The 72089-nt window shown below is 33.3% G+C and overlaps 5 protein-coding genes across 11 annotated transcripts in view; 4 read left to right on the top strand and 1 right to left on the bottom strand.

The window, feature by feature from the left end:
• Nucleotides 1-22243: 22243 nt before the first annotated feature.
• LOC109810309 (putative glucose-6-phosphate 1-epimerase) lies at nucleotides 22244-27100 on the top strand. Of its 4 annotated transcripts, none has more exons than XM_020373736.3 (9): nucleotides 22244-22339; nucleotides 22800-22946; nucleotides 23520-23594; nucleotides 24113-24169; nucleotides 24290-24447; nucleotides 25088-25219; nucleotides 25484-25586; nucleotides 26176-26275; nucleotides 26756-27100. In XM_020373736.3, the coding sequence occupies exons 2-9, from the start codon at nucleotides 22869-22871 to the stop codon at nucleotides 26971-26973; spliced, it is 921 nt and encodes a 306-aa protein (XP_020229325.1). In that variant the 5' UTR covers nucleotides 22244-22339; nucleotides 22800-22868; the 3' UTR covers nucleotides 26974-27100. The 4 variants fall into 4 exon arrangements, with proteins under 4 accessions (XP_020229325.1, XP_020229329.1, XP_020229328.1 ...); XM_020373740.3 differs by lacking the exon at nucleotides 22244-22339 and adding an exon at nucleotides 22387-22562; XM_020373739.3 differs by lacking the exon at nucleotides 22244-22339 and adding an exon at nucleotides 22387-22686.
• A 717-nt stretch (nucleotides 27101-27817) lies between these two features.
• LOC145957232 (uncharacterized) lies at nucleotides 27818-28824 on the top strand. Its single transcript, XM_083073455.1, has 2 exons — nucleotides 27818-28711; nucleotides 28813-28824. The coding sequence occupies exons 1-2, from the start codon at nucleotides 27818-27820 to the stop codon at nucleotides 28822-28824; spliced, it is 906 nt and encodes a 301-aa protein (XP_082929581.1).
• Nucleotides 28825-28890: 66 nt separating this feature from the next.
• On the top strand, nucleotides 28891-29451 carry LOC145957231 (uncharacterized). The gene has a single exon (XM_083073454.1). It carries the CDS (start codon nucleotides 28891-28893, stop codon nucleotides 29449-29451), a length of 561 nt encoding a protein of 186 aa, XP_082929580.1.
• A 6245-nt stretch (nucleotides 29452-35696) lies between these two features.
• On the top strand, nucleotides 35697-39356 carry LOC109810313 (S-adenosyl-L-methionine-dependent methyltransferases superfamily protein). Of its 2 annotated transcripts, XM_029273762.2 has the most exons (10): nucleotides 35697-35968; nucleotides 36057-36118; nucleotides 36287-36338; nucleotides 36627-36659; nucleotides 37234-37348; nucleotides 37439-37533; nucleotides 38526-38632; nucleotides 38720-38834; nucleotides 38909-38953; nucleotides 39045-39356. In XM_029273762.2, the coding sequence occupies exons 1-10, from the start codon at nucleotides 35837-35839 to the stop codon at nucleotides 39114-39116; spliced, it is 828 nt and encodes a 275-aa protein (XP_029129595.1). In that variant the 5' UTR covers nucleotides 35697-35836; the 3' UTR covers nucleotides 39117-39356. The 2 variants fall into 2 exon arrangements, with proteins under 2 accessions (XP_029129595.1, XP_020229334.1); XM_020373745.3 differs by lacking the exon at nucleotides 36627-36659 and having other exon boundaries at nucleotides 35699-35968.
• A 29165-nt stretch (nucleotides 39357-68521) lies between these two features.
• LOC109810311 (golgin candidate 6) overlaps nucleotides 68522-72089 on the bottom strand; it is a 19953-nt gene continuing 16385 nt past the window's right edge. For all 3 annotated transcript variants that reach the window (XM_020373742.3, XM_029273755.2, XM_020373743.3), the window contains 2 exons: nucleotides 70171-70938; nucleotides 68522-69255 (listed from right to left, as the gene is read on the bottom strand). In XM_020373742.3, the coding sequence (XP_020229331.1) occupies nucleotides 68698-69255; nucleotides 70171-70938 (1326 nt within the window). In that variant the 3' untranslated portion in view covers nucleotides 68522-68697. The remainder of the gene's footprint in view (nucleotides 69256-70170; nucleotides 70939-72089) is intronic.

Below are 72089 nucleotides of genomic sequence, written 5' to 3'. Positions count from 1 at the left end.
TTGTAAAGCTGCCTATTGTTGTATAGTTGGAAAGTTGGGGACATATGGTGAAGATATATGTCCTATGTTGAGATACATAGTACTAAGGTGATAAGTTGAAAGTTGTTTTAAAGTTGTATCCCTTAGTACTGTGTGGGCGACATGGAAGTAGTCGATCCATGTCATGGTTGAATGTCCAATTTTGAGTAAGGTATCTAGTTAGAGATGTAGTCTTTGACTAGGTACTGGAGGGTGCATGGTACTTGGAGGACAGTGGGTGGGCTAACTCCATATGTGGATTGGTGATGCTAGCCAAGGCCGTGGTAGGCTCATACCCAAACCCTTCTGTCCTGATAGTAGTACTGGACCTCCGAGTCTAAGTGGCACACCTGAGCAATCAACTATTGTTGTCTATACCTAGTTCTCTTCAGAGTTCCTAACGCTGTTCTATACCTGACCTGGTTGAGAGAGGTCAAACGCTGGATTCGGTAAGGTTTATGCCACCTAGACTGCTCAACCTCAGTTGTTGGAGATCTCTGAGTTGAAATGCGTGACAACGCATAAGTTTTTGATGAGTTGATTTATTGTTGATATGAGTTGTATATTTGTTGCTGTGTTGTTAAGCTGTGATTGTGTTGTGATGAATTGTTGATCACTAGGACTAGAGGAGAAGTTTTCGAAGTTGCTCATCCCATTGTGCAGATTGAGATAGTTGTGGTGATCTGAGAGCCCAATTTGTTTAAAAACACCCCTTGGAAAGTTGTTCCTTGGAGTGGATAATGTGTTGTTCTCCTCTAGGCTTGGTTGGTCCCGTGTGTGGGCAAGGTCGAGGCACACATGTATGAAGCAACCACGGTATAGGGGCCAGGCCGAGCTATACCGATTACAAGCGGCCAATTTGAATAAAGTGTGATATGTTGAAAATGTTGTTACTATTAGATGATTTTGTGTATCTATTATTGTAAATGTTATGTTGCTTTGTGTTGCAAGTTGAAAGTAGAATTCTATTGTTGTTTATTATTATGTTGAGGCTATTTTTTTATGATTCTTGTTGTGAGCTTACCCTTGCATGTTTTCCCTATGTGGTTGGGACTGCGATGACCATACCTTGGTATGCGAGCAGATCGGGATAGGTGTTCTGCTGGATTGGGTGAGCTTCGAGACTCAGGAGGAGAGCTAACGTTGTAGTTAGTTGATTGGTAGTTTTTGACTACCTAGTTGTTGTATAGGGTATTATTTCTCTATTTTCAGTTGTATATATATATATTGAGATTTTTTTTAGTTGTGTATTCTCATTATATATATAATGGTTTAGTGGTGAGATGTTATTTTTATATTTGTATTTGGACGCTATAGACAGTGTGAGACCTGGCGGGTCGTTACAGTTGTTAATCCATCTATGCTATGTACATATACATGTCTTATTTATGTTTGGCTATCCAGTGTGTATTCCTACACTGTGAGCCAGAGTGAGATGTTTCTCACTCCCTTTTCTTTTGTGTTGTTTTTCTTTGATTGTTATACAGGTGATTATCAGCGTGAGGTTGAGGATGTTGGTGATGAAGCTTAGGCTTCTATATTGGGTTTTGCTCTGATAGGACCTGCGACATCAGGGCGTAGATATGATTATATTAGGATGTTGTTCTTATTAAATTATTTTGGAAACCTTAGTATTATTTCTTTGTAATTTTCGCTGATCAAGTTCTTCTTTTCATTAATTCAAATCAATAAATAAAATAATTTTATGATTATCCGTCAATTTGAATTAATGAAATGAAGTATCAAATCATTTTCAAATTTTTAAAAATTTTGCAGACTTGATCTATGCATGAAGAAATTTAAATTCAACGGTTGGATCATTGAAATTTGATGTAAACATGAGTGACTGAGTAGAGTAAGTCTAGGTAGACTTACACCTGGAGTAAACGGATCCCTCCTATATATATAATTACTTAACAATAATTTATTTATATAGATATAAATATATTAATTAATGTAATAATATTATATCCAAGATACAAGTTGAAGTACTTTTTCCTAAACTTTTATGGTAGCTCATTTTTAATTGAAATTAATAATATTAAGAAATTATGCTACTCATTGTTTGAAGAGTATAAAACTAAAGCTAAGGGAATAGTAGAAAGTTCAACTTCATGAATAAATTATCAATGAGTCAAACTTAGATAGTCTAAGTATTAGTAATTTTCTTAGTGATTATGACTCATTTGTGAATCATACAACTAAAACACAAATAAAGTCTAAAATAGAGCTCTACTTGGAAGAAAAAGTTTAGCCTATGAGTGCTACTTTTGACATTCTTGGATAGTGGAAAACAAATGGGATCAAGTATCCAATTTTGCAAAGAATTGTTAAGGATGTTTTGGTAATCCCAATTTCAACTGTGGCTTCAGAATTTGCATTTAGCACATGAGGTGTGACACCCTCTACCCCACACATAAATTTACAATTATATCAAATAATAAGGGTAAAAAGCTCACATTCACATCTTAAAACACTTTCATAATGAAATAATTCAATAATCAAAATCACCTAAGTAAATAGACAACTTAATTATAATTAATGAACGAAATAACATATAAGTAATCCAATTTAAAAAGTAAAAAAAAAAAAAAACATCCTATTATATCCCTTGGTTTCACATGTCCTAATCAGAGCATGCCCAATACAAAAGCCTAAGCTTCATCACTAACACCCCCTGCTGATGATCACCTGCAATACAATTTTAAACATACACAAACAAACAGGGGAGTGAGAAATATCTCTCTCAGGTTCAGGTGCAAAAACAATTGTTAGACAATACACACACAACAAACATAATACAAGTCACAAGCACAAATCACATATAAACAATACACATACATAATCAGTATCACATGCACATTCATTTATCATACAATGATGTCATGGACTCGACTCATAAATGCATGCATATGTGGCGCCAGTCACATGTCTCATAATTACATATCACGTGGTATGCTACCAAATCAACATACTTGGCGTAATCTACGAGCACATGCCGGTTCAACCGCGCACTCTCAACTAGGAAGATGTATTGTTAGGGTCTTGTTGGGATAACAAAGCCGCACAAGATATGTCCCATGCACACAAACGGGCAGAATTGGGCCTTCCGAACTAGGCTATCCCCTAGGACTCCTCCAAGATGTTTCACACTTAGAGGGCCTTCCCTAACGATGTACTCCATATCGTACCCCGTCACATAAATGCATATGATGCATGTCACACATTCACAAATTCATGTCACTTGTTCAAATTTCACATTTCTCATACTCATAGTCACAAGGTTACATATAAGAGATTCTCATCCTCATCATGCTCATAGAAACACATCACTTACATTAACACAATTATAATGTAGTTATCACACCATTAGCACCTTTAAACATGGCTTAAAACATATGTTTTTGAAATTAAACATATGTTCACACTCAACAAACATCAAGGAATGCAATAGAAAACTCAAACATCAAAACAGAAAATGTTCATATTTTACCTGTTGCTCGTAGGGTTTCCCGTAGGAACCCATAAAGAACTTTAATCCCTATCAAAATATATTCAAACTCAAAATTAAATATACATTCATGCTCAGTAATCATCAGGGAATACAACAAAAAACTCAGAAGCCAAAATAGAAAACATTCAAAATTTGTCTGTTTCTCATAGGGTTTCCCGTAGGAACCCATGAAGCACTCTAATTCATATCAAAACATATTAAAACTCAAGATTAAGCATACATTAATACTTAGTAATCATCAAGGAACACAATAGAAAACTCAAAAGCCAAAACAAAAAATATTCAAAATTTGTCTGTTTCTCATATGGTTTCTTGTAGGAACCCAAAGAGCACTTTAATTCATATCGAAACTTATCTATTCTCATAATTAAATATGCATATTCACACTTAGAATCACACAAGGAATGCAACAGAACAATCAGAAAGTAAAATATAAAACTTTCATAAAGTGTTTGTTCTTATAGACATACACCAGGAAAGGGATTGAGGGCCAATCCTGCTACCTAACAGTTATTCCCACACCCCGAAGTGAGGTTTTCACTCCTCCTTACCTTGATGTGTGACACCCTTACTACCCCAACATATATATAAATAAATCTTGTAAATAAACTAAAGAATAAAATATTCAACGTTGGTAAAAAGGGTTCACATAAAACCTTCATAAATAACCAAAATAATTAAAAATGAAATTTAGAAAGTAAAACTTGAGAGTTTACAAATTGTTTTCAAAAGAGAAGGTATAACTCTAAATACATATAAAAATTTATCCTAGAATTCTCTGCCCCGATGTCATAATATCAGAGCACACCCACAACTCAATAGTTGACATTCTAGATGCCACTCAAAGCCGGATCTTCCTCACCTAAAACATCCACAAATTGTACAGTGAGAAAAGAAAACATTTATATATAAAACACACAAGGAAATCCACAACATCATCTCATCATAAATTGAAATGTTATTTACAAGCGTTTCTATAGATATATCATCATTCTATCAATCATTCATCATCTTCACATCACAATTCATAATCAAACAAATCCATTACAATCCACACAAATCTTACAATTAACACTATGCCAAGGCCACGCCACATCTGACACAAGTGATACGGGTTAATTGCCTCACTCATCCCACACCATGTCAGGGGTACGCTCGTCCTTGTAGCATCACTTACTCAAGGTTCGTCTCATCCCTGGTCATTAATGTGAGGAACCACAATCACATTACAATCCACACAAGTCTTGCAATTAACCCTATGCCAGGGCTGCCATATTTGACATAAGTGATACGTGTTAATTGCCTCACTCATCCCACACCATGCCAGGGGTACGCTCGTCCTTATAGCATCACTACTCAAGGTTCATCTCATCCCTGGTCATTAGTGTGAGGAACCACAATCACAACCATAATCATATCTATACAACATCTCATCTCATATCTCAATTCCATATTACATACACAATAGATAAGTCCAACAAAATAAGGGTTTACACACCCTTCGAGCAATTCACATCTAGATCATCAATTCTTATCAAGTAATATAACAATAACATTCATAAATTAATATAATAATCAATGGAATTACCAATTTAATATAATCTTAACATAAATGGTGAAACCCCCAATTATTCCAAAACCTAACTCACAGGCACTTTTCTACAATTTCATTCTCCCTCCCAGATCATCATTCTTACAAATTAAATATATATTTCTAATCCTCAACACATACCAAATCTAATGGGATCATTAATTCCTCAAACAAAAATAATCCAATATTTCCAAAACCTAACTTACAGGAACTTTTCTATAATTTTGTTTTCTCTCCCAGAGCATCATTTTTACAAATTAATCATATATTCATAGTCCTAAATACATACAGAATCACATAAGACCAATAAATCTCCAAACAGAAATAATTATAAAATTACTCATAATCCTAAAGGACTCTTTCTCTATCCAATTCCCTCATGTGACTTTACATACAAATAATCCCTTTTTCCCACGTACCTGGATAAATAACAGTTGAAACTAAAATAGAGATCTCTTGGTCTCCTCCTCTAAGTGCCCCTCGATCTTCAGAGAGTGTAGAAGGGAGAGAAGAGAATGTAGAAGAAAGAAGTCAGAACTGAAAAATATGATTTTAGGAGTGCCAGAGCACTCAATTTATAGGCATCAGGATTCGTGGAACGACCCGTTTCAAATCCGAAATGGCCCGTTCTAAAATCTCACGTCATGTGTAAAATTCACATCTAGAACGGCCCGTTCTCAAACCAGAACGGCCCATTCTGGGGTTTGCATTAAAACTATCAACAGTCATATTTTGAAACGGCCCTTTCTCAAACCAGAACGGCCTGTTCTCAATAAGGTTCAAAGGCCATTTCTGAAATCCGGAACGGCCCGTTCCCAACTAAGAATCATAGGCAAATTTAATAGTTTGGAATGGCCCGTTACATTTTGGGAAAGGCCCGTTCCGATCCACTAAATCACCTTCGTTTTAGTAACTTGGAACGGCCCGTTCTGGGCTACTAAAACACCCCTGTGAATTACTAAATTACCCTCATTGGGCTTTTTGGGCCCTCGTACATTCTATGAAAATTGCGCTATTACAATTCTCCCCTCCCTTATGAAATTTCGTCACCAAAATTTTTGCAATGGATAGACTCCTCGCATCTTGCTTTCTAATTCCCATGCAACCTCACTACCTTATAGATGTACAACTCTATCAATTTCACCAAGGAATGTCTATTATAAACAAGTAAACTTGGTGATTCTATCCACTACAACCCAAATAGAATCAAATTCTTAAGCATCTTAGGCAAACCTACAACCAATGTCTATTCACACACTATCTCACTTCCAAACTAGGGCGTCTAAAGGCTATAAAAATCTTAAAGACTTCTAGTGTTCCACCTTAGACTTCTGGAATACTACACACGAGTACACAAACTCCTCTACTTCTCTCTTCATCTTAGGCCACCACACTTCCGCTACGCCACTCTGATACATCTTAGTAGCTCTTAAATGAATGCTAAGAATACTCTTATGTTCTTTCTCTAAGATCATCTTCCTTAATTTGGGATTACTAAGCACATATATTTTATCCTGGAACCCCTAAAACACCATCAACCTCCACTTGTAAGGGCTATCCATACCCCTACCAATTCTCTCCACTTGGTTCACTAAGAAAAGATCTAACTCCTAGGCTTATCTAATCTCATCCATTAATTCACTAGTTACTTTTGACATACCCAATCCAATGCTCTTAAGGGTGAGCTTATACATCACGCTTATGTTTTTAACCTCCTCAATTAAATCCAATACATACATCATCAAAAATGATAGATGAATGATCATCCTACTCAAGGCATCTGTCACAATATTAGCTTTACTTCTATGACCCTCTCCAAAGATCAAACACATAGGCATAAGTTTACTAGGTACTCATACTCGGTATCTAAATCTCACCACTCTCCTACATCCAAGGCAAACTCTCATCCACTATCTTGTCCTATAGCCTCATGTTTTACCACCAAAATGAATCATCTAAATGTGCTTCTCTAATTTCTTTCAACCATCCATTCGTTACTCGAGTCATACTTAGTTTCACACTACTAGGAGTAACTTCACAATTCAAACTTAAATCCATAGACCGAGCCAAAAGGTCCATCTCTCAAATCTTAAGTGAAAATGAATGTAAAGGTTTCCTACTCAAAGCATCGACTACTATATTGACTTTACCCAAATAACGACTAAGATTAAAATCCTAGTCCTTAAGAAATTCCAACTATCTCTCTTGTCTTATATTCAACTCTCTCGGGTCAAATAGATATTTAAGGCTCTAATGATCACTAAATACCTCAAGCTTATAATTATATAGGTAGTGTCTCCAAATCTTAGTGTAAATATCACAACTGCTCACTCAATGTCATGGTAAGGTAATTCCTCTCATGAATTTTCAATTGCCTAGACACATAAGCTACTACCCTTCCTTCTTGCATCCATACTCCAACCAACCCATCTTAGAAGCATCACTATATACCACATAAGACTTACTAAAATCCGGTAACACTATGCAATCTTTCCTTTAGAGTTTGGAAACTATCTCACACTATCCGACACAAAGACAACAATCTTCTTAGTCAATCTAGTCAAAGGTAATGATATCCTAGAAATTTTCTCAATAACTCTCCTATAATAATAAACTAATATAAGAAAACTCTTATCCTCACTAATTGACTTTTGGTATCTCCCACTTAAGCACAACTTCTACCTTAGGTAGATCTACGTTATATCTCCACTAGAAATTATAGGGCCTAGAACATTCACCTCATACAATCAAAAATCACACTTAGATAACTAGCATAAAACTGTCTGGTATATATCTTCATCCTCAACTCTAATTTGATGATACCACATCCTAAGGTCAATCTTACTAAACACACAAACACCCACTAATTGTTATATAAGTTCATCTATCCTCATATCAACATACATGCATATCAAATAATATTAGAACACCTACTTCAAACATTCATAGATACCGTCCCTAAGCATGTACGAATCAATCATCATTTACTCCATACAACATGTACATGAACCAACCTTACCATATAGCATCATACCATCTTAAACAACCTCTCAATGACAACACCTCAGAACATCATATCCAAATCAGCTTTTATCCTTACTATGCCTAACAACTCAAAAACATCATAACAACATACACCTCCCTTCAACAACTGTCAAAGAAAATGACACACAGAGAGTTATACTCATCCAAATGATCTCAAACCTATCTCAAAAGAAAGCTAAGAGAATAAGCTATAACTCTTATGAAAACATAAAATTCTAATATGATTATCTTCTTAGCTAAAAATTCAAAAATCACGACAAATATATTAAGCACTTATAGCTAGACCTTTGATCACCCAAGCAGCTATAACTGGAGTTATAGACCTCCGTTTTACCTGATTCTAGTTCCATTGGAAAGATAACGTCCAAGGCTACAACTTTTGTGAAGAATATAAAATCTAAATCTGTCAATATGGTACTCATACTTGCACAACAAAACTGCAACGAAAATATCCTCTACACCAAACAGCAATAGTATATCAATATATCTAAGGCCACAAAAATACCTCAACCCTTCCAAACTCACACCTCAACTTCATATTCAAGCTTCTCACTACAATCCTAAACCAAAACAACTCAAATATTTAGCACAACAGACTTAGAAAATAAAACTCACATGCTACCTAAACCATAAACGTTTAACAGGCCAGCACCAACACTCAAGGGAATTACCAACATTTCAATCTCTCATCAAGGATACCAAAACTCCAATTCTCATATACAACCTCCTTGGATTCAATCGCTACAACTATAGATTCTAGAAACTCCATCAACCCTAAACACTCAATACACTCGACTATTCAATGTCTCACCCACACTCAAAGTTCCAATAGTTTCTAGTTTATTAGGACGATACTTCGTCCACTACTACTTGCACCTATGCTCACAACACGAGCAATACCACCCAACCACTACTTCTTACATAAGCAAGAAGTATCAAAAAAAATAAGTAATCATGAGAATGAAGAAAAACAATCATAAATAACATCAACCAAGCCATATCATGTCTATCAGCCAAATTATGAGAAAATAATGAACATAATTAAATAAACCACAAACATAATCAATCATCACACTAGCATATCAATAAGTTCCACAATCAATTCATTCCATCTTTCATCTACCAAACAAGCATAATAGACTCATAACTCACGGCCGATGGGATCAACCTGGCTCTGATACCACAAAATGTGACACCCTTACTACCCCAACACATATATAAATAAATCTTGTAAATAAACTAAAGAATAAAATATTCAACGTTGGTAAAAAGGGTTTACATAAAACCTTCATAAATAACCAAAATAATTAAAAATGAAATTTAGAAAGTAAAACTTGAGAGTTTACAAATTGTTTTCAAAAGAGAAGGTATAACTCTAAATACATATAAAAATTTATCCTAGAATTCTCTGCCCCGATGTCACAATATCAAAGCACACCCACAACTCAACAGTTGACATTCTAGATGCCACTCAAAGTCGGATCTTCCTCACCTAAAACATCCATAAATTGTACGGTGAGAAAAGAAAACATTTATATATAAAGCACACAAGGGAATTCACAACATCATCTCATCATAACTTGAAATGTTATTTACAAGCGTTTCTATAGATATATCATCATTCTATCAATAATTCATCATCTTCATATCGCAATTCATAATCAAACAAATCTATTACAATCCACACAAATCTTACTATTAACATTATGCCAAGGCCAGGCCACATCTGACACAAGTGATACGGGTTAATTGCCTCACTCATCCCACACCATGTCAGGGGTACGCTCGTCCTTGTAGCATCACTTACTCAAGGTTTGTCTCATCCCTGGTCATTAGTCTGAGGAACCACAATCACATTACAATCCACACAAGTCTTGCAATTAACCCTATGTCAGGGCTGCCATATTTGACATAAGTGATGCGTGTTAATTGCCTCACTCATCCCACACCATGCCAGGGGCACGCTCGTCCTTATAGCATCGCCACTCAAGGTTCGTCTCATCCCTGGTCATTAGTGTGAGGAACCATAATCACAACCATAATCATATTCATGCAACATCTCATCTCATATCTCAATTCCATATTACATACACAATTTCATATCACATACACAATAGATAAGTCCAACAAAATAAGGGTTTACACGCCCTTCGAGCAATTCACATCTAGATCATCAATTCTTATCAAGTAATATAACAATAACATTCATAAATTAATATAATAATCAATGGAATTACCAATTTAATATAATCTTAACATAAATGGTAAAACCCCTAATTATTCCAAAACCTAACTCATAGGCACTTTTCTACAATTTCGTTCTCTCTCCCAGATCATCATTCTTACACATTAAATATATATTTCTAATCCTCAACACATACCTAATCTAATGGGATCATTAATTCCTCAAACAGAAATAATCCAATTTTTCCAAAACCTAACTTACAGGAACTTTTCTATAATTTTGTTCTCTCTCCCAGAGCATCATTTTTACAAATTAATCATATATTCGTAGTCCTAAATACATACAGAATCACATAAGACCAATAATTCTCCAAATAGAAATAATTATAAAATTACTCATAATCCTAAGGGACTCTTCCTCTACCCAATTCCCTCATGTAACTTTACATACAAATAATCCATTTTTCCCCCGTACTTGGATAAACAGTAGTTAAAAATAAAATAGAGATCTCTTGGTCTCCTCCTCTAAGTGCCCCTCGATCTTCAGAGAGTGTAGAAGGGAGAGAAGAGAATGTAGAAGAAAGAAGTCAGAACTGAAAAATATGATTTTAGGAGTGCCAGAGAACTCAATTTATAGGCATCAGGATTCGCGAAATGGCCCGTTTCAAATCTGGAACGGCCAGTTCTGAAATCTCACGTCATGTGTAAAATTCACATCTAGAACGGTCCGTTCTCAAACCAGAACGGCTCGTTCTGGGGTTTGCATTAAAACTCTCAACAGTCATATTTTGGAACGGCCCGTTCTGAAACCAGAACGGCCCGTTCTCAATAAGGTTCAAAGGCCATTTTTGAAATCTAGAAAGGCCCGTTCCAGTTGGGAACGGCCCGTTCCCAACTAAGAATCATAGGCAAATTTAATAGTTTGGAACAGCCCATTCCATTTTGGGAAAGGTCCGCTCCAAGCCACTAAATCACCTTCGTTTTAGTAACTTGGAACGGCCCGTTCTAGGCTACTAAAACACCCCTGTGAATTACTAAATTACCCTCATTGGGCTTTTTGGGCCCTCGTACATTCTATGAAAATTGGGCTGTTACATGATGAGTAGAAGACGAAGCACATACGGTTCCCCGGTGACCTCCTCCTCATGGTTCTCTTGAGTCTTCAAAGCACAACGCGTAGAAAAGAAAGAGAAAGTGAGAGATGTGAAAATAATTCCTGACCATCGCCTTTCTTAGAAATAATAATAATAATAATAATATTTAGCAAAAGACCACTACGTCTCTCCTTCCCTTCTCATAAAATAATTAAACATATTTCCTCCTTTTAATAAATAACATAAACATAATGCTTGATAAAACATATTTTCATAAAAATAGTCTTATAGCAAATAATCCAAATATTAATTAAAAATCATTTATATATTAAAATAGAGCTCACATAAAATAGATCAATAATATAAAATGTACTTCTCCCTTTTAGTAAAAATAGCAATTGTTTTATATAAAAATAAAGTTCATATCAAATAAGTAAATAATATTAAAAACCCTTCTAATAAACACGTTAAAACATTAAAATAAATACTACGTATTATTAATATAATTTTATAAAAATTGGGGTGTTACATGAGGTAGATTTTTGAGTTTTCATCATTCTGAGCTCCATTAATTTACTTTAGAGGCATTTATGTATCTACAAAGTTGATTGAAATACAAGTAACAAGGTAATAAATAATTAAACTTTGTTTGTTTAATAAACATTGTTTTATTTTTTATCGTTGATTTTAATTATTAATTTAAATTGTCTAATCATTCATTTTTTTGTCATGTAGTTTTTATTGGTATTACTAGACCAAAATAATATATGGATTTGGAATACAAGCGTTTTCAAAAATATGAAGAAATTGATTCCAACATAAGATCAAATGTCTACATATTTATTTTTTTAAGATTTATAGTTTATAATTTAATCTATAATTTTAATCTAACTAATTTTTGTATAATTTTTTTCACATATCTTAGAGAATATGGTTAGAACATGATGATGATATTGGAAGTTTAATTACAACTTTTATTATATTGATTTTTTTTTAAAGTTTATTTACAAGAATTGAATGTTTTGTAATCTTTATTTATAAGAATTGTTATATTAGATTTTTGTAATGTTAAAGACCTAACAAATTAATATTACGTTTGCTTGTATGAAATATTATCTCTTTATTGATTTATTTACTTTATATACAAGTAAAATGTGAGTCCTGAGTGTGGATATGAATATACAGGTACTCAATGAGTATGGTGATGATGATTTAAATGGTTACCTGTGCAGGTATGGAATTGGGTATGGGTATTTTTTTAAAACGTGAATATGGAGACATGTACTACAATATCCTACCCAAATCCTACCCATTGCCACCCCGTGTTTTTCTTCAATGAGGATATTTTTAGGAATTCTCTTAATCTCAATTTATTTTTATCATGCAAGTACTTTAACATGTGTGTTTCATAGGTTATATTTTTTTATTATATATAACTAAATTTTTTAATAAATTATTTATGCCAAAAAAATACTATATTTGAGTATATAAATAATATTTAAAATTTATATAACACTACTATAATTTCGCTTATTACATACGACTTTTCATGTGAATTTTGTATAAAAATTCGCAGCAAACATTATTTCAACAAATTTTTCTGCAAAATTTAATCTGCAAATAATACCTTCGTGGATAATATAATTTTAAAAATTTTAAAATTCGTAAGAAATTTTCATGTAAAATTTCTTACGAAAAAAATTCGCAGGAAAGTTTCCAAAGAATTTTTTCGCAAGAAATTCTGTAAGAAAATTTCTTATTTCTTACGAAAAAAGTCAAATAAATTACTATAAATTCTATTAGTAGTTCTTCAACCTTCAAATGCTCACAATGAATTCATTTGAAGCATTAAGAAATTTGTTTTCATGCCTCTAATATGTGATACATAACCTTTTAAACTCTTAAATTGTAGATTATAAGTCTGACACTCAACCATATAAATCAACTTGTAAGGTAAGTGTTGCCCCAACTTATATACTTTTTAATTGTTTTATTTTCAATCGATGTGGGACTTGAAATTTTCTTTAAATATTAATTAGATCATGTCTTTAAAAAAATGATTAATTTATTATATTGAACAACAAAATTATATTATTATAAATTATTTTAACTCTTAAAATATTTAATATTTTTAAAAAATTATTTTTTTATTAAATAAATTTATTTTAAAAACTATCGTTAAATTAAAACTCATCATCATTAATTTATGCATTTAATTAAAATAAATATTTAATTTATTAATATTTTAAATTAAAATTAATTTTTATGAAATATTTATAATTAATTTAGTAAAATAATATTTTATTAAGTAAATACTTTGAATTTTAAAATTTTATATATTTAATTTAATTTAAATGAAAAATTAAAATAAAATTAATTATAATGATATATTTATAAATAATTTAGTAAAATAACATTTTTAATTAAAAATATTTTAATTATTAAACTTATAAATTTTAAAAAAAAATATTTTTCCTGCAGATTAAAATTGGTAGGAAAATGTAACACCTCGATTTTCACAAATTATATGAAGGCTCAAAGCCCAAATAAGGGTGATTTAGTAGCCGAGAACGGGCCGTTCCCAAATTGAAATGGGCCGTTTCAAACTACTAAAAAGGCCTATAAACCCTAGTTGGGAATAGACCGTTCCAAAGTTGGGAATGGACCGTTCCAAACATGGTCGTTATAAGTTATAAACTCAACTCCAGAATGGGTCATTCTGGTTTAAAACGGTACATTCCATATGCGAATTTAATACATGATGAAATCATCCAGAACAGGCCTTTCTGGATCCGAAACGGGCCATTCTGGCCACTTCTAACATCTATAAATAACAGACTCTAGCACTGCTCCTAGACACACTCTCTGAAGACCAAGGAGAACCAAAAGAATGAGATCAGCCAAATTCTGCTCTAGCTTCATCTTCTGCTTATCTAGGTAAGGGGGAGTGAGAAATCTCGCTCAAGGGTGTGAGAATAATTATTGGGTAGTAGGATTGGCCCCCAATCCCTTGCTTGATGCATGCTTCTAGGAACAGAAAAAATATGAATTTTTTATATTTTTCTTTCTGATTGTTCTATTGTGTTCCGTGTTGGATGTAATGTATGAATATGTGATTAATTTTGAAAATGAATATGTTTTGATATGAATTAGAGTGTTTTGTGGGTTCCTGAGAGAATCCTATGAGAAATAGACAAAATATGAATATTTTCTATTTTGTTTTTTGATTGTTCTGTTGTGTTCCGTGTTGGATGTAATGTATGAATATGTGATTAATTTTGAAAATGAATATGTTTTGATATGAATTAGAGTGTTTTGTGGGTTCCTGTGCGAAACCCTATGAGGAATAATTATGAGTGTGACTATGTGAAATGTGAAACAAATGACATGAGACATGATGTGAATGACATGATATTGTGAACACTATGACTATAAAAATGTGAAACATGATGAAATGAGATAATGTGAAAAGTGAATATGAGATATGAAATATGATGATATATGAGGAACTATGACAAGTAAAGTGATGAGTCCATGAAGTGTGAATGTGTGTGACATGCATCATGTGCATCTATGTGAAGGGTACGATATGGAGTACACCATTAGGGAAGACCCTCCTTGTGTAACAACTTGGGGGAGTCCTAGGGGATAGTGCGGTTTGGATGTCTCAATTCCGCCCGTTTGTGAGCACGAGACGTTACTTGCATAGCTTCGCTATCCCGACCAGACCCTAGCAGTACATCTTTCTAGTTGAGAGTGTATGGGTAGCTCCCTACATGTACTCCTAGACTACCTTAGGTGTGTTGTTTAGGCAGCACACCAGTGATATGTGATATGTGATTGACGCCACATGCATGCATCTACAAGTCGAGTCCATGACATCATTGCATGATGAATGACTGTACATGTGTTAATGTTGTATGTATAATTTAAATTTGCACCTGATTAATGTGTAGTTATGGTTGTGCTTATTTTGATTTGTGTGTGTGTTGCCTAACTAGGGATGGCAATAGGGCCCTATGGGGGCAGCTAATAGTAAACCCGCCCTCGCCCCGCTGGATGAAAATTGGCCCCATACCCATCCCATATCTGCGGGGGTATCCATTAAGCAGTATCCATGAATTTCTTAAATACCCACGGATATTTATAAATTTTTTAAGAAATTAAAAAAATTATATTACAAATAATTTTAAGTTTATATTTAATGTCATTGAAATATTAAAAATAAAAATTCAATGTTAATTTTGAACTTGTATTTAACATTAATTTTGTTGAAATAATAATAAAAATGCAAGATAATCAATAACTTAAAATACATCAATCTCACGAGTAAGTTAAAGTCTCATCACAAAGTTACAATAATCCAATCTCATAAGTCCAAACAAAAGTAAACAACTTAAAATACATAAATCATATTGGTCCAATCAAAACTAGAAAATTAATCAAATTACATCCAACACAATTCTATAACATGTTTAACACGTGTTGGTAACTTCATCAACCTCACTTTTGTAAGAAAATAAGATGAGAGAGTGTAGTTTTAGGATTATGTGGTATAAGGATAATTAGGATATTTAAGAAATATTATTAAACAAGTTCCCGCGAGTATAGATATCATCATACCCGCCCCCGCCCCATTTATAAACGGGTAAAAAATTATCCATCCCCATTATCTGCGGGTACCCTATTAGCCTATCCATTTATTATCCATAGTGATTGCGGGTGCGGGTATTTTTGTCATTCCTATGCCTAACTATTATTTTTACACTAGAAACCGAGTGAGATGTTTCTCACTCCCTTGTTGTGATCATCAACAAGAAGATGTTGGTGATAAAGCTAAGGCTTCAGATGGGCGTGTTCTGATAGGATATGTGACATCGGGCTTTAGTTAGGACTAGCCTAGGATGTTGGTTCCATTAAACTGTTTTGAAAACCTTAGTTTCTTTTCTTTTGTAATTTCTACATTAGAATTATAGTTTATGAGTTGTGAATGTGAATCTTCTACCTTTTGATATTTGAGGCACTTGTTTTATCCATGAAAGATTTTATTTACTCAGAAAATTATAGTTTACATTCACTACAAGGAAAATGATAAATTGCGACGGACAAATTGCGACGGTTATCCAGAAACCGTCGTCGCTTTGATATTGCGACCCTTCACACGACAGTTTTTCAAAATCGTCGCAAAATTGTTCAACATTGCGACGGTTTATCGTAAACCGTCGCAAAATTTGTAGAACATTGCGACGGTTTATGATAAACCGTCACAAAATTTGTTTAACATTGCGACGGTTTATAAAAAACCGTCGCAAAATTGTTCAACATTGCGACGGTTTATCGTAAACCGTCGCAAAATTTGTTGAAGATTGCGACAGTTAGTCATAAACCGTCGCAAATTTTTTTTAACATTGCGACAGTTAGTCATAAACCGTCGCAAAATTTTTCAGCATTGCGACGGTTTACTATGAACCGTCGCGCGACGGTTTACTATGAACCGTCGCAATCTACAAGACAATTTTTTTTTATTAAAATTAAATTTTTTTTAAGTATTATGTATATTATCTTAATAAACTTATATTTTATTAACAATTTTATATATATTTCCTTTAACATGAGGTACACGATTTTTTTTTCTTTATATAATTTCAAAATCGTGACTAGAATATAAATTTATCTTTTAACAAACTTATGAATTTATCTTGTATGTAAGATGTGTTAGAGTATATAAATAAATATAATTATCATTTTATAACTTAATTTTTGAGTTATCAGATCACATATTATTGAATAATTTACAATGTTAAATTTTATAAATTTTATTTTAAATTCCATCTTTATAACACTATTAAAAATATAAAAATAAATATGTTAAATTTTATAAAAATCCAGTTTAATTTATTTATGATATAAATATGTTTTTAATATCTAATATATATTTTTAGATGATAATTTATTTTAAAATATATCTTCAGATTTTTCTTATTTTGATTTTTTTAATTAATATATACAATTTTACTATTTTGATTTTTTCAATCAACGTATACAATAAATAAAAAACACAAAAGATAAACATACATGGACAAATTTTATTTTATCAAAAAATTATTTAATATATTACATTATATATGTGAATATTAAGATATATATATATATATATATATATATATATACATATATATCAATATATATATTATAATTAAACTTTTTTAAAAATTAATTCATTATTAAGAATTTTTTTTTATCACATGAGAATTAATTTCTTTCAAAAATTTGACAGGTATCAAATAAATAAATATTTTTTTTCAGAATCTATATTTTATTTTATTAGAATATAATTTTTATTTTTTAAAATATATTATTTTTTAGATAAAAAATTACGTATATGTCAAATAGTAGTGGGGGCAAGTGCCCCACTATTCCAAACGTGCATCCGTCCCTATATATATATATATATATAATATAGGGGGTTATAATTATACCGGTGTAACTTTCACTAAGTATTATGACACTCAATAACTTTATATTAAATGTGAATTTTGTAAATCCAACCGTTAAATTGAAAGTCATATCACTTTATAAGTGTATATCAAATTTTGTTAAAATTGAACAACCGGAAGGTAATCAAAGTGTTTATATTTTAGTGTATTTTGAAATGAATATATTACATCAATTTTATTTTATATAAATGAAGTATCAAATCATCTTGGATTAATATAAAGTTTTGTATATATAATCTATGAGAGATATGAACTTTCAATCTAACAGTTGGATTTACCAAATTTACATTTAATATAAAGTTATTGAGCAGTGTAATACTTAGTAAAAGTCACATTTAATATATATATATATATATATGAGGGGGGTTATAATTACATCGGTGTAAATTTTACTAAGTGTTACACCGCTCAATAACTTTATATTAAATGTAAATTTTGTAAATTCAACCGTTAAATTGAAAATCTTTTACTCTTAAATCATATATACAAAATGTTATATTAATCGAAGATGATTTCTTATAAAATTAAATTCAATCTGTCGAAAAATTTATATTTTCGATGAGAAAATTTTTGTAGGAAAAGTTATATTATTGATGGAATATTTCAGAAAATTTATATTTGTCGAAAATGTAAGAATTGGTTTTAAATTTGATATGAAAATATTATGATATAATTAGATAAGATTTTAAGTTAGTATTTTATTAATGGTTGATAATTAAAAAATAAAATAAGGATAAATACATTTTTTGAATATTATATGTTTGATTTAAGATAACTTACAAAATAAATTTTGGTAAAGTTATTCCGCTCAATAACTCATGATGTGTGTCGAATTTCATCGATCCAATTAATTGTTAATTTAAAAGTTATTAAATTTTATTAAAAATTAATATAAAAAATTTAATTAGTTTTGGAATAAATTATTTGCTAATTAACAATATAATTGAAACATTAATTATTTTAAATTATTTAACTAAAATCTTATTGACAATTTACTATATGATCTTAATATTTTTGTATAACTAATATCTTCTTTTAAATTTGATATGAGAATATTATATATAATTAGATAAGATTTTAAGTTAGTATTTTATTAATAGTTGATAATTAGAAAATAAAACAAGGATAAATACATTTTTTTAAATTTTATATGTTTGATTTAAGGTAAATAAATATATTAAATTAATTAATAATTATTTAAAATATTAAAATTTAATTTATAAGTATGTAATAAATAAATATTTATAATTTTATAAATTCTATTATCATTATAAATTATAAAATTAAATAATTTAAGTTATAATTTTAAATAGAAATAAGTAGATGTTAATTATAAAAGTAAGTACATATAAATAAAGAATAACTAAATATATTATTATTGTTATTATTATTATTATTACTATTATTATTATTATTCATAATATAAAATTATTATATATTATTATTATAGTACAAATATGAGATTGTATATTTGAGGATAACTTAAATGAATTAATTTGTATAAGTTATACTGACAACATACATATAAATTTCGGTAGCCTACTCATCAGAACTTCACAGTTAAGCGTGTTTGACCTGGGGTAGTACAAGGATGGGTGACCTTCTGGGAAGTTTTCCAAAAATTGCACAAGTAAGGATAAAACACGCCAAATAGTGAAATATTGTGAAATAGAACCCTTGAGAGGCCAAATATGAGGATTGTTACATTAATAAATTTATTAAAATTAAAAAAAATTATAATTTTTGACAGGTAAAAAAAGAGTCATAATATTAATTTAGAGGCAGTTGGTGCGACAGTTGATGAAAGGGTCGCAATTCCAAGTTTGCGACGGTTTGTGCAACGGTTCTGATAACCGTCGCAAAATTGCCTGGTGACGGACAATTCTGCGACGATTCCCAAACCGTCGCAATATTGTCTTTGCGGCAGTTCTAACCGTCGCAATGTAGGCCATATAACCGTCGCAAAATCGTCATTTTCTTGTAATGATTTATTGTGTTTTAATGTTGGGGTAGAGGGTGTCATAGAAAATCCTTAGGAAAAGTTACTTGTGAAATTTTCCTACCATTTAGTAAACATTATTTGTGAATTTATTTTTACAAAAAAATATGCAAGAAATAAAATAAAATTATTACAAAATTTTCTATAAAATTTTACCATGGAAAACAATTTCTATGATCATTAAAATTGTAGCAAAATTTGCAAAAATTTCTTGTAGATTATTTTTCGTAAAAAAATTTGTAAGAAATATTTGTAAATTATTTTTCACAAATAAATTCATAAAAAAAATTGTAAAATTATTATTGCAAGAAAATTCGTAAAAAAAAATTTGCAAATATTTTTTTGTAGGAAAATGACACATTTCTAGTAATGTAAATAGATATTTTTAAACACATATATAATATTTTATATTTAAGATACATGAATTATATTGCAGCACAAGATTTAATTTTAATCATTGATAATTTATTTTAAAATATTAAAATTAAACTCAATAATAAATAGGATAAAAAGTAAAATTCGATAAGAAGTTAAAAAAATTCAAAATTTCTCTCGCCGAATAATAGCTCATGAAATCACTCTCGTGTGAGATAGTCATTCACATTTAATATATATGGACTAATTTATTTTTAAATTATATTTTAATATCTTAAAGTAAATTATCAAAAATTTAAAATAATCTTATGTCAAAATATAAACCAGTATTTTAACTTGTGCAATGAACAAGTTAAAATATTTATTATACATAACTAAAATTTAAAATAATTTCTGTATAAATAAATGTTATGTTTGATTATATAAATTATATATAAAATTTGAATAAATAGATATATTTAAATATATAAATTATATTTTAGATTTATTATAAATAATTTATATTATAAGATAAGATTATTTTATTTATTGATAATTTGTTTTAAAAATATTAAAATTTTAATTCATAAATAATTATAATAAACAAAAATCGAATTCAATATTTAGTAAAAGAATCTCTAAAAACACTCTCCTAAAAAAAACTCCTAAAATGCTTTCACACAAAATAATTATTGTTCATATTTAATATAGAAATTATTTCCCTATTTTATATATATTAAAGACAAATAGGAGCGTTTTTAGTTTTTTATTTCAATGGTGGAGTTTTAAAAAAAATAACTTTTTAATCTGTTTCAATATATATTTATCATATTTATTTTTAAGTTAAATTTTAATATTTAAAATTAATTTTCAACAATTAAAAATAATTTTACGCCACAGTACACAAATTTAAAATGTAATTTATTTATTGAAATAAATTTTAAATATAATATAATTTATATATTTAAATATAATATTTATTTATATATAATTTATTATAAATTTTAATTATATATAAAAAAACATTTTATTGATGCAATACACTGAATAAAATACTAATAACTTAATAATTACATGGATAAAAGATAGTCCATAAAAAAATATACAGCAGGGTAAATGATGATAGAATGTATTTTGATTATATGCAACTATTTCAATTGGCACATTTTATACAAGGACAAGACTGCTGTTCAAAAAAAAAATACAAGGACAAGACTTACGAAATTGGCACATCATGATATAAATTTATCAAAGCACTATATATCTCGATAAAAAAAAAATATGAAATTCATGAACAAAATGTTTATATAGTATCTTTGATCACTTTTTATTTTAACTATGAAAGTAATATATTTTCACATTATTCAAGTTATTAGTTCCGATCCGGATCATAACAAAATATTTTCTTACACCATAAAAATAATTAAAAAGTAATACAACAAAATATATATGACAAAATATATATAAAAAATACTTACAAATTAATTACAAAAATACTTAAAACACCATAAATATATATGACATTAAAGAAACAATATTATTAGTAGTAAAAAATTTAACGAATAAAAAAAAAAGAATTATGGATATGATAAAAAAAAGTGTGTAATTTTTACAAAATTACACTAACAAATTAATTAAAATATTGTTTATAAAACGATCTAATCTCTTATTTTGTCCTATACATAACAGATCACAAAAGTCCATGAACTTTATAGAAATCATAAGGGTTTATCTTTGAACTCAACTTGCATTTTAACTGAACAATTTTTCCAAGACTTAAACACTTTTTTATAGCAATTTTATCATAACTTCCCACCCCTCAAAATAATATTTTTAACTCCACCCCACCACACCATGTGGGTTGCTGTTATATTCGAGTATAATGATATTTAAATTTTTAGTCATAATTATGGAAGAGAATAATGTATTATGAATAGTTAATAAATGATAATAGCCATTCAGATGGTTTATGTGACACTTTAATAATGTGAGAGAAGAATGTCTAGCACCGACCGTTATTGCTAAAAATGTCTCTAAAGGAAGGTTGTTACTTTTGCAAATTCTCTCCTCTTCAAAGTTATGCAGGGTCCCTCTTTGCTCACTCTCTTTGTCTTTTCTTTTTCTCAGTTTATAACTTTTTATCCATCTACATCATAAAGGGTCTCTTGGAAAATCGCAGAGTTATGGACAGTGTCCTTTGAAACTCCAAACAAATAAAACAGCTCATAGTAGTATAGTAGTATTATAGTAAAAGATAGCCTCAAAAGTACGCTAACCCACTTCCTCTTTTCATACAACTAAATTGGAAATTGCTTCTTCCTGATTAGTTTTGCTTTCATCTGCTTGAATGTGTCTCCGATTTCTGAAGGGTCTTTTTGTGTGACAAAAGGGTATTATGGTGATCAACCTTTTATGTGTCAAATATGTACAATGTGTGGTTTGTTGTTTATGTTGGATGGTTAGTATCAAAACTGATATACTTTTTTGGCGTGGTTGGTTGCAGCTGGATTGGAAAAAAGGGAAAGTGAACCCATTTCTGAGTAACATAAGGGCAAGGCTAAAGACAAGACCGATGCCCTTGAATATATTTCAGGATAAAGATGGATTGCCTCGGATTATATTGACTGAACCAACTGGCACATCAGCAGAGGTTGGTTTCACCATCTTTGTTTCTCTTGTGCCAACAAGTTGATATTTTTTTGGTCTTGTTATGATTTCAGAATGTTTTGTGATTTAGTGGTTGGTGTTGTGTAGCTTGTGATAAGCTTTAGCCGTAGCTCATGTTATGTTCTGTATCATATGATTCAGACTCTGCAAGATTAAAAGAGTTTTTGAAAGCTTATCTGCTTAAAATAAAGATCTCTTTCCGGCATAAAAAAAAACTCTCAAAAATACTTTTAAGTTTATCCAAACTGGCTCTCACTAATCACATGTATCTATATTTGTCATAAGAGGCAACAACACCTTCTGAAGCCCTTTGAGAAAATTTTGTTATACTGGACTTCCCTTAGGCTGGTGATGCAGTCCTTTATCAGTTGCCTAAAAGTACAACCTTATCTTTAGGCAAGATATATGCAATTATTTTACTGACTTGGAAAATTTGTAATCTATTTGGAAAAATATGATGATAATTTTAAAATGAAATCAAACATATTGATATGATATGGAAGAGGTTATTTCCACTTTGTCCAACTTTCAACTGCGCGAAAATATGTGGTTTCAGGTGCTTCTATATGGAGGGCGGGTTGTTTCTTGGAAGAATGAACGCAAGGAAGAACTGCTTTTTATGAGCAGTAAGGTAAATAAATATCTTTCTTTTGCATTGTCTACTTATAAGCCATTGCACACCAGCATTGTTATTATCATAACATTGAAAGCACAAAGTTGTGGTTAAAATTGAATTCATGTTACTTTTTCCATTTTATGATCAATCCTTATTCAAGACTAACCGTATGTGTAGATAAATTTTTTTAGAAGTAAATCTAAAAAAAATAATAAAAATGGAAAATGAAATAAGTTTCTACATAATTATACATAAATTAAAAATAAGATTTGAAGAAATTAATATGAGAGTTTCTACTCCCCTCAAAAAAAAAATATGAGAGTTTCTACAAATTATTTTTTTTTTTTTTTTGGAATGCTGGTGGAGAAGTTTATCCAAATAAGTCCCAAGTCACTTAGTAATTATCATATATTCTTATCCATTTGCATTGAATTTCTTGTAAGGACAAAAGTATGTAATTTTCATACATTTATCCCACTCGGTTATAGTTTTCAGTTTGTTACATTCTCTTGTTTGAATTTTGATCTCAACAGGCTAACTCGAAGCAATCTAAAGCAATCAGAGGGGGTATATCAGTCTGCTTTCCACAGGTTAACTTCATCACATTGGTGGAAAGATATTTGATTTTTGTCATTACTTAGATAATTAATGTTATACTTTTCACATTAAAATTAGATTCTGCATTTTCAACTATACTTTTCAATTTGCAGTTTGGAAATCTTGGTTCACTAGAACAACATGGATCTGCAAGAAACAGATTGTGGTCATTGGATAGGGACCCTTCACCTCTACCTCCATCAGACAATCAGTCCTCAGTGGATTTGGTATTAAAGTCAGCAGGAGTTGACTTAAAGACCAGGCCATCTAGGTATGAGTTTAAGCTGTGTTTTTCTTCTTCTTGTTTTTTAGTTTAAATATATTTTTAGTACTTTAAATATTAATTTAGTTTTAATCTTTTAAATTTAAAATTTACTTTTAGTCATGTAATTTGAAATTTTTTTATTTTAATTACTCTATTCAAATATCGTGAATGAATATATCAAATAAAACTCATTTATTATTGAATCTATCATACAAATTTACCGTCTAATATTGTTAATAATAAAAAATATCACATTAAATCTAATTAATGTTATATAACTGTTTTAATTTGTCATTATCATTAATCATGATATTAGTGACGCTGACAATTTAAAATAAAAAAATTAAAATTACAAGAATAAAAATATCAATTTTAAATTTAAAGAATAAAAATAAATTTATCTTAAATTTAAGGATTAATAATATGCTTTAAGACTTTTTTTTTTTACTCATTTCCATTGACCATACTCTATAAAAATTTGATTTTTAACTGAGCTGAAAGACTGTGTGCCCCATAAAGCCATCTCTTAGTGAAAATAAGGATTTTTTGTTGTTATTCCGTTGAGTTCACTGTAGATGAAATATTTCTGTATGCACCATTAAATTGCCCAAATCTAAACATTTTTGTTCTGCTTCTTCTTCTGCAGTTTCGAGTTTCGGCTTCGCATCTCTCTCAGTGCTGGCAAGCTCACTTTGATCCCCAGAGTCAGAAACACTGATAAAAAAACACTTTCTTTCACACTGTCAACAAGCAACTATTTATCTGTATCTGATATCAGGTTTGCATTTTAGATACTGAAATAAGTCAAATACCGAACCACTTTTATTTTAGTTGTTGTATACAAAATTTTCTTTTCACTTGTTGCAATTTTATTGGCAAAGGTTTTATGTTTTGCAAATTTTCACCTTTACCATTGCACATCATGCCATGATAATCATTTTCTGGACCTTGAGAATGCTGATATGATTCAAACAGAAGATTGAAAGATCTTACTTCATTGTTTCCTTAAGAGAGGTTGAATTATGCTGTTCAAAATTTGCAGTGAAGTGCGTGTTGAGGGATTGGAGACACTTGATTACTTTGACAATCTGATGAACAAATCAAGGTTCACAGAGCAGGCAGATGCAATTACTTTTGATGGCCAGGTATAAAATTACAAGATTAAATATGTTTTTAGGGTCTCGTATATAAGAAAAAACATTTAAAATTAATATTTTAGCCTCAATAATTTGAGAAAAATCTTATTTTAGTTCTTTTGCTCAAAAGGTGTTAGTGAATCTATAAAATACATCACCTATTACTGAATTTGTAGGTACAAAATTTATATATTAATATCTATTTTAGGAGAAATATCACAATAAACTCAATTAAGTTGTATAACTATCTTGATTTTATCAATGCCACTTATGCTATTGGTAGTTATAAGAGATTAAAATAAGATTTTTAAAAATTAAAAGTACTAAAAAAATTAATTTTAAATTTGAAGGATAAAAATAAATTTATCCTTAATTTAAGAGATTGAAAACTAATTTAAGCAAACTAGAAATTCATATTCTGCTTCAGCATTTAATTGGTTGCAACATCTCGTTCACTCACTAAATCCACACCTCATAAGTCATTAGCTTAACATTTCTATCATTGTTTTTAATTTATTTCACATGTTCGCAATGTAGATTGCTACAAAATCATATTTCTTTTTGGTCATCTCTAAGGACAATTTTGGTTTCCTTGTAGATGGACAGGGTGTACTTGCGCACCCCCACGAAAATCGCCATCATAGACCATGAGAAGAAAAGAACTTTTGTACTGCAGAAGAATGCAATGCCAGATGCAGGTTGTTCAACACTTTCTGTAATATTGTTCCTATTCAGCACTCATATTGTAGTATTTACATTTTATTGTTTTTTTTATGCATCTGATATGATCCAAACATGCATGGTACTAGTATTTCTATTATGGTAAAATCATATTTGATATAACTATACAAAAGATAGTTGACACTGAGAAGAATTTCTATTATTAAGAAAAGAACAAAATTACAAAGAGAATTCTCAATGAACTCTTTATATCTCACAATGCTTTCTAAGGATTAAATCTTCATGCTTTCACTCTTCCTTGAATGAATTATTACAATCCTATGTACTTATTTATATTAGAATACAAGTAATAAAAGTTTTTCGTTATGAACGATTAATATTAATAATCCATTAATTTGATGAATGAATTATAACTATTTATTAAATTTGGAAATCATATTCAGGCCATACGTAAAAATTTCCATCAAGTCACTTATTCATTTGTAATGCAAATGCAGTGGTGTGGAATCCTGGGTATAAGAAGGCCAAGGCTCTTCCTGATTTGGGGGATGAAGATTACAAGTTCATGATATGTGTTGATTCAGCAGCTGTTGAAACCCCAATAATGTTGAAGCCCTATGAAGAGTGGAAGGGCTATCAGGAGCTCTCTACTGTTTCATCAAGCTATTGCAGTGGACAACTGGATCCTTGTAAGGTTCTCTATGGTTTTCACTGACCACCTTAATGGAAGATTAGAATTATAATGGACTTCAGTGTCCAAATTAGTTATGCACTTGCCTGTGCATTCATACAATGCTGACTGCTGAGGCTATAATAAAGTGAGAGCAACTAAATAATTGAGAGATGCTTCTTGGTATTCATACTTATGTCAACTACCTAAGTTACTTGCCATTGCAATATTACAGTATTATCCATTGAATTAGACAACGTGTTTGTAAGGTTCCAATAAAATTTTCAAGGAACGGGCATTGCCAACAAAAATCAGATTATCGAAGTAATTTAGTACTTTCTTTTATAGGCCCTGCATAATTCACTCTCAGATGAATACAAGCAATTTTAGTTTTAGCAATTATGGAAAGGATCATTACTTTTTTTCTCCTTCATCACATAACAAAGCTAGTTAGAAACTGTTAGATTTATGAGATTTTCCTTTATTTAAATTTTGAATTTTGAATAAATTTTAGATAAGATATTTGTTATTGTTACGTTTTATTTATTATATTTTATTTTCAGTTATTCAATATAATCTCAACAAGTAGAGTTGTTAGTAGATGAGATTTGTTAGGATTTTTAAATTGATTGTAAGTCTATACATACGCATCCTCTTCTATGAATTTCAATGTTAATTTAATGATAGTTTTTCATCTTCAATTTTAATTTTAATTTGTTTGCAAGATCCAATTTTTCTATATTTTTCACAAAATATTTCCATCAAGTGGTATCAAGAGCTTGCTTCTTACGGGTTGTGAGGAAAAAGTTTATTGAGCGCTAAACACATTGAGGTTGAGTGCAAACACTAAATTGAGTGATTTATTGTTCAAACAATTTTTGGTGCAAGGATGTCTACTTCCACCAATTCACCAGCAATTCCAATGTTTAATGGTGAAAATTATCATATTTGGGCCGTCAAGATGAAATTTGTTTTAAGATCTCAAGGTTTATGGAATGTTGTAATTTCTGAAGCTGATCCACCACCATTGAGAGAAAATCCAACCATTGCACAAATCAAAGCTTATGAGGAGGAGAAGCTGAAGAAAGATAAAGCCATCACTTGCCTACATGCAGGACTTGCAGATCATATTTTTACTAAAATCATGGACTTAGAAACACCCAAACAGGTGTGGGACAAGATTCAAGATGAATTTGAAGGCAGTAGCAGAGTCAAATCTGTTAGGCTTCTCACATTGAAGAGAGAATTTGAATTGATGAAGATGAAGGATAATGAATCTGTTAAAGATTATTCTGGCAGATTAATGGATGTTGTGAACCAAATGCGACTTCTTGGTAAAACATCATTTATAGATCAAAAGGTTGTCGAAAAAATCATGGTTTCGGTACCCGAAAGATTTGAAGCCAAGATTTCTACTATTGAAGAGTCTTGTGATTTGCAAACTCTCACAATTACTGAATTGACCAGCAAGCTTCACGCACAAGAGCAAAGAGTCTCCATTAGAAGTGATAAAGCTGTTAAAGGTGCCTTTCGAGCAAAGCACAATGGAAGGAATTTTGGAAAGTCACGAACTTTCAATAAGAACAAAGGAAAAGATGAAGGTTCTTCGAGAAAAGGAAATTTTTTGCTTTGTTCTCATTGCCAAAGAACCAACCATTCTAAAGAAGATTGTTGGTTTGAAGATAAACCACTTTTTCACTGTAATTTTTGCAATAAAAATGGTCACAGTGAAAAGTATTGCAGATTAAAGAAGAATCAGCCTGAACAACAACCAGAAAAACAGGCAAATGTGATTGAAGAAAAAAATGATGATGAAGATGAGTATTTATTTATGGCATTTCAAGAATTCAATTCACATGAATTGAATACTTGGCTCATTGACAGTGGTTGCACTAGTCACATGACTAAATATTTATCATTTTTTTTACCTCCATTGACAAATCAATTAAGCCAAAAGTCAAGATGGGAAATGGTGAAATTGTACAAGCCAATGGAAAAGGTACAATTTCTATTGCAACCAAGAAAGATATGATAATTGTTAAAGATGTTCTCTACATTCCAAAATTGGATCAAAATGTTCTTAGTGTTCCACAAATGCTAAGGAATGGTTATGGTGTCTCTTTTAAAGAGAATTATTGTTTTATCATGGATGAACATGGTTTAGAGATTACAAAAATTGAGATGACCAAAAACAGTTTTTATTTGAAATTTAATTTGGTTGAAAATCATGATTTTATTGAAGATCATGATATTATTGCTAAAATTGATGAGAGTAATGTTTGGCATGGAAGATTTGGTCACACTTTTATGCATGATGTAATTGATATGACAAATTCCAACAAATGGTATTCAAAGACAGGAGGAGGAGTTAGATTGAATGACTATGAAGACAATGATTTGGGTCAAGAAATTGATGTGCAACAACTTGATGACATGACATTTCAAAACTCAATTTTTGGAGTTCATGAAACTAAAATTTGTGATGTTCATGGCAAATCTCAAGGAGGAGTGTTAGATTTATGAGATTTTCCTTTATTTAAATTTTAAATTTTGAATAAATTTTAGATATGATATTTGTTATTGTTACAGTTTTATTTATTATATTTTATTTTCAGTTATTCAATATAATCTCAACAAGTAGAGTTATTAGTAGATTAAATTTGTTAGGAATTTTAAATTGATTGTAAGCCTATACATACGCATCCTCTTCTATGAATTTCAATGTTGATTTAATGATAGTTTTCCATCTTCAATTTTAATTTTAATTTATCTGCAAGATCCAATTTTTCTATATTTTTCACAAAATATTTCCAACAGAAACATTACTTTTACCTTGATGGTAAGTTGGTATACCGCTGACACCATGATAGTTTATGTACACCGCTGACACCATGATAGTTTATGTACACCGCTGACACCATTGCATGACTTCGTATAAATGTAATGTTCTATTTGATGGTGAAAATTTGTCTCCGGAATAGAAGATCTAACCAACAAATATGTTTTATTCAAAGGACTTAAACTAAAAATTAAATGAATACTTTTTTTTGTCAAATCAGCAACACAACATTTTTAACTTGAGTGTATGATACAGGTTAAAGTTTCAAATCTATGTAGATCAAAACTTTACGATCAAAACTTTACAAATATAAAGTTATTGGCTTTTAGAAAATAATACGAAAGAACGATTATGGTTTTATCTAGTTCGACGAGTTTATAGAATGTACTTAAAATATTTATAAAAAAATTTATTAAGAATCATATGCATAATTTACAATTGAACTATGCGAAAAAATAATAGACAATGCATGAAAAATAAAGAGTTTAAAGTTTCGTGAAGAGCAGAAGATGATAATGTGAGAAGTCATAAATGTAAAAGTAAAAGTTTGGAAAAGAAACAATAAAGAGAAAAAAAAATTGCATAAACATAGAGGGTAAAGAGTTCTAAATTAGAGATGATGAAATAGATTGAAAGTAATAAATTGAAATTTTAAAAGCGAGTGCATTAAAGGTCTTAATAACCTGTTTTAAAAGATTGGTAAAAAAAAATACATACACTTGACTTGAATCGAGTCATAAAGTGTAAATGGTATTAAAGACTTTTAGTATAAACGTTTCGAACAAATAAAAAAGAATATATGTTTCTCTCTACATATAGATTTTGCGACATAAGGATCATGTTATAATATTTCTGCATGTTTGAAAACCAACTAAATTGAACTATATAAGATGTTGATATTTGTCCTGACCCATGCCTTTCTTGACAAGCATGTGTTATAGTGTTAAAATGTGATACAAACTTCTAAAATAAGTTAAATTATTATATAAAAATATATAGGTGTATTGTGTATGCTAGAAACAACTAGATAGTACAAATTCTAGAATTATGTAGATAATTACATATAGATAGAAAATTCTAGAATAGATATCTTTAGAATTCTCTATATAAAACATGAATAGTGGTGTTGAGGCCTATAAATAGGTCATGTACCCAACATTTGTAACCAAGCAACTAGTAAGTCATTTCCACTCAAATCTATTCCAACTATTCCTCTAAGCTAGTTTTCCTTTCAACTATGCCTATCAATATAAATTTGTCTCCTCATTCTTTCTATCAATCAAAGAAATTTTTACTATTTAATAATTCATAAACTAACAGTGGTATTAGAGCTACGTTTGGTCATCTACTAGGTGTAGAAATATTACCCCACTACTTCCAAAAAAAAATTCTCAATATTCTACCTACTTTCAAAAAAAAATTTCTAATCCATGACTAACAACATTCAACCATCATTTATCCCTATTCCCATTTTTTATGGTGAAAATTAGGATTTTTGGAGCACCAAAATGAAGACATTTCACCTTCCAAGATTTATGGGACATGATAGAAGAAGGATTTTCTGCTCCAAAAGACACCTCATCCCTTACTACGGCTCAAAAAAGGAGTTGAAAGAGAACAAGCAAAAGAATTCAAAGACGTTATTTATTTTGCAACAAATTGTGACCGACATAATTTTTTCGAGAATAAGGGATGCAACAACAACCAAAGAAGCATGGACTACACTACAGGAGGAGTGTGAAGGAAGTGAAAAGGTACATGCAGTAAAATTACAAACTCTACGGCATAAATTTGAATTGTTAAATATGAAGGAATATGAGACTGTAAAGGACTACTATTCGAAGATAAAAGAAATAGTTAACCAAATGAGAGCCTACGGGGAAAATATTTTTGACAAGAAAATTATGGAGAAAATTCTAATTAGTATTCCCTATAAATATAATCCAATCGTGACAACGATTGAGAAAACAAAAGATTTATCTACCATATCAATAACAAAGTTAATGAGGTCACTTGAAGCTTATGAGAAAAGGTTGAATAGGCATGACGAGGACCCAACTGAAAATGTCTTTCAATCAAAGCGCAAATTACAGTCTCAAAATATAGAAAAAAGGAATAGTGGAAAAACTTATAGAAATAAATAGAATTCTAGAAATTTCTCTAGAAGTTATCAGAATGAATATCCTCCATGCGGCATTTGCAAGAGGACAAATCATGTCGAGAAAGACTAGAGATATCGTGGAAAGTCACAATGTCGCCACTACAACAAAGTTGGATGTGTGGAGAAGTATTACCGCAACAAAAATAAGCATCAAGCAAACTTTGCTAAAGAGAAAGATGGTGAGCAACATCTTTTCTATGCTACCCAAGATTTCAATAGTGAAACAAGTGGAAGTTTGTACTTGGATAGCGGCTGCAACAATCATATGGCCAAAGATGCAAGCATCTTCAAGGATATTAACGAATCTATCAGAGTGAAAGTCCGAATGGGGAACAAGACTATCGTTGAATCAAAAGGCAAAGGAATAGTTATGGTGGAGACGAAGAAAGGTACTAGACTTATTACTAACGTTCTACTAGTTCCCAATCTCAAAGAAAATCTCTTGAGCACTGGCCAAATGATGGAGAAAGGTTATACTCTCCACTTCGATGGAGACACATGTAAAATATATGAGAATAAAAAGCTAGAGATTGATCGAGTAAAAATGGAGAAGAGGAATAAAAGTTTCCCTATAAGCCCGAGATAAGGCCTTAACATTGCCATGAAAGCAAAAGTAGACGACTGATGGCTTTGGCATCGAAGATTTGGCCACTTTAATATGCATGCCTTAAAGTTATTATATAAAAAAATATGATGAGTGATCTCCTATGCCTAAAGGAGAATAATGAAGCTTGTGAAGAATATCTCCTTAGCAAGCAACATCAACTGTTGTTTTCAACATGTAAAGCATGGAGAGCAAAGGACTTGTTGGAGTTGATCCATACAGATATATGTGGACCAATGTGGACGTCGTCACTTCATAACAAGTATTTCATTCTCTTCATAGATGATTTTTTAAAATGACTTGGGTGTACTTCTAAAAGCAAAATCATAAGTCTTAGGTATTTTCAAGAAGTTTAAGACCCTTAACAAAAAGCAAAGTGGCAAACAAATAAAAGTACTTAGAAGTGATCGTGGCAAAGAATACATTTCCCATGAGTTTCATAAATTCTATGAAGATGGAGGCATTGAGCGACAACTTATAGTTGCATATTCTCCACAACAAAATGGAGTATCTAAAAGGAAAAACCACACAATAATGGAGATGGTCAGATCGATGCTCAAGGAGAAAGGATTACCAAACACTTTTTGGGCTGAAACAATTTATATTGTTGTTTACATACTTAATAGATGCCCAACTAAGATAGTCCAAGATAAGAATCCGATTGAAGCCTAGAGTGGGAAAAAACAATCAGCAAAGCACCTAAGGGTATTTGGATCCATTTTCTACATACACGTTCTAGAAGAGAAAAGGAACAAGCTAGAAGACAAGACAATATGAGGTATCTTCCTTGGATATAGCACATAGTCAAAAGGCTACTGAGTCTACAACTTGCAAACCAAGAAACTGACTATTAGCCGAGACATTGAAGTTGATGAAAATGTGGCTTGGAATTAGAATGACAAGAAAGTAGAGAAAAATATTTCTATTTCAATGTAAGAACTAGAAGAAGAAATTGCAGAAGTCCCAAGTGGGCCTTATTCTCCTCCACAACAATAAAGCAAGCAAAAATTGCACAATCAACTGTAGAGGCAGAATACGTTGCAGCAGCTAAAGCTACAAGTCAAGCAATTTGGCTACGAAGAATACTTGCAGAAATGGAAGAATAACAAGATGGCCTACTACAATCTATTGTGACAATAAACCAACAATAGCAATGACAAAAAGTCTAGTACATCACAGCAGGACAAAACACATTGTAATTAAATATCACTTCATCATAGAAGCAAAAACAATTAAAGAAATCAAGATGGAGTATTGCAAGACCGAAGAGCAAGTTGCTGACATATTCACAAAGCACCACCAAGAGCAAGATTCAAATAGTTTCACACTATGATAGGAGTTAGAGAAATTTGTATCAAGGAGGAGTGTTAAAGTGTGATACAAACTTCTAAAATAAGCTAGATTATTATAGAAAAATACATAGGTGTATGCTAACAGCTACTAGATGGTACAAATTCTAGAATTATGTAGACAATTTACATATAGATAGAAAATTCTAGAATAGATATCTCTAGAATCCTCTATATAAAACATGAATGGTGGTGTTGAGGCCTATAAATCCCATAGGAGGTTTGGTTAAGCTAGTTACTAGACTTTCTTATTTAAGTGATGACATTTGAGAAACTGAGTTGTTGTGTTGTGGATTTATATCCAATTTGTTGTTGATCTAGCAAGCCCAAAAAGATCACCTTGTGATGTTAGTTCGTTAAACCACTTAAACTGATCACCTTATGTTGTAGGAGGTCTTTTAGTTGAAATAGGTGACGATGCATATAGTTGTTGTGTTAAGCATATGGTGTGTTGAGTTGATTGTGTTGTTCATATGTTGTGTTGTTTTGTGATGAAATATGATGATGAGTTGAAACTAAGTTGTGGCGTTGATATGCATTGTATAATGTGATGTCTAGTTATTGTGTTAAGGAGATGAGATGGTGATATGATATCCTTATGTTGTATATATGTTGTTTCCTTTTTACTCTAGCTTACTCTTACATGTTTCCATGTGGTTTTGACTGCAATGATTATACATAGTATGAGAATTAGGCAGGGATAAGTATAAAGTGTTGTAGTGGAGGCCATGCAATGACATCGGAGCTGGATGTTTCGTTGACTACCTATGATGGTAGATTTGTATATATAGTGGTAGTTACTTGACTGACAACTTATACTTTATAGTTTATATTTACCATATTACTATATTTATATTGCACATATTTATGTAATTGTTTATCTTTTATGCATGCACTATAGTACATATTTATCGAATTTGTAAATCTATAGTTTTAAGTTAGATGTTTTTCACTACTAGTAACTATGTCACAAAGTGTAAGAAATAAGGCGAGTTGTTACACATTACAAAATAATATTTTTTTTGAAATTACAAAGATTAAATAGATAAATTTTTAATTTGAGGGATGAAAATAATGTTTTTTTTAATATTTTGGAAACTAAAAATACATTTTTTTTTAAATTTAAGAGACCAAAAGGTATATATAAAGACTAAAATATTTTTTTTAAATTACAAAAATTAAAAATACTAGTTTTAAATTTGAAGAATAAAAAATAATTAACTCAAATTTAGAAGACAAAAATATAATTAAGCCAAAAATTATTATCAAAATGTTTCAAATTTACACTCGATAACCAACATGTCATTTGAATAAAATTAAAATTAATCCTATAAATAAAAATCATATTTCATAAATGTGGTTAAAAAATATTATAGCAAGGGAATATCTCTTAGACTTTTTTTTTTCCGGTGAGTGAGAGAGCTTTTGAAAATTGTATTAATTTCATATATTTGATCTCTCTAGATACTTATCTTTTTTAAATTTATATATTTTATCTTTAGTTTTAAAATAAATTTGAATTTTTAAAAATTATAATATACATTATTCATCATGCATCTAAAATATAATTTATATATTCAAAATATTTATTTATTATAATTTTTTATTATAATATATTTTATATATTTAAATATATTTATTTATTATAAAATTTAATGTTTATGTAGTACATACATCACACTCGTTGAAAACTAGTTTTATCCTAAACCCACAACATAATCCAATTTCAAATTTTTGGTCACGAATTAATACGAAAAATTATAAAATTTATTTATTTAAATGTCCTTTTCCCGGAAAGAAAAAAATTATCAATTATTTTGTTTCATTATTTGAGGAACATATGCAGCTAGAGAAAAAGGAACCCTAGGCGAGAGCAGTTTTAGCAGAGTGAGCAGAGGAAAGAGCAAAGAGGAAGAAGGAAATTTTTGATTGCGATTTTAGAGAGAATTTGAAGGATGAGTGAGAGGAACAATAAACGAAAGAGACAGAGAAACAAACGCTTTAAGGAGGACCCACAAATTCTTCCTTCTCCTTCCCATTCTTCTAAGCGCTCAAAGTTGAAGGAACCCTCTTCCTTTCTCGACAAGGCACGCATAACTGAACACACAGCACAACCTTTTATTCGTTCATTTGATATGTTTTATGGTTTTGATCGAAACGCTGCGTTTGTTGCAGATGCGAGCCAGGTTGTCTGGGGGCCATTTCAGGATGATTAACGAGAAGCTCTACACTTGCACGTATGTTGTTGTCTTGTGTTGTGTCTCTGCACTTTCAGTGCTTTTAGACCCTCGAATTTGCACCATTCTCTGCTTTTTGGTCGTTTTTTGCTTCTACGCATTTGGGTTTTGTTTCTGTTGTGTCGTCTTTGTTCTTGAGTTTTGACAAGGGTTGAGGATGTTTTTCAGTGGGGAGGAGGCGCTGGATTATTTCCAGGGAGAACCGTCGTTGTTTAACTTGGTAAGGGTTGTTTTATCTGGCATTATTAAGAGATAAACTATAGTGTCATTGTTTCTTGTGTGATTGAACTAAGAATCTGTTTGGATTCAAGCTAGAAGTGTTTTTGAGAGTTTTTATACTGAAAATTAAGAGTATTTTCTTGTAGAGAAGCTCTTAAAAGTACTTCTAAGCTTGTATCTGAACAGACTCTAAGACTGATTGTACTTTTGTTTAGGTAAAATATCCAAACAACTACAATCTCACTCACATACTTTGTAATGCTTTTTTTTTTCTCTCCTGTTTTACTAGTTGCATCTAAGGCTAACCTTCAAAACGGATAAGGTACACTTGGAGCAATGGGAGAGCATTAAGCTGAATAATTATAGCAATTGCAATTGTAGACTCTTGGAATTAATGACCTGCCTTTGTGCTTTGAACAACATAAATGTATATTTTTATTAATAAAAGGGTAAATTACAGTCACTTTCCTTGAGGACACTCCTCCCTTCTGTGGCATTACATTGACTTACTTCAGTCCATATAGTTGCTTAAGAAATTAGGAGAGATTCATGTTAATGCGAAGGGTGCATAGTGTTATGCTCTTGTATGTTAAAAGTGGATTGAGTAGGGTCAAAAAAGGCAATTGAATGAGGTGAAATTTCATTAAACCTTTTCTCCCCTCCCCCACAGAAAACTAGATTTGAATTCCACAAAGCAACATATGTTTTAGGTCATAGTTGTTTCGCTTGTCTTGCTTGACTAGTGACTGAACTCCATTTCCTCTTTCTGTATTACTCTTATACTTGAAGCTTGTTTCATTTCTTCTGACATTATTAGTGCATTCACAGACTTAGCATTAAGTTGTAATTGTTTGAATAGGCAATTCTTATTGGGCATCTCATTTTGTTTTTGCTAGTATCATGCAGGATACAAATCGCAGATGTCAAATTGGCCTGAACAGCCAGTTAATGTGATTATTAAGTGGCTGAAAAAACAGAGCCCTTCTTTTGTCATTGCTGATTTTGGTTGTGGTGAGAAGTTACCACGATCTTTTTGTTAAATGTAACTTTATACCCATGTTCTGTTTCCTCTTTGCTAATGCCTTCAAGTTTCCATTCTAGGGGAAGCACTCATTGCTAAAAGTGTGAAGAATAAAGTCTTCTCTCTGGATCTCGTCTCCAATGATCCAAATGTAATTGCTTGTGATATGGCAAATGTATGTTTTTCTTCTTGTAAGGCTAATATTAGTGCACATTGAAAGTTACTTTATAGCATTGGACAGTTGTAATCTTGTTTGTTATCCTTGTCTTCATACATATGTCACAATCACGTTGAAAGCTGGTTTTGTTTATTTCACTAGAATGTATTGCTTCATTTATTTGGAAAATAAACATTGCATGATCATTAACCTTTTAGAATATAAAGATTGTCGTGTGCTGTTATTATTGGTAACATATTACAAAACTAGTGCAACTGGTCAGGCTTGTGGTTTGCATATTCTATTCCTTGTAATCAAATAATAGGCTTATCTGAGGGACTGAGATGTATTTTTTGTGGGTGGGAATGTGGGATTGCATTTACGATTTTACATTGGAGGTGTAAATGAGCTGAATTATTCATGAACTATTTAGGATCAACTGTTAAATATTTGTTCAAATTTATTTATTTTAATTAAATAAGCAACTCAAGCTTATTCGACTCAATTATTTAACTGAGTCAAGCCCAAGCTGAATCTTTTGTATAATTTTGTTGTTTCCTGCTATCCTAATTATATTGTTGGATACTTTCAAGCATGAAAAAAATTGTAAATTGCTAATAGATGATGGTTCAACATATGAAGAAAGATAAACAGGAAAGAAAGTTAGAGCTTTTTTTATTGAATATCCTTCTCCAACTCTAGATCAATTGGTATCCAGGATCAAAAGAGTGAGAATGATATACAATGGGTCTTCCCGAGGAGTTCAAGAGCCTGGTTTCTCTCACCGAAAACAAACTTCCTTCCTTTACATTCTCTGCTTCCAATTAACTTGTAACAGATTTCCTAATAAGGTCTACTCCTAAATAACATTGCCTAACTAACAAGGTCTGACTCACTTGATAAGTATCTAACAGTTGCCTTGTGTTAAACATGGACCTGAATTTCAAAATATGTGAACGTTTTATGGTTATATTACTTACAAGAGGACATCTCCTGTGAATTATTGGCAGTCTCCCCTTGTCTCCTCATCTATCGACGTAGCTGTCTTCTGTCTTTCATTGATGGGAACAAACTACCAAAGTTACCTTGAAGAATCATATAGAGTTCTTAAGCCAGGGTATGTTTTCTTATGTGTAATTTTAGCTTTGCATGCTGGATTATTCCTACCCAGGAATAGGATCTGACATAGTATAGTTTTGAACAGTGGCTATCTTTTGATAGCAGAAGTAAAGAGCAGGTTTGATCCAAATAATGGAGGAGCAGACCCTGAAAAGTTTTCAAATGCTATTTCTGAGCTAGGTTTCAAGTCTGTAAAACAGGTGTGGAGAGTTTTATTTCATTACCACAATAAACATGAAGTTGGGTTGTGCTAACTGATATTTACTCTTTGCAGGACTTCTCAAATAAAATGTTTATTTTGTTTTACTTCACAAAAAAGGTATGCAGCTGATTGCGGTGAATGTGATTTCATTTGCTTGTTTGTTATCCTTACTAGTCATTACTGATTCAGTCTACTCTTCTTTGTTTAGGAAAAGCAAATATCTAAGAAGAAAGAAATTGAATGGCCAATGCTTAAACCGTGTTTGTACAAGCGACGATGAGATTATAATATTTTTGTTTATTTTTTCATTTTTGGTATACTTAATGTTATTTAGATGAGAATTAAACCTCTCTTTTTAAACGTTAGCATGGCTAGTAGTAAATCACCTCGACCTCATTCCTATTATTTGATTTTAAATGCTTATAGGGAGTTGCTTGGTTTACAAATCTACCATGACCACTTATTGTATATCAGATAGAGTGACTTCACTTAAAATCTTTTTTCCCCTTTGGATTTTGTATGTTTGGTTTAAAAATGCTTGAAATTTTTTTGTTTGTCATTATAAATTTTTTATTTGTTTAATTTATACTGTTAATAAAATGTAGTTTTAATTTCTCATTTCACATGCTTAGTTTTCAGGGATGAATTAAAAGTATGTTTTGTTAAATGTAAAGATTTAAAGGAATAAAACTATAAGAGTTAATTACCTATACACTGCTAGTGTAAAGTTTTTTTTACACTGACAACCAATTATATCTTTTAATTGTATCATGTCACTGTTAAAAGTAAATGTATTTATAGTGACATGACATAATTAAAAGATATAATTGGTTGTCAGTGTAAAAAAATTTTATACTGATAGTGGCAGTGTATAAGTGATTAACTCAAAATATAATAGGGATTACGACAAAATCTATAATGTTTATAGGCATGTTACTTGAATTGTGATTCAAAACTTATCAGATTTTTTTTTCTAGATCGTTATGATCAATAAAAAAAATCATGTACAAAATTAACAAAGATATAAAAGCATTTATTCACAATCAATAACTCAGAAACATAAGTTCGGAAGCATGAGTTTTGCTAAAATTTGATATTATAGAGAAATATAAAATTTATAATAAGTAGTCTGCCATTAGAATTATTTTAAATTAAAGTTTATGTTGAATATTCTATTGCTAGAATTATTTTATAATTTATAATAATATTGTTATTAAGTTTATTAAATATTATTTAAATATTTGTATTTTAAAAACTGCAGTTGATTTTATTTATTATCATTTATAATAGATTTATTATAGAGAGATAGTAAAACACTAAGTGAAATTTACACAATGGCCAAATTAATTAAATGTTTTTTATTTGATAATATAAAAAAGCTTAAATATCAAGTTAAAATTTAATTGAAATTGAGGGTGAGACACGGTCTTTTCTTTACTTCGTAGGGTGAGGCACGATGTGTTATGTCGTGGTACTAAGCACAAGTTCTTGAAGGTAATGAAAACATAATTTTTTTCAAGATTAGGGTTGTGCACATCTAAATGTGTAAGTATATATCAATATACATGATTTCATAAGAATTGTCTCTTTAATAGAAAATGATTCAATTTTTTCTTATATTTTTTAAATTTAAAATTTAATAATATTGAGTAAATTATATTTTAAAATAATTTTGTTGAATTTTTAAAAATTAAATTTATTAGTCTAATTAATATTATTAATATAAATAAGCTTTTAAATAAGTTAATAGATTAAACTAGACTTTAAAAAGATCAAACTTAAAAAAAAAAATTATGATAAATAATAAGTTAGATTTAGTTTTAACTCTATAGAGTGGATTCAACTTATATATTTAAAATCTGGCTTGAGCTACCCTATTTTCATATCTATTTGAGCAGAATTGTAGTGTGACACAATTTGCACGCTCTAGCTACCATGTTTCGTGATTTTGGCTATGAAACATGCTCTGGGTGTGATGATAGTAGAGTGCTTCGACTCTTTTTGGGCCTCAAAAAACTTACCTCTGCAAGAATTGTGTGATTCTTGTTATTTGTGGTGTGATTAAAACTCCAAAATGATTCATTTGTGTCGCTTGTTGCTCGAATAGTACAATAAGTAGTACCATACTTTTTTTTTTTTAGGATAGTGAACAGTACAATACTTACTACCATGTTTATATCATTATATGATGAAACAATACTTAATCCTTTAATATTTTTTTTCTTTAAAAAGTATATGGGTATATGTGGTCTATCATGCGTCAGCATGAATAATGGTTGTTAGATTAATTTAGTTTTTAATTATTATAATAATGCACCATTTATATCATGATAAGTGCTAGAGTGTACAAAGATAATAATAGGTGGTATATAGTGTTCAATTAATATACACCGTTAGATTGATTTTGTACTATTAGTTTTGTATCTACAACATCATGAAGATCAAGAATATGTTGATGTGGAAAAATTTTAATGCTCATGACTTCAAATAGTGATATGAACCCCGAAAGAAGATTTTGAAGGTGTCGTTATTGGGTTGTAAGTAAAACTTGCTTTCTTTTGCTTGGTTAATTTATCATGTTTGGGTAAAGTTTTTATGTTGAGGGTTTTTGAAAAATTTGTTCAACTTTGATGCTTTTTTTTTCTTCGATTTGGTTGATGTTTTGTTTTTGATTTGGTGTTTTTGTTTTTGTTGTTTTGCTTGTAGAGACCCAACAATTGTAATTTTTTCAATGGGTGGCTGAAAACGAGATTGAGGATGATACATATACATTGGTTCAAGAAAGTTTATAGTGTATGCATATAGAGTTGGAAGATGCAAGAAATTTTTTTTTGAAGCTGCAAAAAAAGATCACCATGGAAATGTGCTTGTTGATGTTGTTTTGTTCAATGTTGGGAATGATGTGTGTAGTGTTAGTGTCCAAAAGTAACTAAGTTGAGTTACTATTATGTCCAATAATAGTGTTGTAGTATCATTAGGTGGTTGTAGTCCCATTATGTGGTTGTATTTTGGTTTTACATTTTGGAGATTTTGGAGACCTGTAACAACTTTGGTTTTACGTTTTGGAGACCATTATGTATTTGGTTAAATTATTTGTGATCAAGTAATCCAATTACTACTTAATTATATTGAATTCGTTGGTTATATTTTAGTTCAACATATTGGTTAATGCATGGTATTTAGTTATATTGCACAGTTAAGTAAATACAATCCAATTGGTTCAATGCATACTGTTTAGTTTGTTGGACTACAAAAACTATTAAATAAAAAGTGAGTCAAATGTATTCAACAAAATTGATTCAACATACACATTGTATACCCATCAAAAGAATATAAAAGATTATCCATAATACTAAGTAACTTCATTAAAAAAAAAAAAAAAAAGAAGACAAGGTTCAGTATAACCTTAACCCATAACACAATAAACAAGTCATGACCATATTTAGTGGCTTACAAGTCTGGATAGTATATTTAATATATAGAAGTCATTGACCACATTTAGAGGCTTATAGGTAGGTCTAAACAAATTCTCCAAAACAATATGCTTAAAATAAGACCTCCAAAGCATTTTTTTTACAAAAGACCAAATCTGGACAAATTCTCCAAATGTCACAAAAAAACTAAATCCTCCTCTATTCTTCTATGGATTTGATTTTTCAGTCGGAACATTGTTGTTATTATCTTTCTTCCTTGCTTCACTATCTGTAAAAACGTGTTTGACCCTCTCTTGCACGTTACAAGTCAAAAATGTTAGAAATATATATGAATCAACGTTACAAGTAATATATATATATATATATATATGATACATACCAAGGCTTGATTCAAATTTGCAAGCAAGGCACAGGGTCCAAATCTCCAACAAGAATATCCATTACATATATTGTTCCTTTACTCTATTATAAAATAGATCAATGTTGTTTGGAACTAGAGTTCATAGCTAGTTTTATTTTAATGATATATACCTGTTTTGGTCTTGTTTTTGTTGTGCGAGACTTGGTTGTTGGATCTTTAGATGGAGGCCTTCCCTTTCTTTTTATTTTTTTCTTTTTCTCTTTTTGAACTTGTGTTGTAGCAATTGAAACCTTAGTTGCAAGATCTGAAACTTGATTTGGATCTTGAGTTGTAGCTAGAACTAGTGTTGTAGCAATTGGAAGTTTTATTACAGTAGTTGTAACTTTAGTTTGTTCATTTACAAAAGGTTGCATAGGGGCATTCTTACAACTCTTGATGTTATGGAATTATTTGAGATATCTTTTACATTTGTTTTGGGTTTTTGTTCTCTTTCATTTTGTTGGTCTAGGATCTACTTCATCAGGCTCTCTTTTGTGCAATTTCTTGGGTCTTCTAGGACCAACCTTAGAAATTGGAGGTAACATAACTTTATAATCTACCTTAAAGTGTTTTGGCAAATTATTTTCACAAAGAAGTGTTCTTACCATTTCTTGTAAAGTCTGATTCTTTCTTTCAATTACCCCATTTTATTGATGTGTTCTTGGTGATGAGAAGTTGTGAAAGATATCGTGTTTTTCACAAAAGCTTTTGAAATCATAATTTTTAAACTCAACTCCATGATCACTTTTGATGGTAGCAATGCAAAAACCTTTTTAGTTTGAACATGCCTACAAAATATTTCAAAGACCTTAAACAACTGATGTTTGATCCCTAGGAAGTATACCCATGTATATCTAGAATAGTCATCTATAATGATAAGTTCATACTTTTTATCTCCTAGACTAAGTGTCCTAGTTGGACCAAATTAATTCATATGTAACAACTCTAGTGGTCTAAAAGTGGAAACAATTTTCTTGACTTTAAAATATGTTTTGACCTATTTCTCTTTCTAAAAGGCTTCGCAGAGAAGATGAGTTTTCCAAGAGATTTCAGTTAGTGTTTTTACTAAACTCTTTTTGGTTATTTTTGAAATATGTTTCATATTGACATGCCCAAGCTTTTTGTGTCAAATCTTTTTTTCATCTTCTCTAGATACTAAACATGTTACATTTTGTTTGTTCAAAATCTTGTCCTTGAGAGACTTTATCTCTTCAACAATGTCTATAATTTTCTTCTTGAGTTCAAGACTTTTTTTCTCCTAAAATCTTGTTTTTCTTTAAGTTTCTTGTACTCAAGAGAGATCTTGTGAGAGTTTGCTAAGAGTTTCTTATAGGATATCTCATCGTCATTAGATTTTACCTCTATATTAGTAGCATGTTGGCCTTCTCATCATCTGAACTACTACTACTGTTGTCTAGATCTTCCTAAGTGGCCATTAGGCACTTCTTAGTTTTATTTTTGGAAGATCAAATTTTTCTTTGTGAAGGGCAATCAACCTTCATGTGAACCAACTTCTTACACTAGTAGCAGACCACTTCGTTGTTGTCAATCTGATTAGGCTTTCTGAATTTTTCCTCCTTTTTGTGGAAGTTTCTCAATCTTCATTTCTTTTTCAGCATGTCCTTGAACTTCTTAGACATAAGAGATATACCATCGTCTATGGAGTCCTCAAAACTATCATCTGAGTTGTTGGGCTCAGATTCTACCTTCAAAGTTTCTCTCCTTTTGCTAGTATCACCACCCTTTAAAGCAATAGTGTCATTTGCTTTAGGATGATTTCTCTTGTTCAAGTGAACCTCATGAACTTGTAGAGCTCCAAAAAGTTCATCAAGAGTGAGAACTTTAAGATCACACGCTTCTAAGATAGTTGTGGCCTTGGGTTCACAAATTTTAGGAAGGTTGTCCAAGATCTTGAGATTATGTTGAGCTCTAGAGAACTTAGTTCCTAGGGATCTTAACTCATTTATAAGTTTTTGAAATCTTCAAAACATTGCATTTATGGATTCGTTTTCCTTCGTTGAGAATAACTCATAGTGTCTCTAAGGGAAGCAGCTCATTCAAGCCTCACATCTTTAGTACCTTCACGAGTTATCCTAATGGAATCCAACATTCCTTTAGTCGTTCAACAGTTGTAGAACTTGTTGTACCCTATTCTGGATAAGGAGCAAGCAAGTGTCACTAGTGCAAAAATAGGCTTTTACGTCACCTAATTAACGTCAGATAAACGCAAACCCGACGTTATAAAAATGCGATGGCAGTTTTGTAAATATGGACTGACTAATTTACGTCGGACCCCACAATGTCCGACGTAAATTAGTCACTAAAATGCCAACGTTCTTTTCATTTCCTGCGTCCTTTTGTTTTCTCTCATCTAACTCTCAATCTTCTTCTCTCAATCTCTAAGTGTCTAAGTTCGTGTGTTTGCACATTCCAGACTAAGCCTAAGATTCTGCACATTCGACATTTGAGGTAAATTTCTTAAACGAATTAATTTATGCATTTTCTGTTAAATGTTCATCTGGAACGGCCCGTTTTGCAACCAGAACGGGCCGTTCTGCAACCAGAACGGGCCGTTCTGCTTGATTAATTTGTTTGTTTATTGTTGATCTGGAACGGGCCGTTCCGAAACCAGAACGGCCCGTTCCAGATAAATAATTAACAAAGAATTATTGCAGCTGGAACGGGCCGTTTTGATTTTAGAACGGGCCGTTCCAGACGCATAAATCTTTGTTTATTTTGAATCTAGAACGGCCCGTTCTGGTTTCAGTACGGGCCGTTCCAGATGCATTAAATAGGGACTTTTTAATGCATTGACCTTTAGTTTATCATCGTATTAGTAGAAATATTTATGGATTTTATCCGAAATTACTATCAATTTTTTAGGGTTGTAGTTTAGGTTAGAAAAATTATGAATAACTGAGTCAATAGTTAATTTGTGTTAATATATAGATAATGAATCGAAGTTGGATGAATGCAAGTCGCATTAGTCAAGAGTACATAAATGGAGTTGAAGAGTTCTTGCAGTTTGCAAGAGAAAATGGGAAACCCATCAAAGGGGCATATTATTGTCTATGTTTTCGTTGTTTGAATCAGATACGTCAGGAAGTTGGGAAAATACGTGATCACCTGTTTATATATGGTATTGTGAAGAGTTATACAGTATGGACATGGCACGGAGAAATATTAGACATTCCAACGGTGTCAACAATTGAAAATTTTGAAGGGATGGACGATAATTTAGAAGAGATGATACGTGATGTTGGTGAAGAAAATTTTGAAATAGCACATGTGTATGATACCTTAAAGTCTGATTTTGAGCAACCATTGTACCCAGGATGCAGTATGTTTACAAGATTATCAACAACTTTAAAATTGTTTAGTTTAAAAGCAAGAAATGGCTGGACTGATAAAAGTTTCACAGAATTGTTGGAGTTGTTGAAGAAGATTCTTCCAGAAGATAACACGTTACCTAATCGCAACTATGAGGCAAAAAAGATACTATGTCCAATGGGTTTGGAGTATAAGAAGATACACGCGTGCCCTAATGATTGCGTATTGTATACAAATGATTTTGCTACACTGAAAGTGTGTCCGACATGTGGATTGTCGCGGTTCAAAAAGAAAACTGATGGAAGTAGTGGTGAGGAAGAAATAGAGGGTCCCCCTGCTAAGGTGTTATGGTATTTGCCAATAATACCTAGGTTTAAAAGATTGTTTGCCATTAAAGAGGATGCAAAAAACCTCACATGGCATGAAAATGGTAGAAAATGTGACAATTTTCTTCGACATCCAGCTGATTCTCCGCAATGGAAGAGGATTGATGAAACATTTCCAGAATTTGGTGCAGAGTCAAAAAACTTGAGAATTGGTCTAGCTACAGATGGCATGAATCCTTATGGGAACTTAAGTAGTAAACACAATTCATGGCTAGTTTTGTTGGTCATTTATAATTTTCCTCCTTGGCTATGCATGAAGAGAAAATATATTATGTTGTCTATGATGATATTAGGACCCTGACAACCAGGAAATGACATAGATGTGTATCTTAGTCCATTGATTGATGACTTGAAAATGTTGTGGGAGACAGGAGTGGAGGTCTTTGATGCATATCGTGAAGAAAAATTTACTTTGCGTGCAATGTTATTTTGCATAATAAATGATTTTCCAGCATATGGTAACTTGAGTGGGTATAGTGTGAAGGGTCATTATACATGTCCTATATGTGAAGAAAACACAAGTTATACCCAATTAAAACATGGGCAAAAGACTGCGTACACTAGGCATCGTAAGTTTCTTGTTCGTAGTCATCCATACCGTAGATTGAAGAAAGCATTCAATGGATATCAGGAGGATGAAATTGCCTCGACACCGCGCAATGGTGAAGAAGTGTAGCAGCGGGTGAAGAACATTAACATTGTGTTCGGAAAGACGCAAAAGAAGTCAACTGAGAGAAATATCTGGAAGAAACGATCAATATTTTTTAATCTTCTTTATTGGTGCAAGCTAGATGTTAGACACTGCATAGATGTGATGCATGTGGAGAAAAATGTTTGTGATAGTGTAATTGGGACATTGCTAAACATCAAAGAAAAGACTAAAGATGGAGTGAAAGCACGACAAGATTTGGTGGACATTGTCGCCACCGGCCCGAAACGGGCTTTCGGCACTCGCGAGGGATGGTTGGACTCTTTTATTTGTTTGAAAATATGGATTGCTAGAATGACTTATTCTCAAACTGAGACCTTGTCAGACGAGCAATTTTATTAAAAGGCTCACCAATCCATGTTAATCCCAAGCGGGACCCTCCATGGATTAGCGGTTTTCATAAAAAGGAAGGGTTCATGGAGTCGCCACCAATGTTTTACTCAAAAACATTGGAAAAAGAAGTTTAAGGCAATCGATTCAAAAATCGACTTCGGCCATTACAACCAGAGTCGGGTAAGGGAGTCGGTTACGCGTGGGGAAGGTGTTAGCACCCCACAGCGCCCCTTTCGGGTTCCCTATGACAGATTATTTAAAAATAATAGTGCAAAATTACTAAATTACCCCTATTTATTCTAAACAATTATAACTTAACTATCTACATGATGACAGTTAAATATACACACAGAAAGCAGTAAAAGGAAGGTCTTAAGAAGAAACCTTTGAAGCGTGCTTTTATATTCAAGTAAAACTGGGAAGCTTTTTGGCGTTCCCTCGCTCTACAAGCCCGCTCGCTCCCTCCTAGAAAATTTTAACTATGGAAATCCGGAGGATTTCCCTTCGACTCAGTTCGAGACTTAAGCAAAAAGCTCAGAACTCAAGAACTTTGTCGGATCAACTCTCCGAGTGATTTCTAGGCAGAGCACTGCTCAAAAAAACCCAGAATACTCAAGAAGAGGGTTAAAACTCCGTTTCTCCTCTTACATGACGTCAAAATGACGCCATATTTATAGGGAACAGGCGCAATACGGGCTATGGAATCAATACGGCCGTATTGAAATTTTTGAACTTCAATACGGCCGTATTGAGTTCAATACGGCCGTATTGAAATTCAGAAATTTCAATACGCCCGTATTGAGTTCACTGCGGCTGTATTGAAACTTCAATACGGCCGTATTGATTTCAGTACGGCCGTATTGAAGTTTCAGAAACTTCAATACGCCGTATTGAGTTCACTGCGGCCGTATTGAAGCTTCAATACGGCCGTATTAAGTTTAGTACGGCCGTATTGGGCTTCATTCCCTCCACTTCCTTATTTTAAGCTACTCTAAGACCTCTAAACCTACAGATAGCCATCCTATGGTCTTCTAGGAGTCCTTCTGGCTGACTTTCCTTCGATCTTTGAGGGTCTTCGAGTTTTATTTCCGACCCGGACAATTTTAGGGGTCTACAGCTGCCCCCCCTTTACTTAGTCAAACGGCCTTTTGGTGTACCGATTGACAAGTAAAGGAGTTGACCCAATTGTCCGGGTGATGTGCCAACCTTCTGACTTGTAGCGTCTTCCGGTGGAAAATTGTTGAGTAGCCTCTCCAGGTTGTTGCATACCTCGGCGCTTCTGACAACCTCGGTAGCTAAGTTTACCCTCTCCAGGGTCAACTTCACTCGACGCCCGAGCCGGAAGTTGAACACCAACGTGCCTCTGACGACGCTGATGGTTGAGTACTGTCTCTCCAGACCTTGCCTCTCAACATGAGGTAGTTGAGTATTGCCTCTCCAGGCCCTGCCTCTTAACATTCAGCAGTTGAGTATTGCCTCTCCAGGCCCTGCCTCTTAACATTCAGCAGTTTGAGTTTACCCTCTCCAGGGTCTGCGTCTTAACATTCGGCAGTTGAGTTTACCCTCTCCAGGGTCTGCGTCTTAACATTCGGCAGTTGAGTTTTACCCTCTCCAGGGTCTGCGTCTTAACATTCGGCAGTTGAGTTTACCCTCTCCAGGGTCTGCGTCTTAACATTCGGCAGTTGAGTTTACCCTCTCCAGGGTCTGCGTCTTAACATTCGGCAGTTGAGTTTACCCTCTCCAGGGTCTGCGTCTTAACATTCGGCAGTTGAGTTTGCCCTCTCCAGGGTCTGCGTCCGTGTCTTCTGATCACTTTGGCAATGTAAGTTTACCCTTTCCAGGGATTTGAGATGATTTTTTTGTCTCCACAGTCCACGATGCTGCTTCGACGGTTTTTCTGATTTTGTGCCACTGAGGGCTGGATAACGCAGGGATCCGTCTAGGGGATGTGCAGTCATTCATAGGTTCCTGTGCCCCAACTTGCATTGCATTGTTGGTACCCATGGGGAATTTCTGACTCCTTGGGGTGTAGACACAGATGCTCTCTCTCTGAGTTGAGCGATGCCTTATGTTTGGCTGACGTCCTTTTGACGTAGGTGGAGTATCCCGGTTGTCCTTATTCGGGCGACTCTTTTTGTTTTCCTGGTTTTGTTGCCTCTGTGTAGGCTATTATCCGCTGGGGATTTTGTCATTGATTTTGATTAGCCTCTTCTGTTAGGCAGATCATCTTGACGTTTGATGTTTGGCTGAAAAGCCAGATTCCGCTTGGGGAATTGTTATTGATCTTTTGGATTTTTGCTTTTTGTAGGAATGCCTCTGAGTAGGCGAGTGGGGATTTAAAGTTTATATATCCCAGAGTATTATTTAGAAAGCCTCTTCAGGCTTAGCTTCACTCATCGCTTGAGTTGGAAAACTACCTTCCACTGAGGAAGTCTAAGTCCTTTGACTAGATATACTGCTTGGGTGATCGTGCTTCCATTGGGAATTTTGTCGATCTTGCTTTGATAGCTTTCACTGGGGAATTTGGCCCGTGAGTGGAAGCTGAGATATCTCTGGGGAGTATTATTTCGGCGAGCCTCTCCAGGCTCAATTATTCTGAGAGAGTATTATTTCGGCAAGCCTCTCCAGGCTCAGTTATTCTGTGGGAGTATTGTTTCGGCAAGCCTCTCCAGGCTCAAATATTTCTGAGAGAGTATTATTTCAGCAAGCCTCTCTAGGCTCAATTATTCTGTACAATTTTGTGGATTTTCTATGTTTGCCTTTTATCGATTTTTGGGCTTTTTCCGTATTTTGCCTTTTTATTGATTTTGGCTTTTTCTGTATTTTTGCCTTTTTTGTTGGTTTTGGCTTTTTCTGTACAGAAATGTCTTTGAGGAGTATTATTTTGGCAAGCCTCTTCAGGCTTAGTTATTCTGAGAGAGTATTATTTCGGCGAGCCTCTCCAGGCTCAATTATTCTGAGAGAGTATTATTTCGGCGAGCCTCTCCAGGCTCAGTTATTCTGCGAGAGTATTATTTCAGCAAGCCTCTCCAGGCTCAGTTATTCTGAGAGAGTATTATTTCGGCAAGCCTCTCCAGGCTTAATTATTCTGAGGAAGTATTTTTTCAGCAAGCCTCTCCAGGCTCAATTATTCTGTACAAACTGAGGAGTATTGTTTGTATCCTTGCCTTTTTTCGTTTTCGGCTTTTGTTGACTGCTGTCATACACAAGCAATTTTCTATTTTTTCTATTTTATGCAATTGCCTCATGATGAGGTCTTTGAATGTGCAATTAATGTGCGCGATGAACAAAATGCAAGTTTAATTATTTTATTTTTGGAAAAAATGAATTGCTCCCCCTATCCTCTTCTTCTTGGAGGAATTTTGTCATTGATGTGAGGGAGGATTTCTGTTATTGCCAATACGGCCGTTATTCATTTTAGTATGCCCGTATTGAATTGAAAATTTGTTCATAACCCTAATTTTGGTACGGGCATACTGAACATGATACGGGCGTATTGTTTTTCTGAAGTTTATATATATTTTTTTTGTTTTTTTCAATAAACAGAGAATAAGTGATCTTCCATTACACCTATCATCTGTATGCATGTATGCAGTATGATGCACCTAATTCTATTTGATTCACTTTTCAAAAGAATTAACCGATGCGTTTCTCTGTTTGGATTTTTGCCATTCCTCTAGACGGGCTGTGTGCTGCCGATTTCTGTAACCGAGGAATGATGCATGTTATATTGAGATTTGGTGTCATCAACCAAATGATCCTTCCCTTCCTTTAAAAGATATGTCAACCCTCCTATTGACCACTATATCTCCATGTTTCCACTAGATTATCCTAAAATCGTTTGGGACAAGAGAGAAAAGAAAGGAAAGGTATATTCTTTTTTGAAAGTTTGTGTTTTAGAGGGGATTATTTATTTTTTTTGAAAAATGGATTTTGTAAGAATGGCTTGGCCAATGGTAGGCTTAAGTGTTTAGACTTGTTTGATTAAACACTTATGAAGTTAAGCACGTCTTGGTTATTAACATTTGTGATTTGACAACTTGGATAGCTTTTCTTGAGCCCCTTTGTTGAATTCAGTTGGTGGTACCATCATGGATTTATTCTGTTTTTCGATTGCCCTAACTTTTGCCTAAAACACCCATTTGTGGAGTTTTAGCGGGCTTTTGTTTTTGTTCATTATTTTGTAACCCTAATTTTTGCCTAGGTCACCCTTTTGTGGGATTCCTAGCGGGTCTTTTGCTCTTATTTTTGCGCAGTCCCCTTTTTGAGTTTCCTGCCGAGCTTTTTGTTTTTTAGGATTTTTGTCCTGAATGGATTTCTTTTTATCCATGACGGCACTTATTGAGGCCAAGGAAAGGTGCTCCAAGTTGTCACACACACTTCCACATAAAAATGATGCGGGTTTATTGATTATTAAGACGATTTTAACCTCACTTATGTTCATTCAAACAGGGTTAAATAATGTGGTTTAGAATTTTATTGCAAGCAAGAAAAGAAGCAATAAGAAAGAATGATTTTATTATAATCATAGTGGAAAACATGTGCCCTATCGAGGCTCGGGGGTCGGGCTGTCCCCGAGGAGTGATCTCTAATAGTCACTGAATTTACACATCCCTATTAGAAGGAAAAGGACACTTGATGACGACAGCTGGCCTTGACGTTTGTGAACCAGCCTTCCTAAAGATCTGGCTTAAAGAACGTCGAGAAGGATCTTGATTCCTCTTCGTTCTTTGATCATTAACAGGGTTGTATCCTAACCCTTGTTTCCCCGGATTGTCCTTGATAATGGGTAGCTCCGGGATTCCTTGGGAGTCCTTGCCTAATCCTTGTCCTGGCAAGTATCCGTTCTTAGTGAGCATATGGGCTACTTTCTTCATTTCTCGGGGAAACGTCTCAACATTGGCAATTTCCAATGCTTGGAAGGCGGTTTCCAAAGCTTCCTCTTCTGCATCCACATAAGGTATGGTGGATGGCTTGCTGATGAGTATGTCATCTTCAGCTTGTACGGTCACCAGTTTGTCACCCACTATGAACTTGACTTTCTGGTGGAGCGTAGAGGGTACAGCTTTCGCATCATGAATCCAAGGTCGGCCAAGGAGACAGCTGTATGCCGGAGTAATGTCCATCACTTGAAATTCGACGTTGAAGATAGTGGGTCCAATTTGGATTGGAAGATTGATTTCTCCCACTACTTCTCTTTTAGAACCGTCGAAAGCTCGAACGATCATGTTGCTCGGGCGCATTTGGACTCCCTTGATTGCCAATTGCTTGAGCGTTCTTTTTGGCATCACATTCAAGGAAGATCCATTATCTACCAAGACTTTAACGATGTGATACTCCTTGCACTTTACAGAGGTGTGCAAGGGCTTGTTGTGATTTGGTCCCTCAGCGGGGATCTCTTCATCGGTGAAGGTGAGGTGATCACTAGCCGTGATGTGGCTAACAATCCCCTCAAACGTGTCTTGGGAGATAGTGTGCGACATATATGCCTCGTTCAAGACTTTCAACAGAGCTTGCCGATGCGGTTCGGAGCTTAGGATCAACGACAACAAAGTAATCTTTGCTGGCGTCTTATGAAGTTGATCCACGATGGAGTACTCGCTCTGTCAGATATATTTTAACAGCTCGTCTGTCTCCTCCTCGGATTCTTTTTCCTCGGTTTTCTTTTCTTCTTTTTCTTTATTCTTGGGGGCTTTATCATGAAGATCTTCGGGAGTGTAGATCCTGCCACTCCTAGTCATGCCCCCAAGTCCAGCGATGTTGGAAATATCGCTGTCGACAGAAGAATGGATGTCGTATATCCATGGCACAGCCTTATTTGATTCGTAGGGAAAAGGCCTTGGAGCGATGATCCTTAATGGAGTTGGACCTTTCCCTTCGTCTGTCTTGATTACCAACAACGGAGTTGATGTGCGTTCACTTGGCGCGGTTGTTGGCTTACACTTAATAACGAATGGCGTGCGATCCATTCTTTGAACATACGCATCGATTATTTCTTTCTTTTTATTAATGTTTATTAATGAATTACTAGGAGGGATGTATGAAATGAATGACTCCTAGATCCCTCCATGATCTATATGATATGAGATGATGATGTTGAATATGCATGCATTGTGTTTATTGAACTAAGCATTATCATGTTTTCGGGATGTCCCTAAGATGATGCATGATATTGCTTGGTTTTGGGTAAATATCATTTTTCTTTTGGATATTTAATTTGTATCTTTTTTGTATTTTTTGGGTGAAAAGGGAAACTACCTATATGAATGCAATGAAGGTAGATGTTAACACCATGTACTAGAAGATCCTTATTTCTATTTATTCTTTTTATTTAAAAAAGAATGTTGTATGTTTAAAGAAATGCAATGTATGCTCAAACAATTTCACATAAACAATGCACAAACAATTCACTCATCCACGAACAGTCACGAGCGAATCACGAGGTAGGGGTATCCTGCAGAAAAGTGCATATTCAAGGTGGTTCTAACTGTTCTCACCAGTCCAAGGCCCCCAAGGTGCCCCCATTATAGGGACCCAATTCCTCTCATCGTAGGTCGATGGAAAGCTCCAACGCACCGTCGGACTCAAGTTCATGGTTATCACCTTGAGTGATGTTTTCCGACAACGGTCTACGGGCACCTATAGACCCATTCGACAACCGGCCGTACTAACATCCACTCCCTATGGTTAATCACTCATGCCCCCGGGTATAGAGGGAACTGTTGTGTGCAAAGGTTTGTGTGCAGTTTTTATTTCAAACAATTGCGAGAATTTAAACATACAACAATTATTAAAACCAAATAGATAAACATGTTATCATACAAGGAAGGGGTAATGAAGTAATTTTAACTATTATTTGTTAAAAATAATCTGTCACTAAATGGGACTGACTCTCGAGGCTTCCCCAGCAGAGTCGCCATCTGTCGCCACCGGCCCGAAACGGGCTTTCGGCACTCGCGAGGGATGGTTGGACTCTTTTATTTGTTTGAAAATATGGATTGCTAGAATGACTTATTCTCAAACTGAGACCTTGTCAGACGAGCAATTTTATTAAAAGGCTCACCAATCCATGTTAATCCCAAGCGGGACCCTCCATGGATTAGCGGTTTTCATAAAAAGGAAGGGTTCATGGAGTCGCCACCAATGTTTTACTCAAAAACATTGGAAAAAGAAGTTTAAGGCAATCGATTCAAAAATCGACTTCGGCCATTACAACCAGAGTCGGGTAAGGGAGTCGGTTACGCGTGGGGAAGGTGTTAGCACCCCACAGCGCCCCTTTCGGGTTCCCTATGACAGATTATTTAAAAATAATAGTGCAAAATTACTAAATTACCCCTATTTATTCTAAACAATTATAACTTAACTATCTACATGATGACAGTTAAATATACACACAGAAAGCAGTAAAAGGAAGGTCTTAAGAAGAAACCTTTGAAGCGTGCTTTTATATTCAAGTAAAACTGGGAAGCTTTTTGGCGTTCCCTCGCTCTACAAGCCCGCTCGCTCCCTCCTAGAAAATTTTAACTATGGAAATCCGGAGGATTTCCCTTCGACTCAGTTCGAGACTTAAGCAAAAAGCTCAGAACTCAAGAACTTTGTCGGATCAACTCTCCGAGTGATTTCTAGGCAGAGCACTGCTCAAAAAAACCCAGAATACTCAAGAAGAGGGTTAAAACTCCGTTTCTCCTCTTACATGACGTCAAAATGACGCCATATTTATAGGGAACAGGCGCAATACGGGCTATTGAATCAATACGGCCGTATTGAAATTTTTGAACTTCAATACGGCCGTATTGAGTTCAATACGGCCGTATTGAAATTCAGAAATTTCAATACGCCCGTATTGAGTTCACTGCGGCTGTATTGAAACTTCAATACGGCCGTATTGATTTCAGTACGGCCGTATTGAAGTTTCAGAAACTTCAATACGCCGTATTGAGTTCACTGCGGCCGTATTGAAGCTTCAATACGGCCGTATTAAGTTTAGTACGGCCGTATTGGGCTTCATTCCCTCCACTTCCTTATTTTAAGCTACTCTAAGACCTCTAAACCTACAGATAGCCATCCTATGGTCTTCTAGGAGTCCTTCTGGCTGACTTTCCTTCGATCTTTGAGGGTCTTCGAGTTTTATTTCCGACCCGGACAATTTTAGGGGTCTACAGACATGGGTATACGTTCTGAGTTACATCCTCAGTCTATTGGAAGATGCACTTACTTGCCTCCAGCTTGTCATACTCTATCAAAGAAATAAAAAAAAAGCTTTTATGAGTGCTTACGCAGTGTGAAAGTTCCACAAGGGTTTTCCTCAAATTTTAAGAGTCTGGTGTCTATGCAAGATTTGAAGTTGATTGGTTTAAAGTCTCACGATTGTCATGTGTTAATGCAACAACTTTTGCCTGTGGCTATTCATAACATTTTACCATCTTCTGTTAGAGTTTCTATTACTCGATTGTGTTTATTCTTCAATGCCATTTGCAACAAAGTAATTGACCCTGTAAAGTTAGATGAGTTAGAAAATGAAGCAATCACAATCTTGTGTCAATTGGAAATGTATTTTCCACCTTCATTTTTTGATATCATGGTGCATTTGATAGTTCATTTGGTTAGGGAGATTCGATTGTGTGGCCCGACTTATCTTAGATGGATGTACCCTATTGAGAGATACATGAAGATCTTAAAAGGATATGTCAAGAATCAATACCGCCCAGAAGCCTCTATTGTAGAGAGGTACATTGCAGAAGAAGCCATTGAGTTTTGTTCAGGGTACATGTCGAAATCAGAACCAATAGGAATTCCTAAGACTCAACATGATGGGAAACAATTTGGTAAGGGTACTCGAAGTTTAAAGATTAGAACTGTGAGTCGAACAGAAGTTGACCAAGCACATTTGTACATATTGAACAACACTGATGAAATAATTCCTTACATATCTGAACACATAGATGAAATCAAGATAGCACACCCCCAATGAATGAAAAATGGGTATTGAATGAACATAACAAGAGTTTCTTAGCTTGGTTTAAGAAAAAGGTTTACGGTGAGGTTAATGCTTCTGATACACTTTTGAGACTCGCTCGTGGGCCTAACAACGATGTGATTACATTTGGTGGGTATGACATTAACAAATATTGTTTCTATACAAAGATAGAAGATGACAAAAGTAAAGTACAAAACAGTGGGGTTACAATTCAGGCTGAGGTTGTGCACTTTGCTAGTTCTAAAGATAAAAATCCCATTACAGCATCTATGAGTTATTTCGGAGTCATACAAGACATATGGGAAATTGATTATGTTACGTTTAGAGTGCCTGTGTTCAAGTGTAAATGGGTTGATGGCAATACGGGTGTGCGGACAGATGATTTAGGATTTACTTTGGTTGATTTGAACAAGGTCGGTTATAAGGATGAACCTTTTATTATGGCATATCAAGCAAGACAAATTTTTTATGTCAAGGATCCATGTAATGAGAAATGGTCAATGGTCCTCAAAGGAAGAACCATGCATGGATGAAGATGAGTCTCTAGATATGCATGAGACATCGTCTTTCTCAAGCAGATCATTTGGTCCTATTGCGGACAATGAAGTGGATGAAATACATGCTATTCAAAGTAATCATGATGAAGGAATATGGGAAAACATTCCAACCTAATAGATTTGTGTTTGTGTATTATTTGTTTTTTTATTAGTTATTTTGTTGCTATATTGTTATGGATGAATGCAATCTACGTCATGGGTGGCACATATTTTCATGCATTGTCATAAACTTTTCTGAACGTTATGTATGTAACAAATTTTTCATTCGTAAAAGACACTTCACATATTTGATTTTGATTTTAATGGCATTAGCTTTATATTTCAGGATTATGGAGGATTCGGGGTCTGGTAGTGGAAAGAGGGAAGGTAGATCTGTCACCCGATTATCTGGGTTGACAACCGGACGCATTGCCAAGGAGAGGACACCGGTTGAGGTGGATCCTCGTTCTGGCAAGGCATCAGGCCCAAATGTTGCCAAGTTTAAGAGCTATTTGGGAGTCCTAACTCGACGTCATGTTTCTATTATCATTCCATCATGGGATGACGTTCAGGAGGATGACAAGAACCTCATGTGGCAGGATATTCAAGTATATACTTTCACTTCCTTTCAATATTATATAACTTAAATACATTATTTATTATTTGTTGTTATTTTCATAGCAAAATTTTGACATTCCCAACACTGAGGTCATGAGGAGGAAGATGTTATCTGCCCTTGCCACCAGGTGGAGAGACTTCAAGACTTTCTTGACACGGGAGTATGTATTTGGAGAGCGACAAAATGAGACTCCCTGTCTAAAGTACCAGATCACCGATGAGGAGTGGATGCAATTTTGTGCCACTCGATTGGACCCTTCTTGGCAGGTTAGTTATTGATAACTCTTACATTGACACAAATACTTAATCATTATTTTAATTAATCTCATTTTCTTTTTTGTATTATTGCAGGCCAAAAGAATAGCTGCCCAAGAACGACAGAGCAAGAATGATGCACCTCATCTATTGTCAAGAGGGGGATATGAATTAAAAAAAAAAAGAAAATGAACAAGGCTAGGGCAGAGGCAGTAGGGGTTGAGTCTACTGACCGTGTGGAGTCACCACCCCGCCATGAGATGTGGATTGCAGCCTGGACAAAATCAGATGGGCAAATGACTTCTGAGTCTGCAAGGGTCGTTGCTGATAAAATAGTAAGTAAAAATATACAAACTAAGACTCTTCATTTCAACTCATTTAATTCATAAGTGTAGTCCAGGGTATACTTATTGTTAATATGTTGTAGGAGGGTTTAGTTGAGCAGACCACCGAGGGGTCATTTGTTTCCCATGGTTGAGATGATATCCTCACAACGACCATAGGAAGGCCAGAGCACGCAGGCCGTGTGCGTGGTGTTGGTGGTTCTTGGAGCTACCGAGATTTCTTGGGTGCACGATCATCGAGGAGCACTGTTGACTCTTACAGTCAAGAGGCTATGCAGAGAATGGAGATGTAGTTTGAAAAGAAATTGAAGAACATTCGAGATGAGTTTGAATAGAAGTTTGAACTTTTGGCTCGTTTTTAGCAACAAACTGCAGTTGCTCATGATGGTGTTCGAGTCAGCACTAAAGGTAGTTGTGCTGTTCCAGATCCCTCAGTGGAACAGACTCACACTGATGTACCAAACCAGTGTGAGTTATATGTTGAGGATGACCCCCCACGGTTAGTGGCTATTGGCCGAGTATTTGAGGGTGGCTCAACCATCCATGGTGTCCCTCTACAACCAAACTGGACACAGGTTGTGGTTGACCAAGTTCAAGATGCTGCTGCTCCAGTGCCTTTGCCCAATACAGAGGTTCAACTAGTGGGGCAGGCAACTGGCACATTCTTAGCTTGGCCAAAATGTTTGGTTATGCCGCTTTCAGCACGGCCAAAGGTAATTCTATTATTGCTCTTTTATATTCTTATAATTTTATTATTGTTTAACTAATTTTGCTTATTTCTTTAGGATTTTATCAATCGTGGTAAGGAGGTCATGAGAGAACCTCATGTTGATCATGCTAATATCGCAGAAGCTGAGGATGATCCCATATCTACGCTTCTAACCATATTACCACGATTAAGGAAGAGACCAATTCAATTGCAGTGGGACATTAGAGTTTTTGGAGTTGATAGCTCTGATGTTCCACTGTACTTATATCTGCCTGATGCATTAGAGATTGTTGGGGGAAACTCCATGTTAAATATATCTATCATACAGCTGTGGGCCATGTAAGTCATATTTTCTTTTATGAGTCTAAATTTACAATAATTACATTTAACTTATAATAATTATTTGTGTTAGGTACATGGACAAATTGAGTGTGGAGCAAGCACAAGCACAAGTATATGGATTCATTGAGCCTTAATCCATCCAAAAATCAGGAAACACTCAGGTCCACATCCAACAATATATGCAAACATGGATGAGTGAATTAGGAAGAGTTATACATGGCTCCATACATTGACGGGTTAGTTTTTTAATTGATTTTTTAATCATGGTAATTTTATAACTAATTTGTTTGTCATACAATGTAGGTTCCATTGGCAGTTAATGGTAATCATTCCTAAGGAATACACCGTGGTGTGGTTTTGTTCACTACATCGAAAACCAAGCCATGAAATTAAATGCCAATTACAAGGGTAACTAAAATATTTCATTATGTTTTAAAACTGTAATTATATATATTGGCTAACATCTAATTTTATTTCACTTAATTAGAATCGTGTCTGGAGCTAATATTTTAAGTGAAAGAAGCAGATCAGCAAAGACATTGCACTTCATATACCCTAAGGTTAGCAAATTAATTAATACAGGCAATAATATTTAAATTTATTGACTTTGGAAATAATAGTTATTTGTTTCTCATTTTAGTGTAATAAGCAACAAGACTCGTTTGAATGTGGCTATTACATCATGTATTGGATGAGAGCCATAGTTTCTACGGGTATTACTGATTCTTGGGCTCAGGTAATTCATATCAAAATTTATTTAAGTATATTTACCTTTAGGATAATTAACATTGCATATTAATGACACTTAAATTAATGTTTCAGGTCTTTCAAGATCCATCTCCATTGCCCGAAGATGAGATCATCAAGATAAGAGAACAATGGGCAACTTTTTTTCTTCAAAGTATATATTAGTTAGATTTCTAAGTTTAGTTAGTTAGATATTATGTTTCTAGTTTGATAGCATTGACAAACATATGTTTTATAGTTTTTTTAGGATAATAGGATTTACATTTTCATAATTTATGCTTTTTAAGATTTATATATTATTTTCTTTGTCATTCAATTTTGAAATATAATTTAAATTTCTATTCTGGACTGCCTAGTTTAGGTTTTATATTCTGGACTGCATGGTTTGTTTTATATTCTCGACTATATATATATATGCAGGTTTTGGGTATATCAAAAAACAACCAAAATATAAAAAAAATGCAAGAATTTACATTTTCTTGCCTCTTTTTTCCCCTTTAAAACCCCATTTTTACGTTGGGCACAAGGAATCACTAACTACATCGTCTTTTACAGGCGACGTAAATTTACGTCTCCCGTATTAACGTCGAAGCGTTTTCCGACGTAAAAGCCTCAAAATATCCGACGTTAAAGATCCTTTTTGTACTAGTGTATGTATCTTGCTTCAGTATTGAGCTACAATGTGTTGTAGTCATCTTGAGTATATTCATTCTTAGGCTTGGTAGTAGCAACATCACCTTGAGTGATAATTCTCCAAAGGTGGTATTGGGTGGACATGATAAACATCTTCATTTGATCCTTCTAATAGGAGTACTCTTCTCCATTAAAGGTAAGGGGCCTTGTGATAAAGACTCATTCTGGTAGGTACTATCTTTCAGTACTTCTCAGGATGGATCCTTTTCCTTTAGCACGATTAGATGCTCAACCCCATCAAAGGCTAAACATAAGTACAAGTAAAATGAAGAACAAGCATATGCATCAGATGATACAAGATGACAGACGAAAGGCTAACACAAGCATCCAATAAGGCCAAATCAAGAACAAGGAAAAATTACGTCAAGCACAACCTAAAACGCAACATAAAGATGCAAACAAAGGTTGGTCAAAAATCAGAAGAAAGTCAACAACACATCAAATGAAGGACAACACAAACAGATAAGCATTCTAGAAGGAATTGAAAGTCTGACCATATACTAGCTGACTAGACGAAAGAAAAAGTTAATGCGATAATAATAAATGCTCAGACAGAGGTCAAGTCTTGATCTACACATAGACTACCAAACACAGATGAAAGTTGTCACGCAATCACCTAAAGAATCAAGCTTCAAAGGACAATTTGAATATCGCCCACACTCACAGGAGAACACACGAAGTCATCAAAATTATGAGAAGAAAAGGAGAAAGGAGAAAATCAAGCGGAGAAGTAAAAGCATGTATGTGTCAGAAGAAGTACATCACTTTTTCAGACAAGGACAAAATTCTACAGCTATGTGACCAAAAAAGGACAAAAAAAAGTTCTTGGGTCTCTGCTAAACTTAGACACTGCTGCTACCAATACAAGGAATACTTCACGCAAGGTCTATCACAGGATGCAACATTTAATGCAAGAATCTGAGTATTAAATGAGAAGATCAAACTTGAAGTTAGGCATGAAACACATAGAAGGGGGGTTGAATATGTGTGTGTGAGTACGAAGGAATTTTAAAATCTTTTTCGCAAGAGTAATGTTCTTCATCCAATGCACTTTTAAATACCAGACGGTTATGCAGAATTTGCTTAACACAAGGTCATTGCGTCTGAAAAATTTATCGTCTACTGAGAAAAATGGTTTATAATAATAATGAAAGTTCTTGCATTTTCCTTTTCAAGATAGTTTCATTTAAGGATAATCAGTAGATAAAACTTTTCAGTATAATATATTTTTTAAACAAAATTTGCGTCTTCGTCTAAAAAATGGTTTAAATGAAGAATAGATAGTAAACGAAGTTTTTAACATGATTTATCAAGTAAGAAAAGTTTGTGCCTGAAATATAAATAAAACAATACAATTATTTTTATACTGGTTCACTCAGACCGAGCTACGTCTAGTTTCCTTCAATTGAAGGGTTCGACTAAATATGCAATTAAGTACAAAAGTATTGTCGACCACTTCTGGGCTGTTGACTTCATTCATCAACGCTAGTATCTTCTTATCGGTCTCTTTAGGCTAACATTGAGTATTATGGACCACCCAGGTTAGAACCACTCCTAGTCCAAGTATTCTCGATCTCTCCAGGCCTTGAGTATTCTAGACCATCCCGGTCATGGCCACTCCTGGTCACGAGTATTCTCAACCACTTCTAGTTGGCTAACTTCACTCACCAGCTCTAGTATTCTCAAACCACTTCTGGCTCCCCAAGTATTCTCGACCATTCTTGGCCCGTCAGCTTCACTCACCAGCGCTAGTATATTCTTATCAGCCACTTCTGGCTAGCATTGAGTATTATGGACCATCCAGGTCAGAACCACTCCTAGTCCAAGTATTCTCGACCAGCGCTAGTATTCTTTAATCAGCCTCTTCAGGCTCGTAGTGAGTATTCTTTAACAAGCCCCTCCGGGATTTACAAGTATTATTTTCCTAGCCTCTTCAGGCTTTACAATATTGGCTGGACAGGTTTGGTTTGAGTGTATGGTTTACTCTCATAGAGAGGTTTACTCTCATAGAGAGGATACATAGATTCTACACTCACTAAGGTATGCAAACTTAATCTTTACAACGATTGAGTGTTTGGTTTACTCTCACGGAGAGGATACATAAGTTTCTACACTCACTAAGGTTTTGTTCCTAAGGTGTACACGTTTGGAACTCCTTAGTTTACAAAGACGAATACATTATGGTACATTTGACTCTATACGCTCTTTCTCTGGTTTCGTTGCATTGTGGGCTTGATATCACTTGGTTAAGCATGCAAACATGGAAGCCAACCTTTCAAGGTTTGAGATAGTGATATATATATATATATATTGTCTTGTAGGATCTGCCCGTTGCAAGTGTCTATTGAAGCTGATATAGTCATTCATGACTAGTTTGATCCTTTCATTTAATGCACTTGATCTTGCATTAAATGTTGCTTCCTGTTTATGAACAATGTGTATAATGTTCTGAATCTTCATATTCTAACTTTCACAAAATCCTAGGGATTAGCTACAGAGACGTTATCTTTATTAGAAAGGTAGGTGTCCTTTTTCTGACACACTCGGGATTTGATGTTTTGTGCTCACTTTCCTTCTTTCTTCTTGTCTTCTCACCATTTCAATGACTTCGTGTGTTCTCCTGTGGGTGTTGACGATATTCAAATTATCCTTTGGAAGTTGATTTCTCAGGTGATTGCGTGACAATTTTCATCTACGTCTGGTAGTCTACATGTAGCTCAAGTCTTGACCTTGTTAGAAAAGATTGGATCAATCCAAGAGGGGGGAGGGTGAATTGGATTCTATGACTCTTAAAATTTTTCCAGAGTTCTAAGGATCTTTATTTCAAGTTAAACTTTTCTAATATGAATTCTCAAAGAAGTTCCTTGAAAGACTTGCTAATGGGAATGAGTCCTATATGCTTTCTTGATTAATCTTGATCAATTTCAATGTTAAGAACACTTAATATGCAACACTTTGGTTCAATTTAAAGCAATGTTATGCATACAAACATATTAATCAAGATCATCCACTTTAACACTCAACCAAGATTTTGCTCAATGTAAAAGATAAGAGTGAGAGAGAAGAATGTACAAGTATTTTATCTTGGTTCAGCCACTCCACATGTGACCTACATCCAGTCCTCAATCATAACCTGATCAAAATTTGTTCCACTATCTTAATGAAGAAGTTTTACAAGCATACCACACATGCATATACTCCTACATTCAAGATAACCACTTTCTTGCCCCCAAGAAAGCACTTCTTGTAGAAATCCACTACAAGAATTTCTTACCAATTGAGACACCTACTCAAGATTTCCCTTACACTTTACACAAAGAATTAAAGGAACGAATTCACTTGGAAGCTGAATAAATCAGATTGTGAATTCCAAAAACAAATCTTAATCTTCCTCTCCCAAGAATGTAGTGATGATGATGATCTTTTTCAAAGCATTTCACAGAATGTTTTTCTTCTTGGTTTCACAAAGAAAACACTCCAAGAAGGTCACAAAGACTTCACAATATAGTTTTTCTCTCGTTGATTCTCAATTCATTCTCTGTTCTGAAGTTTCAAAGTGTGAAAGCTATTTATAAAAAATTTCAGAACCAAATAATCGATTATTTTAAGGGATATAATCGATTATTTTGCTATTCATGATTTCTGGAAATCACTCAAGAACAGAATAATCGATTATTTTGCAGGATAATCGATTATTCCAGAGAGTGCTTCCTGGAATAATCGATTATTTCACAGATAATCGATTATTACAGCTTGACTCTTTTCACCTGTTGCTGGAATAATCGATTACACTTAATGATAATTGATTATTTTGAGTTAGCTCTCAAAAAATCAATTTTATACTTCAAAAATATTTCCAAGTATTTTAAATCATCATCATACTCACTCTCAATCAATTTAGATTAAAATTAACTCATGCACAAAGCACACGCATGCAAAATAAGCTAATCAAAACAATACAACTCATAAGAACTTTTAATACACATAATACACATCATGATAGTCATATCTTGTTTTTGACTAGTTTGTGTCCTTGGTCAGCTTCAACTTTTAGAATCCACCTTTTGTTATCATCAAAACTCTCATGCTCTCTCATACTTCAGAGTTTAGTTGATTCACTACTCCATGAATCTCAACAGACCTTTGTTTGAGCATTTTTTATTAACGCATTGACTTTTCCTTTTGTCTGGTCAACTTGTATATGGTTAGAATTTCAAATTATCTTTGACCAACCTTCGTCTGCGTCTTTATGTTTCACTTTAGGTTGTGCTTGATGCGCTTTTGTCTTGTTCTTGATTTGGCTTGTTGGATGCTTGTGTTAGCCTTTCGTCTATCATCTTGTATCGTCTGGTCATTACGCTTGTTCTTCACTTTTCCTGTACTTATGTTCTTCTGAAACACTAACACACTTGTTAGAGATAACAACATGTATTATATTTGTCTCATTCAAAACCTTGCTGGGAATTGCTTCGTCTTCGTTTGACCTAACAAAACCAACTATAACTGCTTCAACGGATACTTGCAACGGGCAGATCCTACAAGACAATATATATCACTATCTCAAACCTTGGAAGGTTGGCTTCCATGTTTACATGCTTAACCAAGTGATACCAAGCCCATGAAACAACGAAACCAGAGATAAAGCATATAGAGTCAAATATCCCATAGTGTATTCATCTCTATAAACTAAGGAGTTACAAACATGTGTATCTTAGGAAAAAAACCTTAGTGAGTGTCATCTTATGTATCCTCTTTGTAAAGAGTAACCCACACACTCAGAATCTTTGTAGGACTAAGGTAGCTAGTGAGACCTTAGTGAGTGTTGTAATCTTATGTATCTTCTCTGTGAGAGTAACCCAAACACTCAAAACTGATTATACGTCTATCACTTGTAAAGCCTGAAGAGGCTGGGAAAAGAATACTTGTAAAGCCTGGAGAGGCTAGTCAAAGAATACTCACTACGAGCCTGAAGAAGCTGATTAAAGAATACTAGCGCTGGTGAGTGAAGCTGGCGGGCCAGGAGTGGTCGAGAATACTTGGACCAAGAGTGGTTCTGACCTGGGTGGTCCATAATACTCACTGCTAGTTAGAACTGGCTAATAAGAATATATTAGCGCTGGTGAGTGAAGATGGCAGACTAGGAGTGGTTGAGAATACTTGGGGAACTAGAAGTGGTTTAAGAATACTAGAGCTGGTGAGTGAAGCTAGCCAACCAGGAGTGGTTGAGAATACTCGTGACCAAGAGTGGTCGTGACCGGGAAGGTCTAGAATACTTAGGGTCTGGAGAGGTCAAGAATACTTGGAACAGGAGTGGTTCTGACCTAGGTGGTCCATAATACTCAATGCTAGCCTAAAGAGGCTGATAAGAAGATACTAGCGTTGATGAGTGAAGTCAACGAGTCAGAAGTGGTCGACAATACTTTTGTACTTTATTGAATATATCTAGTGGAACCCTTCAATTAAAGGAGACTGGATGTAGCTCAATTTGAGTGAACCAGTATACAAACGTGCTCTAAAATTTTAAATGATTTAGATGCACTTTATTCGGTTGGTTTTAAATATTGAAAACTTTGTCCAATGCCTATCGTCCATTAAAACTATATTTAGACGAAAACCACATGTGTTTAACTGATCATTCAATAGAACGGTTTTTCTCTTCAAAAATGTTTTCTCTAAGTAGACGATAAAATTCCCAAACGTGTTAAACCTATCCTAGGTAGTTCATATCTAATATTCACCAACATCATTTTATAGGACGAAAGAAAGTCTTCTTGCGAAAATTTTTTGAAATGCCCTTGTTCACACACACACACATATTCAAGCCCCTCTTCTATGTGTTTTCCGTCTAACTTCAAGGGGTTGAATAATGTGTATCAAAAACTCATTATTTTCGTAGTGAAATAGTAACGCTAGTCAGATAAAGCATGAAGAGCAGTAAGATGGAACACCATATATTTTTATATTGGTTTGTCTCAACAATCGAGACTATGTCCAATTCTCAAATCTAACTAGATTGAGTTCTATTATCTTTGAACAAAGATATAAGTATTTTTTCAACAAGCGACTTCTAACTCAATCCTAAGTATTCTTTTACTTGCATATTCAAGAAACTACTTAAGTATTCTTTTTTAACAAGCCTTTTTAGGTTTAACAACCAAGTATTCTTTTACAGTCAAATCTCTTCAAGTTCAAAACAAGTATTCTTTTATAAACAAGTCTCTCTAGGCTCAAAATAAGTATTCTTTTACATACAAGCTTCTCTGGACTCAACCTTATAACAATGGTTAGGAAGGTTACACAAATGTTGTATTCATTTCACTAATACATTATATAACCAATACAAATCACTGAGTTTTTACAAGAAAGAATAGATTTACACAAAGTATAATTTTATGTAAAAAGTATATGTATCACTTAAAATTGTTGTCACTGTCTTTATTGTATGTACTTTGATTCTTCTTATATAGTAGTTTAGAGAAGATAACTATTGCAACACTTTGAGTCTAACTCACAAGTTGGTTTTATTTGTCTTCATCGTCTTTCCTTGTGATGGTAGATGATTGTTCGACTCATTTGATGCAAGCATTAAATGTATTTCATCAAATGGTACCTCTTATTTGTTCAAAGAGACTACTTATCAACTTTTCATGCTAAACGAAGATTGCAGAAGCAATGTCAGCGTATAGGAACTATAGCAATGACTTTATATGCTTTTCTCCATGATTTCAGGGGTTTTGGTTCTAATGGAAAACATGATTCTTTTCTTTAACAAATTTGTGAGTTCTAAAATGGCTTTCTAGTTCAATCTATTAAGAAATGAAACATTCAAAACAAACTTTGTCGTTAGTCTCAATATATAATAAACGCCTAATATATATGAGACAAACGGTATGTTTCATCTAATTTACGTCTTATAGATTATCTATATCTTACACTTCATCTGATTAGTTTTTCAAGGATATTTTCAATGATGTTTTTGTAGACATTTCTTCATTATAAAAACACTTTGTTTATTAGTATTAAAACTCTGAGTTCAAGGAATTTAGATCATCTTTTAACTTAAAAAAACCACATTATATAATATGCAATATACATTACTATTAATCTATCACTTCAAAAATCATTCTTAATCAAACTTTTCAAATATATTCAAACAATTTTCATAGCAGCATGCAATTATAAATAATCAACTACTTCAAGATTCAACCTTAAAACATCAAGTTTACCAATAAGTACAATCAAAACTCATATCATCTAACATAAATCATGCATCTATCCTAAACACAAAGGCATGAAAAAAATTAAACATCTAACTCATACCTATTTCTCCATACATGCTAGTTTTCTCCTAATTTCCTTAATTTTTTTTCTTACTTTTTCTTCCTCTTATCTTCTTCCTTTCTTCCCTTGTTCTTGAAATTTTAGTTGTTTCTCCCTCAGTTGTGGTAAAGATAGAGTATCTACTTTTTATTTTATTTTATTTCTTTGACTTGATTTATGTCTTGTTGTTAATGGTTATTGGTAAACTTTTTGGTATGGTTTCCCCTTTTTATACTAGTAACCACATCCATTATCAAATCTTCTAGATTGATAGATATTTCTCAAGTCATTTTAATTACATGTTGATTAAGTGTCCATATTGTATATATTTATAGGACTTTCCAAAATTTTATTAAATTATTTAAGTATCTTAATGGTTAAACTACTCCACCTCCATTCTCAAATCTTCTAGATTGGTAGATATTTCTTGATCTTTCTTAAGTCATTTTAATCACTGATTAGATATCCATGTTGTACCCAATATACTTTTCTACTCATTTGACTAGTTGATATTAAGATTTTAACAAAAAAAAAAAAAATGCAAAAGTGATATGAGAAAAAAACCATCGGATACAACGTAAATCATCAAGTAATGCATAACAAAAGCCAGCCCGGAAGAGGTCCAGATGGACGTTATAACTTAAAATCCAACCCTGGTAAGACTGTACAATTCAACCAAGAAATGTACAAAGTGAGCCCTGCAAAGGCTAGATGATAGTACATTATTATTATTCAGTGTCTTCCTCATCCTCACCATCTTCAACATTCCCAACATCATCTCCAATGCCTTCAAGCAATTTGTCAACATCTTCCCCCAACTCAAGCAATCTAGCACCAAGTCTATCCACCTTGCTCTGTTCTTGCCCTAGGCATACAAGCAGATCATTCAGTTCACCTTCACTCTCCTTTTGAGCTTCTTCCCTTGCTTCAGCTTTAATTGCCTCCACATCTAGGAATGTTGAGGATACTCCACTCTTCAGTGCTTTCACCTGCTTCTCCAGTTGTATGTTGGATTGCTCAAGACTGTTGTAGGCATCAGAAAGACTCCTTAGATCAGCTTCCATCTTTTCAGCTAAATTCCGGTACTTCCTTGTGTCAGATTCAACTTCTGCTTTTTCTGACTTCAGCATCTCCAACCTTTTAGATGCTTCTTGGAGATCTCTACTGAGTGCATTTATTTGGACTTTATCTGAGCTCCCACTTACTCTTTGCTCAGATTGTATATTACTACCCCCACCTGTCCTGGCCAGGTCTTCAGCCAAAGTAGCATTCCGTGAAAGGAGGTCCTGAAATGATGAAAGGAAAGAAGAATAAAATGCATGCCCAACACTTGTCCACTGATGTTTACAGTTCAGACTCCTAAACAAATTACTATTCTTGTTTCAGGTTCATGGAATTGGCAAAAGCCCAAGGAGGCAAGCCGAAAATCCACCATGAATTTATATAATGAAGAATAGTGACCAATTTTATTTTTTACAGATGTATACTAAAATGACCTCTAGAATATAAATAAAAACCTAACAATGTATCAAGAGAAATAAACATAAGAGCATTTAAGAAAATAAAACTCACCAAAAGAATATCAAACTTGAATAAAAAGACAGTAGGCGAAAGAAGGTAATATCAGAATTTCGGAAGGGAAATGTACACAAAACAGCTGTGATTTACAAACACGTGAGTCAGTGGGCTACCTATGAGGAACAATAAAGCCAGAGAAAGAGATACAAGAAAGACAGGAGACGCAGATCAGCTAAGAAAGATGAATTTTGCACTGGTCTGATGAGGTTTATCTTTTCAATATTTAAACAGACTTTCCAAACATATTAAAATACTCTTGTGACATATCGTACTATTAGTCAATAATGGATTAAGGATCCATAAGAAACAAGCTTGTCTTGGAGCAACAACCTGATAAATGACAAAGATATTGACAGGGATGACATATCATAGCAAACACTTAACAAGATTGCTCTTTTTATCTTTATCATGCATATACCATTTAAAACCCAACTCTAAAATATAACTTCAAGCAAATGATAAAGAAATACCATCAAATTATCGTATTAACTTTGGAGATAGACTTTAGTACCTTCAACATGCAACTTCCTAATTACAGTAAGGCAGGGTTTCCTAAAAGAATCATATTCAAGACTTATCCTCGTAGAGAAATTTCATAATGAACAAATAAGTAAACATAGTACCTTTATTTCAGAGCATTGCTTCTCAAGAAAAGCTTTCAGCCGCTTTATGTACTCTACATCACTTTCACCAATCTTCTGCTCTAATTCTGCTGGCACCACGGCTACCTTAGTTTTTGGATGACTATAGACCACCACAATTTGTTCCCTAATATCTGCTTCCAGTCCTTTGACAAGATTCACAAAATAAGAATCCAATATTAAAGACAGAACAGGATGATCCATATTTTTCTGTTCAGATAGGTCATTGTTGTCTGAATCTGTAATATCTTCCATGCTAGCTGTTGAACATCTAGTGAATGATTTACGGTTCAGAGATGATTCCACATTAGCAAAAACAAAACTTTTCTGCATCTCATCAAACATCAAAAAGTAAGAACTAAGCCCGATTTTCTGACTCATCATATCAACAATGGCAAATGCATCCTTTGCACTATCAGTGGAATTATTATAGATAACACATTCACCCAAGACGACTGCTGCCAAACCCCTTATGCACACTGTTTCTGACAAATTTGACACCAGCTCAAGAAGATAAGTAAGGTGGGGGCGAGCATCTAGGAAACAGTGAACAGCACCTGGGCAATCAGCTAGCCAGGTAACTAGTAATTTTAAGATAATTTCTTGAATATATGAATTTTCTGATGATCTAGACTTTCCGTCTTTGCTTTTCATGGAAGAGACAAGGGCCATATATTTCACCATTCGATGCATTAGTGGCTCTGGAGCTCCTAAGGATGAGATGGGGGCCTCAATTTCGATTTGTAAAACCTGCAACTTTTCTCATAAGATTTCTCTATACACAACCAAATTTATTGTTTATCCTTTCTTTAATATCACTGACAATACTACCATAAAACCATTACTTATCAATGTTGAAGGACTGTATACAATGTGTACAGATGAATAATAAAATGATCAGAGTAGAGTAGTTTGTGGTAAGAATAAGAGCACAATAAAATTTGCAAGCAGTTTATATCAACAAAATGTACTGCATTAAATACATAAAGTTCACTTACAAAAGAAAACCTAGGAATAATTACACTTAAACGTGTTCTTTGTCTTTGTAAATATGGTTAAAATTGATTTTAGTCCTCCAACTTTTTATTTTTAATTTTGGTCCTCGTACATTTTAAAACTTGTGAAAATCATCCCTATCACCATTTAATAATTATGTGACATGCAATTATCTATGGCACCATAAGCAACTGTGACTATTTTGAAGTGGTATGTGACATGACATATTTAGATGTATGTTATGTCATTAGTGAGTGATGATAGAGATCATTTCAAAATATTTAAAATTTCTGAGGATGAAAACCAAAAAAAAGTCAAAAATAAAATAGAACTTAAACCAAATTTATCCATCATATTTACAAGGACTAATTGTGTGAATATTTATGTAACAAATCATGCAAAAATATCACCTGCTATGTTTGGGAAAACTCCTAACAAATGAAAAGGAGTACATAAAATTTTATATAATATAATATAAATATATGATGGATAACATGCAGGCATAAAGTATGCCTCATGAAACATTCATACATATCAAGCAAATCAATACATAGTTGTCAGGTAACACCAGTACCTAATGGCACTCACATGCTCCACTTTGGGAAATTTCCAAAAACTTACAGATCTTGCACGTCCCAACTTATTTTTTATATCATTATCACATTCATTAAACCTTTTTAATCAGGACCTATGTAATTTAGTGTAAACTATACTAGCACTCCCTAAGGTTACGTTAGATTGCATATAATCCCCCTTGCTTTTTTAAGGTTTACAACATCTCTTATAGGAGAACATGGTGCAATGTTTTTCAAACAATTAAAGAAGGTTAATGTAATGTTTAAAGGCGGGTTAGGAACATGTTTCCCAAACAATTGAGGGGAGATAGTGTTAGAGTAGAAAAAGAA

This window comes from Cajanus cajan, chromosome 4 (assembly GCF_000230855.2).
Source record: "Cajanus cajan strain Asha chromosome 4, NIPB_CcT2T_4, whole genome shotgun sequence".
NCBI lineage: Eukaryota > Viridiplantae > Streptophyta > Magnoliopsida > Fabales > Fabaceae > Cajanus > Cajanus cajan.
The sequence above is the reverse complement of the archived record's forward strand: the minus strand, read 5'-3'. Positions and strand labels throughout refer to the sequence as shown.

Excerpts from the sequence above, each read along its gene's own strand:
- LOC145957232 (XM_083073455.1), top strand. The coding sequence starts at position 27,818 with ATGTCTACTTCCACCAATTCACCAGCAATTCCAATGTTTAATGGTGAA.
- LOC145957231 (XM_083073454.1), top strand. The coding sequence starts at position 28,891 with ATGGGAAATGGTGAAATTGTACAAGCCAATGGAAAAGGTACAATTTCT.
- LOC109810313 (XM_029273762.2), top strand. The coding sequence starts at position 35,837 with ATGAGTGAGAGGAACAATAAACGAAAGAGACAGAGAAACAAACGCTTT. Across the intron at positions 35,969-36,056 it reads CCTCTTCCTTTCTCGACAAG|ATGCGAGCCAGGTTGTCTGG; the intron begins GCACGCATAACT and ends CGTTTGTTGCAG. Across the intron at positions 38,835-38,908 it reads GTTTCAAGTCTGTAAAACAG|GACTTCTCAAATAAAATGTT; the intron begins GTGTGGAGAGTT and ends TACTCTTTGCAG.
- LOC109810309 (XM_020373737.3), top strand. Across the intron at positions 22,947-23,519 it reads CAACTGGCACATCAGCAGAG|GTGCTTCTATATGGAGGGCG; the intron begins GTTGGTTTCACC and ends ATGTGGTTTCAG. Across the intron at positions 25,587-26,175 it reads CAATTACTTTTGATGGCCAG|ATGGACAGGGTGTACTTGCG; the intron begins GTATAAAATTAC and ends GTTTCCTTGTAG.